This window comes from Camelina sativa, chromosome 9, assembly GCF_030686135.1.
Source record: "Camelina sativa cultivar CO46 ecotype springtype chromosome 9, ASM3068613v1".
Lineage (NCBI taxonomy): Eukaryota > Viridiplantae > Streptophyta > Magnoliopsida > Brassicales > Brassicaceae > Camelina > Camelina sativa.
In genome coordinates this window covers 22855089-22916036 of record NC_141888.1, presented here as the reverse complement: position 1 = coordinate 22916036, position 60948 = coordinate 22855089, and the positions used below count along the sequence as shown (strand labels likewise).

General features: G+C 37.7%; 8 protein-coding genes and 2 pseudogenes across 8 annotated transcripts; 9 read left to right on the top strand and 1 right to left on the bottom strand.

Moving 5' to 3' along the window:
- The first annotated feature begins 15551 nt into the window (after positions 1-15551).
- On the top strand, positions 15552-17510 carry LOC104711135 (UDP-glycosyltransferase 76E5-like). Its single transcript, XM_087466665.1, has 2 exons — positions 15552-16223; positions 16302-17510. Exons 1-2 carry the CDS (start codon positions 15746-15748, stop codon positions 16334-16336), a joined length of 513 nt encoding a protein of 170 aa, XP_087322791.1. The 5' UTR covers positions 15552-15745; the 3' UTR covers positions 16337-17510.
- Positions 16652-17194, top strand: LOC147938566 (UDP-glycosyltransferase 76E4 pseudogene; annotated as a pseudogene).
- A 2933-nt stretch (positions 17511-20443) lies between the features above and the next one.
- Positions 20444-23341, top strand: LOC104711134 (NB-ARC domain-containing disease resistance protein). The gene has a single exon (XM_010427814.3). The coding sequence runs from the start codon at positions 20573-20575 to the stop codon at positions 23120-23122; it is 2550 nt and encodes an 849-aa protein (XP_010426116.1). The 5' UTR covers positions 20444-20572; the 3' UTR covers positions 23123-23341.
- Positions 23342-23801: 460 nt separating this feature from the next.
- LOC104711129 (UDP-glycosyltransferase 76E5-like) lies at positions 23802-25493 on the top strand. Its single transcript, XM_010427811.3, has 2 exons — positions 23802-24417; positions 24499-25493. Exons 1-2 carry the CDS (start codon positions 23940-23942, stop codon positions 25371-25373), a joined length of 1353 nt encoding a protein of 450 aa, XP_010426113.1. The 5' UTR covers positions 23802-23939; the 3' UTR covers positions 25374-25493.
- Positions 25494-26742: 1249 nt separating this feature from the next.
- Positions 26743-28318, top strand: LOC104711132 (UDP-glycosyltransferase 76E4-like). Its single transcript, XM_010427812.3, has 2 exons — positions 26743-27262; positions 27334-28318. The coding sequence occupies exons 1-2, from the start codon at positions 26782-26784 to the stop codon at positions 28227-28229; spliced, it is 1377 nt and encodes a 458-aa protein (XP_010426114.1). The 5' UTR covers positions 26743-26781; the 3' UTR covers positions 28230-28318.
- Positions 28319-28768: 450 nt separating this feature from the next.
- LOC104711133 (UDP-glycosyltransferase 76E6-like) lies at positions 28769-30420 on the top strand. Its single transcript, XM_010427813.2, has 2 exons — positions 28769-29294; positions 29380-30420. The coding sequence occupies exons 1-2, from the start codon at positions 28814-28816 to the stop codon at positions 30252-30254; spliced, it is 1356 nt and encodes a 451-aa protein (XP_010426115.2). The 5' UTR covers positions 28769-28813; the 3' UTR covers positions 30255-30420.
- Positions 30421-31392: 972 nt separating this feature from the next.
- Positions 31393-33041, top strand: LOC104711128 (UDP-glycosyltransferase 76E4-like). Its single transcript, XM_010427810.3, has 2 exons — positions 31393-31953; positions 32032-33041. The coding sequence occupies exons 1-2, from the start codon at positions 31476-31478 to the stop codon at positions 32907-32909; spliced, it is 1356 nt and encodes a 451-aa protein (XP_010426112.1). The 5' UTR covers positions 31393-31475; the 3' UTR covers positions 32910-33041.
- Positions 33042-33221: 180 nt separating this feature from the next.
- Positions 33222-35063, top strand: LOC104711127 (UDP-glycosyltransferase 76E11-like). The gene is made up of 2 exons (XM_010427809.3): positions 33222-33949; positions 34040-35063. Exons 1-2 carry the CDS (start codon positions 33538-33540, stop codon positions 34906-34908), a joined length of 1281 nt encoding a protein of 426 aa, XP_010426111.2. The 5' UTR covers positions 33222-33537; the 3' UTR covers positions 34909-35063.
- Positions 35064-50738: 15675 nt separating this feature from the next.
- On the top strand, positions 50739-51303 carry LOC109126433 (uncharacterized). The gene is made up of 3 exons (XM_019229968.1): positions 50739-50912; positions 51018-51107; positions 51208-51303. The coding sequence occupies exons 1-3, from the start codon at positions 50739-50741 to the stop codon at positions 51301-51303; spliced, it is 360 nt and encodes a 119-aa protein (XP_019085513.1).
- A 3559-nt stretch (positions 51304-54862) lies between these two features.
- On the bottom strand, positions 54863-55348 carry LOC147938565 (UDP-glycosyltransferase 76E5 pseudogene; annotated as a pseudogene).
- Between the last annotated feature and the right edge of the window lie 5600 nt (positions 55349-60948).

The window sequence follows — 60948 nt, the reverse complement described above, 5'->3', positions numbered from 1 at the left end:
TGCTCGTGCCATGGCAGAGGAGACTGCGGCTTATGAACGGTGGGAGCAAGTTGCTATATTGGAGGAGAACTATCTTAAGCAGCGTTCCAAATTGCATTGGTTGCAGGTAGGGGATCAGAACAACAAAACATTTCATTGCGCTGTTCTTAAGTGACAAGGAAACAATTTGATTAGGGAGATCAAGCTCCGGGATGGTTCGCTTACTAAATAAGAAGACGCAATCAAAACAGAGGCTGAGCGGTTTTTCCGGGAGTTTCTGCAGTTGATACCAGATGACTATGAGGAGGTTTCTATGGAGGACCTACAACGATTGTTATCCTTCCGCTGTTCTGATATAGATAAACTTATGCTTACACACACTGTTAAAGCTGAGGAGGTCAAGAAAGTGTTGTTTGCCTAATGACAAGTCTCCTGGTCCGGATGGTTATACAGCTGAGTTCTATAAAATGGCTTGGGAGTTTGTGGGAAGCGAGTTTGTCCTGGCTGTGTAGTCGTTTTTTGTGAAAGGTTTTTTGCCCAAGGGTGTTAACTCCACAATCTTGGCTCTTCTTCCCACAAAATCAGATGCCAGTGAGATGAAGGACTATCGACCAATATCATGCTGCAATGTGTTGTACAAGGTCATTTAAACATACTAGCTAATCGGCTGAAGTTAGTCCTCCCCAAGTTTATTGCTGGTAGCCAGTCTGCTTTTGTCAAAAACCGGTTGCTCATATAGTATGTTTTGCTTGCCATAGAATTAGTGAAGGATTATCATAAAGACTTTGTTTCTTAACCCTGTGCTATTAAAGTTGACATCTCCAAGGCTTTTGATTCAGTTCAGTGGAATTTCTCGCGGCACGCTCTTGAGGCACTTCCCTCTGCAATTTATCCACTGGATAATGCTTTGCATCACTACCCCTTCATTCTCTGTACAAGTTAATGGTGAATTAGCCGGTTTTTTTTACCAGTAAGTGGGGTTTACGGCAAGGATGCTCTCTTTTGCCTTATTTATTTTTCATAGTTATGGATGTGCTATCTAAGAAGCTGGACAAAGCTGCCGGTTCACGCCAGTTTGGGTACCATCCTCGCTGTAAAAACTATTGGTCTAACCCATCTTAGCTTCGCCGACGATCTTTTGATCTTCTTAGATGGTAAGGTGCGTTCCATAGACGGTATTGTGCAAGTATTCGATGAGTTTGCAAAGTGGTGAGGGCTAAGAACAAACATGGAAAAGACGACAATTTATTTAGCATGACTCTCGGATGCTGTCCAACAAGAGATATCCGGTTGGTTCTCTTTTGCTGTGGGTGCTCCACCGGTCCGATACTTAGGACTCCCCCTTGTCACTAAACGACTTACCTCCACTGATTACCTTCCACTGATTGAGCAAATAAAAACAAAAATATGCTCATGGCATGCACGTTTTCTATCCTATGATGGGCGCCTCAATCTAATCACGCCGGTCCTATGGAGTGTATGCAATTTTTGGATGGCTGCGTACCGTCTCCCACGGGAATGTATAAGGTCGGTGGAGAAGCTTTGTTCAGCTTATTTGTGGTCTGGTGCGGATCTTAACACTAATAAAGCAAAAGTAGCTGGGGTGGATGTTTGCAAGCCAAAGTGTGAGGGAGGTTTAGGCCTGAAATCAGCTCCTTGCCATCTAGCTTGGCGGTGATACGCGATATGTAGATGGTCTGGCAATTTGGCTTGCCTCAAGATTTACTTCACAATGAATAATCTCTCCTCTGTTCTGTATCAGTTTCTAAAGAAACATTGCACCTGATGTAAAAACGCTATTTTCTTTTTGAAATCTAATTTAACATTTGTTTTCAAAAAAAAAAAAAATGGTCATCTTTGGAAGATTGTGAAATTTTCATATATTTAAGAGCTTTGATCAGTAAATATTAAGAGCTTGATGTTGCAAATTTTTCAAAGTAGATGTTTTTTTCTTTGGTGCAAATAAAAAAAATTATTGGAAAAAGAGGAAATGACTCCATGTCGTAATTCATACCCAATTTATCTATAGTTCCTCACAAGTCACAACGTCTCTTAGTTAAAGAACTGAGGAATACATGAAATTGTATCCAAACCCGCCCTTTGATGCAATAATTGCAATCATAAGTGTTTTGGGCGCAATAATGTCAGTCTTGCAGCCATTGGCATTACTGTTTCGAGCGTCTATCCCATGGACGGGAGAGGGAGACAAGCCTCCCTCAACTTATTAAATAAAGAAAAAATTATATGTGAACACACCGTAACTGCATCACTCCACTGGCATCATCTAAAGCAATTTGGTTCACAACATCTGGTCGGTCTTCAAACATATGGAATCCTAACGGAAGAGAAAAAACATAGTTAGCTATCCATTTATACACAGACCGTAGTAAATTCCCAACAACTCCGCAAGCGGTGCCGAACAAATACCAATGTTTAAAGCAAAATCTCCCTTCCAGTTACCATTCCCATCCTGCAGTACTCCACCAGCTGAAGCTTTCCCTGGGTTTTCATAAATGACGCTCCATCTGTATTTAATTTTAACCAGCCACCACCAGGTGGTACCCAACCAATCAACTGCTCTTCTCGGACCACACCATTTGCAAGAATCCGACAATGCACATAGGCGCTTGCCACTTCCTTGGATAAGTCCTTAAGAAATATGACTCGGTCCCTACATTTTTCATTGGAAGAAAAAACATTACCACACCGCCATTTTTGTAATGCCCGTGAACCAAAATCCCAGTTTGGGATGTGCATCGATCGATGCAGGTGATGCATCGGTCGATGCAAAGTCTGTTTTTGCGGGACAACTTAAGTGAAACGCTTGTTTGGCTGCGTATTGGGTTTTGGAAATCATAGGGGTTGTGTATAAAAGGGAAACTCGACGTGTTAGTGTGGGTTTTAGCCATTGTCGTTTTTGGAAGTTGAGAGAAAGAGAGATCTTTGTAAAATCATTCTGTGAGTCTTTTGTGCCTATTTCTGGAGGGATCTATCTGTGGGAAGGGAGATCTGAACGTGGAGTGACGTTTGGAGGCTTCTAGAAGTAAATTCATTGTGTTGTGATTGTGTTTATGTGTTGTTGGAACCTTGTATAGAAGTATTCTAGGTTGTTGGATAGAATGGTTAGGAATGATATCATGTTGATGTTTTATCGAACTTTATTATATTTATATGGATTCTGTTGTGCATGTTATTGGTATTATGACTGGTTAGTGAGGTTTATGTAGTTGGTTTAGTTAAGTAGTATGAGATGCTTAATAATATATTATTAAAAAAGATACGGGTCAGGTTGTTTCAATTTCCACCCCCACCATACGACCAAAGCAAAGGTTATCAGCCACAGACAACCATTCTCACCCCCTCCTTCCTCCAAGTTCCCATAAATCCAAAGGTTGTCGGCAAAGAAATGATGTATCCCCCAAGTTCCCATAAATCCAAATGTTATTACCAAACAACGCCACACTCCTGCCATCCCAAGACAGTCTCTAAGAACATGAATGATAGTCTCATCTCCACTCTTGCATACCTTACACAAGCCCGAGTCACTTAGATGTCTTCGGTGTCTCCCAACCTCTGTCATTATCACCAGATGTACAACTAATCAAAGGAAACATTAGACGCGTTCTGGCGCTAGTACCTTCCAAACACGTTCAAAGTGTTTCCCCATCCAAGGTTTTGGTAAATATCACAAGTAAAAAAATCACAAGAAAACTTGACTGTGAACTCACCATCTGACCTTTCTCTCCAAGACAGCCTATCTGGTGCTCCAGAGACAGTATCCAAGACTACTCCCCCAAGATTCAGCTGGATATTAGGAGAAACAAATGGACCAATCTGAGTAAACACCCAGCCCGTGCAAAGCCTCCATATATCCCGAGCACAAACCTCCACTTCACCATAAGGAAGCTCACTTGTTACCATGTCAATCAATGGCTGACTTAGAAGCCATTTATCTTTCCAAAACTGAGTAATCTTCCCATCTCTCATTACCCATCCCAACCCAGGCATAACCACTTCTCATAGTCCAGACCCAACACTAAGCCAAGTTGAAGACCTATTGCTCTTAACCTCTTCCACCGTATATTTGTGGCGCATAACTCTGGCCCAAAGACTTTTTTTTTTTTTAATCTTGGATTACTCTCCAACCTACTTTATCAAGAAATGTTTTATTCATACACTTTGCCGACCGTATGCATAGACCACCCTCCAACTTAGGCGTGCATACTCGATCCCAAGCAATAAGATGCAGCTTTCGTTTTTCTGTCGTGCTCCCATACAGAAAAGACCTCGAAATACGATCTAAACTATCCAACATTGAAGATGGTAAACTGATTGTGCTCATAGTGTGAATAAGGATTGAGGAGAGGACTGCTTTTGTTAAAGTAAGTCTTCCAGCAAAACTTAGAAAACGATCCTTCCAACCTGACAATCATGAATTTACCTTGTGAACAACATCCTCAAAAGTCTCTTTATTTATCCTTTTATACGGCATCCCTAGATACTTCTGAAGATCATGCATGTGTTACCTGAATACCACTCTCACCACTTATCTGCGTGGCCAAGTGTCGGTGAACATTCTTGGAGAAAAAAATCTTGGATTTCTCCAAGCTCACTTTCTGGCCTGAAGCAATACAAAACTTCTCTAACACCTTTTGAATTACGCTTACTTGTGCCACTGATGTTTCTGCAAAAAGTATGATATCATTCGCAAGACAGATATGAGATAATTTGGGTCCTCCTTGTGATAAAGTTATTGGTTTCCACTCTTTCGTGGCAAACGCTAAATCTATCTGGTGACACAACCTCTCCAAACACAAAAAAACATGTACACAGATAAAGGATCGCCCTGTCTCAGTCCCGTTAACGGCTTAAAAGATTTTCTTCTTTCCCCGTTCCATAAAATATTCATTGAAGGATCCATAATACACTACATTATCCAACCAATCCACTTCTCCGGTAGCAGTGAAGCTCTAAGCGTGGCTTTCAAAAATTCCCAGTGAATACGATCATACGCCTTCTCAAGATCCAACTTCAACAACATCAATCACTTTCTTCACTTCTTATGCCTCATGGAATGAACCGCCTCTTTAACCACAAGAATATTATCTGTACTCAATCTCCCTGGAATAAAACTTGATTGCGCTGGCCCTATCAGTAGCGACGTCACTTGTTTAAGCCTTATCACCATAGCCTTTGTAATTGTTTTAAATAAAATATTACATAAGCTTATTGGTCGAAACTGTGTTATGCTCTTTGATTTTCAACCTTAGCTATTAACACTACTAGCGCATCATTTTTCTCACTTGGTAATATACTCGACTCAAAGAAATCCAACACAAACTTTGACATAGAACCCCCAACCACATCCCAACAGTGCTGATAGAAACCTTGCTAAAAATTATCTGGTCCTAGAGCCTTAAATTGTCTCATACTCCTGATCGATCCCTTGACTTCTGCTTTAGTAAAAGGTTTATTTAAAGCATCCAATAGACTCACAAACCCCACATGCAGAAGTCCTGCAACTAGCAGGTCCACATCATTCATAGATTATAGACGTTTGTAATACTCTACAACTGACTTCTCTAGCTCTTCCAAAATTCGTCAACCAATGTCCCTTATCATCTTTAAGACATTCAATACAATACCTTCTTCTTTTGATAATAGTATAAGTATGAAAATATTGAGTATTCCCATCACCCAGTGCAATCCATTTCTCCAACACCTTCTGAAACCAAATCAACTCTTCTTGTTCAAGGACCACATCCAAAACCTTGATAAGAACCTCTTCATTCCTCAGCAAATCATCTGTTTGTCTCACCTCTAACTCATCATGGACAATCTTAATCTCTGAGACTAAATGCTCTTTACGTTGATGGACGTTGCCAAAAACCTCCCTATTCCATTTTTTAAGCCTCACCCAAAGTCTATTCAACGCTTCTGGCGTACTGATATCACTCCTCCACGACTACGATAATAGCTCCTTATAGTTCTCATGTTTTAACCATGCCGCTTCAAAACAAAACGACCTTCTACGCGGGGCACCTCTTCCCTCAGGACACAATTGAACATACAAAGGAGCATGATATGGCGAAAGGAAGGACAAATGCTTAACTATAACTTCTTGCCACTTCAACCGCGCATGAGCACAACACAAAACTCTGTCCAAACATTTAGCCATAAAAGTTCATTCCTCGCAACCTCTTCTCCAAGTAAATTGATTACCTTGAAAACTCATATCAATTAGTGGGAGTTCACTACACCACTCCCCAAAAGCTAGAGAATCCGGTGACAGTCTTCCATTACACCAGTCCTCTTATTCAACTTAAGATTGTGTTAAAATCTCCTCCTATAATCAAAGGACCATTCAAACCCTGAATCACCTTGCTAGCTCACTCCACTGCCCACTACGTCGACTCACTAAAGGGGCAGCATAAACAACAATCTAGTGCATCACCTCTATCCCATTCGTTACTGAAGCGTGGATAAATTGATCTCATCAATGCTCCTCGATGACCAGCAACCCCACAGTCGATCTCCAAAGCAGCCAAATGCCCTTACTCTGGCCCGTTGCGTCAACTTTAAACGAGTTATCAAAAGCGACAAAAATTTCGATCCGCATTCACTCCACCAACAAGCATCTCAAATACGGTTAAGACATCTGTACTGAGTTTTTTTAACATATACCGAATTGCTCTATGAAAATTGGGTTTATTAGCCCCCGAGAATTCCATAACAATGCATTCATCATGACTAACAAAATAAAGCTCTGAAACGTAGGGGAAACCCGTTATGCATCCGCCATGGCCATCATTTCCTCTGGTGGATTCTCTTCCAAAACAATCTCCTGATCCCACTATTCTCTACAGGTCGATTACCAATCAACAGTCGATTCTCCACCGACAAAGTCTGACCACTGACAAAAGCTCCTCATGGTCTCCCCTAGACTCCGTTCTCCAGATGAAAGCGTTTCACCAACTCCGAAAGACCCATATCCCCACGAGAAGGACCAAACACCAAACCAAGCGTGGGCCTATTTACTGAATTGTGCTTCAATTTAGGCCCATTAATCACATTGGACTTATTACCAGGAGCCCATTTAGGTTTCACTCCAGCGCATGGCCCACCATTACCTTTGTCCAAACTTTTCCTTTTTACTTCGACACCACTCTTACCAAAACCCTTCTAACTCTTACCAAAACCCTTCTAATTCATATTACTAGGGGTAGGCGTTCGGTTTTTCGGTTTGGTTTCGGTTCGGTTTTTTCGGTTTACGGTTTTTTCGGTTTTATAAAAATCAAACCATAAAGAAACCATATGTAATTCGGTTTGGTTACGGTTCGGTTTTTTCGGTTTATGGTTTTTCGGTTTTAACAAAAATGAAACCATATAAAAAGAGAATTTTAACAGATCTACCATAATCTATTCAGTTTCTTTTAAAAAATACCACATTGGATTGAACCTTTTCCAGACTACCATAAGACCAAAGTTAAATGACTAAAGTATCCTTAACTAAAGCAACCAAAGCTTTCTTTTCTTTTGTAATAAAAAAACCAAACGCTGACATACAATATTGTGATGTCATTACAATTGTTTTAATATTAAATTAAAGTAAAGATAAAAATGAGCGAGAAATCTAAATTGGCTTGCCCTTTCATCTTCTTCCACCTTTTTTAATACTTCTAACTACAGTTTATCGTTCATCTTTTTCATAATTATCAGATTTTAAAATATAATTTTTTATAGTTTTGCAAACCTCAGTTAATCTCTGTCTCCATTTTTGGCTACTTAGATATCATTGTCAAATCTCTGATCCTTATTTGTAGTTGCCATATTTTTCAAAGTGTATGTGGCCTAATTAATACACAAGATGACCTTAACCTCATAATTATAGCAAACCGTTCGTCCCTTCATTCTAGAAGTAAGGTTTCATCTTACATCTCTGAAATTTTGAGAACCAATTATGTTTGTCTATGAAGAAAAATGTTCCTAATTTTTTGTCTATTGTAAAACTTGTCCACCGAATAATTTTAAGTTGTCTACTATGTATATGTTGTCTATGGCAAGAGCATGAGCTGTCATTTAATACATGTCCACATAAGAACACATCTAAACTTGTCTATAACGTAAATAAATTGTTGTCTACGAAATGATTGATTGGCTATGTATTGCGAAGTCCACACATATTGAGCAAGTTTATTATTGTCTTCCCACGTAAAATAAAATGTTATTTACAAGGATATTTAGCTAAACTTGTCCAAGTATATAGAAATAGACAACATTGGCAATTTTCAGTGGACAATAATGATTATCCAAACCTATTGGACAAGTTTAATATTAACCTTCCTATATATTTAAACTGATTTTTATTATGAAATTTTTAATTAACTTGTCTACGAGATGTGAGAATGGACAACATTGTTTGTCCATTGAATATATTAAATATTGATAACTTAGTTACGTAATTGGTATATATATTGTAAATCAATGTTTATTAAAAATATATTAATACTTGACTTTAGAATAAAGAAAAAAAAGAATCCACATTTATTGTCTATTATGTTCTATCACATCATCCATCAAATGTGTATATATTTTTATATTAGATAAGGGTAAAATCGTCTATTGTTTACTCTGCAAAAGCTGAACTATGGTAGTTTTGGAAAGGTTTATAGAATGTGGTATTTGAGAAAAGTTTGTTATAAAATGTGGTAGATTCCACAAAATTCCCATATAAAAACCATATGTATTACGGTTTGGTTCAGTTTCGGTTTGGTTTCGGTTTTTAACGGTTATTCAATGCTTTGAAAAAATAGATAGTTGATACATAACTACAAAATAAACACAAAAGTAAAACTTAAACATAATTCAAAAAATAGAATCCAAATTTAGTTTTGTAATGTAAAGCAAGTTCTTAAATGAAATTTAAACTTTTAAAAAGTAAAAGGCTATTGAAAATAAAACTAGAAAAAAACCAAAAAAACAAAGCCAGAAGAAAAAACCAGAAAAAAAAGCCATAAAAAAAACTTGTAGTATCGTGTCAATGACTCAATTCTTCATCACTCATCACCCACGATTATTGGCATCTTCATGCTGCTTATGAATCTCTGAAAAAAAAACAGAAAATAAATTTGACATCTAGAAATATTTATGTAAGATCTAAATACTTTACTTGTAGTTTAAACCTATAAAAGAATCATGGACACATACCTTCGTGTAAAGAATCCATAAATTCAGTTTCTTCTAGCATTTTCTGAATGTCAACACAAGTATCAGAAGAATAAGATGATGTTTTTAGCCAATTTTGCAATAAAATTAGCGTTTCAACCATAAACGGAGTTAATGAACTCCTATATGGGTCTAAGATGCGATCTCCGGTGCTAAAAACAGATTCCGATGAAACATTTGAAACAGGAAACGCAAGCACATCCCTCGCCACTTCTGCTAATGTCGGGAACTTAAAGCTATTAGTCTTCTACCATGATAGTATATCAAAGGGTAGTCCAAGAGGGTTATCTTTCACTGTTTCAACATTTTCCATCAGATATATGCTCAATTCAATGGCTACCACTTCATCATTTTTCTTCTGTATATGACTATAGAGAGTAAACATCATCGAACGAGACTTACGACTACTCTCACAAGAAACCACTGGCTCGACCACACTTCTATCTTGTGACACACTTGAAGATTCATTCATTTTCTTAGTACGAAAGCTACTATAGGTCTCAAACAACTTTCCCAACAAAGCCGTGACTTCTTTTTTCAACCTTTCTGTAATTATACTTCCTTTTCCATACTTATCCTCAAAACAAATTGTCACAAATTCCATTTTGCAGCGTGGATCTAGAACACTCGCAATAATCAACATTTTGTTTATCTTCTCAAGACCATCCCAATACTTATCAAACTTCTCTTTCATTGGAGCTACCATGGTCCTCACGTCTCGATCTTCACTGTTTTCCATTGCTGTTAAGTTTGCCTCAATAGTGCAGATCTCATCATAACATGTATTAGACGTCACCTTTGAATATGCAGAAAAAACCAAAGTTGATTGGTTAAAACCCTCCAAGAAACCTACCAATCGAGTAACATCATCCCAATCTACAGATGTTGGCGGTCCTTGTGTTTTCACTCCATTATCTTCTTCTTGGAAATAAGCATCATAAGGTCGATCTTCAAATCCCAGCTTATCAAAGGTAGATCGATACTTGAGAGCGCTATCCAACATTAGATATGTAGAGTTCCACCTTGTTGTACAATCCAGAGGCAAACTACCTCTACTAACTTTCTTGTCTAAGCCCAAACGCATATGAAATGACTGAAATCGTTTATCAGAAGATCTCACATACTTCACTGCATTCCTGATTGCTACGACACTCTTATTTATTCTAGTCAACCCATCTCTCACAATCAAATTCAATATGTGAGCAGCACACCTTACATGCATAAAGTCTCCTCCGAGTATTAGTGATTCATCTCCTGAAAAGTTCACGTTCTCCTTTAAATGCTTAATACCAGAATCATTTGCAGAAGCGTTATCAACCGTGACTGTAAATATTTTCTGAATACCCCATTCATCCAAACAACTCACTAATTGATTCCCAATTGTCTCTCCTCTATGATTAGAGATAGGCTTAAAACTGATGACCTTTCTATGCAAAAACCAATTCACATCAATGAAATGAGCAGTAACCACCATATAGCTGACACTAGTAGTTGGGGCTGTCCATATATCTGTAGCTAGACAAACTCTCTGCTTATACTCACTGAAAAAGCTCATTAACATAGCTTTTTCTCGGTAGTACAGCTCGACAATATCTCTAGTTATTGATCTTCGAGAAGGAATATTAAACTGAGGTATAGCTGCATTGCAAAAGTTCCTAAACCCAACCTTTTCTACGAAACTAAAAGGTAACTCATCCAACACAATCATTTTCGCTACTGCACTCCTACAGGCAATTGGACAATATTTCACAACAGCTAAACCACCTGATTCGTTTTCAGCTAAGTGTTTTTGATTTTCAGCTTCAAGAAAATTCTTGTATGCCTTACAAATATTTCGGTGGCTACGTAGTGTACTAGTCCCATTAGAAGCTTTCCACTTAAACATAACACTACAAAAGTTACACTTACAACCATCGGGGGGACCTTTGTAAAGCAGCTCCAAACATCTGAACGGTGACTACTCTGTTTTTTTACGGCTGGGGAAGGATCATCAATATCGGTTGCTTTCCTTTTTTCAGTGAGATTAGGATTTTGACTTGAATCTGCCATCTACGATTTATTTTTATAATGGATGATCAGTTGAAAATTTTATTAATAACATATAAAAAAACAGAGAGAACAAAGAAAAACCTGTGGGACTCGAGTTGCAGACTTGCAGGGGAGGAGACGTACGTAATGGGAACAAAGACAATTAGGGGTGAGTAGACAATGACCACAAGTAATTATGAATATATATAGGTTAGGGAATAGAGATTTTAGGTTAGGGTTTTGTAATTCGATAGATTATTAGGTGTTTAATAACTATAAGCCCAATAAAGAAAAAAATATTGATATTGTTATACAATATAAATTTATAAGTTGGAGAAACTAAATAACTAATTATATCTAATTATTCTAAATCTTTATAAAAAAACCAAAAAAACCATTCGGTTTTACGGTTTTTAACCAGACCAAACTTAAACCAAATGTTTAATTAAAATGAAAACCAAACAGTTTTTTAGACTTAACCATAACCAAACCAAACCTTTTATTTCGGTTCGGTTCGGTTCGGTTTTTCGGATTTCGGTTTTTTTGCCCACCCCTACATATTACCAGAATTTTGCTTTATTCCCCTCTGAAGAATCAACTACTTCCATCATGTAGCAGTTGCCATATTCTTTTCCAAACCACCAAATTTCTTTGATATCATAATATTCTTTGAGATCTCCTGCAGATTTCCTCCCAAATTTACATCGGATCCACCAGCGGCAAAGGCAATCATATTCGTCGGTTTTTTATACTTTTCCTCGACCGTCCAACTACTATAAAACCATCCCCCGATTGTTGGACCTTCCTCGCCCCCTCTAAGGGAGTGACCTGTGTCACATCCTTAACCTTATCAGCCACCACTTTAGGGCATATATGCATCAAGTGTCCATACAAACCACATGACAAATAAATATTGGACAACCCCTCGTATGACCCAAAATACCTATCATTATTAATCATAAATGTTCCTTTTAATGGCTTTGCAAGATTAACATCCACGCAAACTCTCGAAAAATGAGCTCTTTCAAAATTCAAAGTATTCTAATCAACTCGAATTGGGTTCCCCAAACCTCTTACAATCCCCATTAGAATCGATCTATGATAGAAATTAATCGGAATATCTGAGATTCAAACCCACACTAGAGTTGTAACTATCATATCCCTTAGAGGGTCAAAATCCGGAAACCAAGCTTGCACCATCAGATGACTCCCAAACGATCTCCATGGTTCCCCTGTCAACACAGCAAAATACTCCGCCTTTAACTCAAACCTTACCAAGAAAAACTGTCTAGGGAGATCCATCACAGACATAGCACCTTTGGGCTTCCAAATCTCATTAAGATCCATAAACCATTCATAGCATCCAAAAGTTCCTGCTCGATAATGATCTCCAGCTCTTCTTCTTCCCCGTTCGGGAAAGTCAAGTGCACCCTCTGTGTAACAAAAGCATCATCCACAATCGTCTCTGGGAGCGGTCTCCCCTCTACACTACCACTAGTCAGCTGACGCACTAAAAGATTCGAGACATCTAGAGGGTCCCCTGGAAGCTGACCTTTCTAACTGATGTCCATCACAGTTGCGTCTAGCCCACCGACATTTGGTCTCTCCAAGTCGCCCATTCCTTAGGATGGGTGTTCCTTTTAGCGGTTGTACTAATCGGGCTTTGTTTATTCGCTAGGCCGAGCATTTCCTACTTGGTTAGACAATTTTTGGTTTAAATCCAAGCTAATTGGGTGGTACTAAACTACTATTCTACCGTGGTTATCACATAATTAGATATCATTTATGTCAAATCTCGCTAGTTACATACAAGTCTTTATTCATTGAACTATTGATTTGTCGAAATACTTACATCGTATACCAACCCTTTAGTTGCACCAAGCATCTTTTCACTCTATCTTCAAGTGGTTAGCCAAATTGTTAGTGATTTGCAAGGAGAAATATCCTTGCAAATTGTGAGGCATTTGTGAGGGACAAAAGTTCCTCGCAAAATTCATGAGGGATTTACGATGTTTGCAATTTGCTAGACGAGCTTTGCGAGGAATCGTAGTATCTCGCTAATCTCTTGCGATTGTTGATTTGCGAGGAATTTGCGATGATTTCTTCCATCGCAAATCATGTGTTTTCTTGTAGTGTTAGATATTGTTTTGAAGTTTAAATAAATCGTATACCAACTCATTGGACTTTGTTGGACTAATTGCACCAAATCCGGTGAACCACTTCTGAGGAAATTTTGTTATATTTGGATACTACTATAAAGTAAAGATTCATGACATCTTAATTATTATTTAAAACTCCAAAACAATACCTAATTTGGCTAACCACTCGAAGACAGAGTGAAAAGATGCTAAATATTACATTACGTAGCAATTTCTACAGAAATAGTAAAGCTGGTGAACTTCATGTAACATAAAGATGATCAAGCTTAATCTTGCAAAAATTGTTGTGGTTTATTGTCCAAATAATTAACAATTTTTGTACTTGGTTAGCCAATTTTTGGTTAGACAATTTTTATCAAATCAAGTTTAATCCCTCGTAAATTTTGCGAGGAACTTTTGTCCCTCGCAAATGCCTCGCAATTTGCAAGATATTTCTCCTCGAAAATCACTAACAATTTGGCTAACCACTTGAAGATAGAGTGAAAAGATACTTGGTGCAACTAAAGGGTTGGTATACGATGTAAGTATTTCGACGAATCAATAGTTCAGTGAATAAAAACTTGTATGTAACTAGCGAGATTTGACATAAATGATGTCTAATTATGCGATAACCACGGTAGAATAGTAGTTTAGTACCACCCAATTAGCTTGGATTTAAACCAAAAATTGTCTAACCAAGTAGGAAGTGTCTAACCAAAATTGTCTAACCAAAAATTGTCTAACCATGTACAAAAATTGTCTAACCAACAATTCAACCTTAATTAAAACTCAGTTTCTTTCAAAATGAAATGATATCTTTTAACAGTTTTGTAGTTAAACATTCCATCTACTAGCAAAAGAAGTCTTACTACAAACATGACCAAAACAAAAAGTTTAATAAACAGAAATAAAATATTTCTCGCACTTTATACTAAACTCTATGTAGTAGTAGTATACAATAGCCCTGAGACATACTATCCGAGATCCGGAATCCGATCCGCTATCTGCTCTAATCCGCTCCAAAAGCCCGGATATCCGGTAAACCGGATCCGGATTCGGATAGTGAAATTAGGGATCCGGGCGGATCCGGATACGGATCCTGATAGTTAGAAAATTTAAAACCGGATATCCGGATCCAAGATATATTAATCTTATATATATATAATACATATTGGACTTACTTTACTTACTCAAATAGTTGGGCCTGTTATAAAAAAAGTCCAAATACATAAAAAAGAAACGTGAAACAAACCTAGAGTCAATCTATTAGGGAATATTAGGGTTTCGTGAGACAACCTTCACTCGCCGCCGCTCTTTCATGTTTTTTTTTTGTTCTGTTTTTTTTCTTTTTCCTTTTACTGTAGCGATGGAAGACGATGAATAGTTGGTGAGACTCGATAAACGGCGGTTTCCACCATTGTTATTAGCGCGTCCCTCTGTTTTTTATTCCTTCTTTCAGTAGTCAGATCCGTTAAGCTCATCTTTAACGGATCCAGATATCCGCCGAATATCCAGATTTTTAACGGATCTCCGAAAACCGAATATCCGACAATTCGGATTCGGAGCCGGATGTCAAAACTATGCATCCGGTCGGAGCTGGAACGGATCCGGATACCTTCAATTTTGCCGGATATCCGGCTCTGTCTCAGGGCTAGTATTAAGAGCGTTGATTTAAAACTTTTTTTTCTTTTTCTTTTTTTTTTTTGTTTACTGTGCAAAGAAAAAGTTATTGGAAACAGGAAATTTCCAACTCACTTCCTATAACATTAGCTTTTGTTGGAATGTTGCTTTCATCACGTCATGAAAGTTAGAAGTAGTTAGCGTGTGGCACTTAGAGAAGGAAAACGACGAGCACTCAACTCTCATACACGCATATGCTACTTATTCATACACCTAACCTATATAACCAAATATATATATATACACAATGATATGTACACCAGCCAAAAAACACTTAATAAATATACAAATCTTATCTTCACAGTTACAGCCTTCGTCCACGTCATGATATGAAAATTATTGATGTTTGCATGTGTGAGGAACTTCGTTGCCAAGAAAAGAACATTCCGATCACCGAGAGAAAATAAAACCAAATAATGAATATTGTATTGGCCGGCTTTTTCGTTAGCGTGGCCCTTCAATACAATGGAAGTTTACTACTTTAAAATAAGCAAATGAGGAAAACATATTAGTTACTATTAAAAGACTAAGGTCGTCTTTGATAGATTGTCTAATTCCCAATGCTAGTGGGATTTTAATAATATTTGTCGGTCACAATGATTTCTAGTAGTCTCTTATAAATGAATATAATCGGAATGATCGAAAAATAAAATATTTGGAGATCATCTGCGCTAAGAGAGAGAGAGAGTGAGGAAATGGAGAGAAGTGTGAAGAAGGGAAGGATAGTGTTGGTTCCCCTTCCGTTACATGGACATATCACTCCAATGATGCAACTTGGTAGAGCCCTTAACTTGAAGGGCTTCTCAATTACAGTTGTTCAGATAGAGTCCAATCGAGTAAGCTCTTGGCAACACTTTTCTAGTTTTCAATTTGTCACCATACCAGAGAGCGTATCAGTTTTTCAAGATGAAGCACTCGAACCAGCCGAGTATATAATAAGGGTCAACAAAACAAACGAGGCAGGATTAAAGGACTGTATAAGTCAGTTGTTGATACAACAAGGCGATGATATTGCATGTATCATCTACGATGAGTTCATGTACGTCTGTGGAGCTGCAGTTAAGAAGTTGAAGCTTCCCAGTCTCATCTTCAGCACCCAAACTGCGATACATAAAGTTTGCTGCTATGTTTTAAGCAAAATCAATGCCAAGAAGTTCTTGATCGACATGAAAGGTATCTAAAATTACCTTATTGCATGCCATTCTGCATCCGGTCGTTGTGGTCAACATAATTTGTTTTTTGACTTTGTAGATCCTGAACTACAAAACAAGGTAGTGGAAGACTAGCATCCATTAACTTACAAAGACCTACCAACTTCAGGATTTGGGCCACTAGAAAGATATTTAGAGCTCACTAGAGAAGTAGTCAATAAAAGAACAGCTTCAGCTGTAATTATCAACACGGTTACCTGTCTAGAGAGCTCGTCTTTGACAAGGCTGCAACAAGAAATCAGAATTCCGGTGTATCCATTAGGCCCTCTATACATTACGGCTTTATCGGCGGGACCTAGTTTAAAGGAAGAGGACAGAAGCTGCATGGAATGGCTGAACAAGCAAAAAACGAGGTCAGTCATATACATTAGCTTGGGAAGCATAGTTCAAATGGAAACCAAAGAAGTGTTGGAGATGGCTTGGGGATTATCTAGCAGCAACCAGCCTTTCTTATGGGTAATCCGACCTGGCTCTATAGCAGGCTTCGAATGGATAGAGTCATTGCCAAAGGAAGTTATTAAGATGGTCTCAGAGAAAGGGTACATAGTGAAATGGGCACCACAGATAGAAGTACTTGGACATCCTGCTGTGGGAGGCTTCTGGAGCCACTGTGGATGGAACTCAATACTCGAGAGCATTGCAGAAGGAGTTCCAATGATTTGTAGGCCCTTTCAGGGCGAGCAGAAGTTGAACGCTATGTATATAGAAAGTGGTTGGAGTGTAGGGATTCATATTGAAAGTGAAGTGGAAAGAGGAGGGGTTGCGAGAGCTGTGAAGAGATTGATTGTGGATGAAGAAGGTGCAAGCATGAGGGAGAGAGCCCTCTGTTTGAAAGAGAAGCTCAAAGCCTCTACTAGAAGTGGAGGCTCCTCATACAATGCATTGAATGACCTTGTCAAGCACTTGAGTACAGATGATGAACTTCATGTATAACAAGAAATTTTATTAGTACAAACAACTCTCCAGATTCAGGAATATGAGAAGGAAGGGTCAAACTAATAAGGTAGGGTAAAAGCTAAAAAGGAAAGATTAACAGCGGAGTATTAGAAAGCTGAACATTATCCTTCTCTTCTCTGCTCTTTTCTTCCATAGTTTTTTTAACCCATCTCTTTATATCATAATGAACAAAAAAATGTATTTCTGTATATTTTGTCATGCTTTTCGATAATAAATTTATATGTAAGAATAAGTCAATAAGTTGTAACAAAAGTTATATTTAATTAAGTGAATATTTGGTAATAACTTAAAAGTCTTTGTAGCATATTGTTCTTAGAAACGAATGTTTCAATTTTTTTTTTTTCTGTTTAAAACTTTATAAATACAGTTACATAAATTGACTTTGTTCAAAAAAAAAATGGTTACTTTCTATATACTGAAAGTTAAAGGTTATAAATTTTTAGTGCATACTTATGTTTTTATAATTATTAGAAATCTTAATTAAATAAAAAAAAATTATGAAATTGTATAGAGTCAAAGTACTTCTATCCTTAAGCTCAATAAAATTTCATAGTACTTTTACTCTATACAATTTCATTTATTTTTATTTTTTATTTAATTAATATTTTTAATAATTATAAAAACATAAGTATGCATTAATTTCTTTAAAATATACTTCACTGCAAAAATAATCGTGTTGTTTAGGTGATATGTTAAGTGACTACTTTAAATGGAGAGAGAACTTCCTATTTTATATAGTACAAAAACTTAGAAGAGATTCTCAAAAATAGCACCACGATAAATTTATTTTCCAAATTTAACACAACATCTCTAAAATCCAAAAATAGCACTCAATTTCAAAATTAATCTTTTAAAATTAAATCCTAAATTCAAAATACTAAACCCTACCATTTCAAAACTATACCCTACATATAAAATTGAGCATCCAAACCTAAAAAAAAATTCTAAAAATTAATTTTAAATACTCTCTCTGTTTCCCAAAGAGTGTCATTTTGACATAATGCACACAAATTAAGAAAATTATCTAAATTTCTATTTTACCCTTTATAAATGCACTAAAAATTTTCTCTTTCTAATTAATTAGCTCAAATTATAGGGATAAAAAGAGAATTTAATCTTTAAAACTGCATTGAAAATATAAAATGACACTCTTTTTGTAACAAAGAAGATGTGTCAAAATAACACTCTTTGTGAAACAGAGGGAGTATTATAATATATTAAATAGTGCTATTTTTGGAAATTTATGGAATGTGTGCTATAATTGTCTATAAAACTTGTTTTAGTGCTATTTTAGGGTATTTGTCAAAACGTATCTTAATTTTTCAATTCATGTTTTCACATTACAAAGTAATATTTCTAGTTTTAGTTACCAGTAGTAGTTTTGTCTTCCTCTCTCTCTATATCTATACTAGATTAAGATTTTACGACCAATGTTTTACATACGATCACGTGAGTAAACAACTTTAAAAATAAATTATTTTAGAAAAAAATATGGTTAGATTTTTCTTTTATGAAAAGATAAAATGAAAGGCATCAAAAAAGAAAAAAGAAAAAAACGAACCGTAACTCTCTCTCTACCCCTTGGCGACAACAAAGGAGATCTTTAACAGTTTCATCCGTTTTTACGGACTGCCGGCGTTTGCCGGTGGTTCTTTCCTCATTTATATAGTTTTTTCTTCTTTTATTCTTAATAATTGTGATGAGAGACACACCTTCTAATCAAATTCTTTTCCGATCTATTTTCTCCTCTTGGATGGTAACAACGTTTATGATCATGTTTGCAATGGAGACAAACTCTTATCAATTTCATGTAACGCCGTTGCCAAATTCAAGATTGGAAGATTCACTCTACCGATGTCTCTTGTCCTATGTCATGTCGATCCGTTTGAAGCGTGATATATTCCTTCTGATACAGTTTATTTCCAGTGGTTTCTTTCACTGGCGTCATCTCCAGTTCTTAACCGATGAATTTTCTTCAAACATATGATTTGAAGAAATCATTTGGGTATTTGATCCGGGTATCAATAGAAAAATCTGTGTGATCGAAGAAATTGGCTTATGTGATGTTTTCCTCTGTTCAGAGACATGGTCAAGTGATGGTGATGATGGTTTCGCTGTCCCACGAACAGACTCTTCAGGTTCTACGAAAAATGAAATCGGGGTCACTATCCACAAACGATGGATATGGCGATATGAAAGAAATGATCCTGATCCATTTAAAGCAACACATCAGTGTATTTGTTTAATTAAAGTGATGCGAAAAACATTTGGGAGTTTCATCTATAAGATGTTAGCCTTTTACAAGTATACGAAGAGGAGACTTAACAGATTTTATCTGTTGCCAGTAAGGCTTCCGGTTGGAAAGCATGGTCACTTCCACTTTTTCATCGAACTTGTGTTTAATTTCCTATATTTGGTTCAATTGTTGTATTTCAATGGTTTTTATGTATCATGTAATACTTTTATGATTAATATAATTGATTAGGGCCCTGATTGGTAGGAGACTTTTAAGACTTTAAAACAAATAAAAGACTTAACAGCCAATAATTTGCCAATCAGACTTTTTTGACTTTTATTTTTTTTTTAAGTTTTGTAAGCCATTTTTCTTTTTCTCTTCCTTGTTTACTCAGATTTTTTAAAGCCTCAAATTCAGGCTTTAAAATTAAACAAATATAAAAACTTTATTTTTTTCCTCTCATTATATTTAAAATCTCTCCACAAGTTTATATATATATTTTACATGATTTTATTTTTATAAATTAATTTTCCTTATTTTATTCTCTTTCTTTTAAGATCCATTTCAATAATAATTATTTTTATTTTCATTATTATCATTAATATCATCATTTTAATAATAAAAGTAACCATTATCGATTTAAAAGTATTTGTTACCAATCAAATTTTAACAGTTAAAGTTTTTAAAGTTTCTACAGTTAAAGCATTTACAGCCAAATTCTCTACAGCTAAAATTTTAAGGTTAAAGTCTTTACAGTCATAAGTAACAGCCGTTACCAATCAGGGCCTAGATGTTAAAAAAAAAAAAAAAAGATAAAATGAAAATTTCACAAAGTGCTTGAAAAAATCTTTTGAAAGTTTCACAAAATATCGTATCTACTTGACATATGAGAATATTGGTAGCACGTCTACGTCGAGTTCCTTAAAAAAATTACCAACTGAGGACAGTGCTCATATAATATTATGAGGCCATAAAACTTGTTCAAAATATGAAAGACAAAACATCCACAAAAGTCAAGTGTCTAAGGCTTTTGATATTTAAAAGGTTACACAAGGAAAGAAAACATACATCTTCAATCTTGTCCATATTTTGAGATCCTTCAATTCGATCCTGTTGCGATGGTTGATGCGATCACGGAGTTTGTTGTGGGAAAGATAGACAACTATCTCATCGAAGAAGCATCAATGTTAATGGGAGTCAAAGACGATCTAGAGGAGCTGAAGACGGAGTTGACATGCATCCAAATTTATCTCAAGGATGTTGAAGCTCGTGACAGAGAAGATGAAAACTCAAAAGAGTGGGCACAACAGGTTTTAGACATCGCTTATGGCGTCGAGGATGTTTTGGACACCTATTTTCTGAAACTAGAAAAAAGACCACAAAGACTAGGCTTGATGAGATTGACCAACATAAGAGGCGAAAAGAACGATGCGTACAACATAGTTGATGACATCAGAACCCTGAAACGAAGAATGTTGGATCTTACTTGCAAGCGAGAGACGTATGCCATAAGAAATTTTAATGAGCATCGAGCAGTAGCGAGTACGCAAAGGGTGAAGGAGCTTCGACGTGCTCGAACAGATGATCAGGAAGAGTGTGTAGTTGGTTTTGCAGATGATGCTAAGGTTCTTTTGACAAAGCTTCTTGACGATGATGGAGATAACAAGACATATATGATCTTCATATTCGGCATGGGAGGTCTGGGAAAGACTACTCTTGCAAGAAAACTTTATAACTCCAGCGACGTGAAGGAAAAATTTGAATATCGCGTATGGACTAATGTTTCTCGAGAATGTAAAACAAGAGATATACTTATGAGAATCATAAGATCTTTGGGAGAAGAAGCATCTGAAGTAGAGCTTGAAAAGATGGCGGAGGAGGAGCTAGAATTTTACCTTCATGATATTCTACAAGAAAAAAGATATATGGTGGTGGTAGATGATATATGGGAGAGAGAAACATGGGAGAGCTTGAAGAGAGCGTTACCATACAATGATGAAGGAAGTAGAGTCATAATCACTACACGTATTAGAGCCATGGCTGAAGGCGCAGACCAGAGAGTCTACGCCCATTACCTAAGGTTCTTAACGTTTGAAGAAAGCTGGAACCTGTTTGAGCGAAAAGCATTTAGAGACATCAAAAAAGTCGATCAAGAACTGCAGAACATCGGAAAAGAAATGGTTCAAAAATGCGGTGGGTTACAGCTTAGTACAATCGTTCTTGCCGGGCTAATGTCTAGGAAGAGGCCAAACGAGTGGAATGATGTATGGGCCAGTTTGTGCATAAAGGATGACACCATTCATGTCTCCACTTTGTTTGACCTAAGCTTCAAGGAGATGGGGAACGAGTTGAAACTCTGTTTTCTTTACCTTAGCGTCTTCCCGGAGGACTATGAGATCGATGTAGAGAGATTCATACAGTTACTTGTAGCAGAAGGGTTTATACAAGTTGATGAAGAAATGATGATGGAAGATGTGGCTCGGTATTACATCGAAGAGTTGATAGACAGAAGCTTGGTTCAAGTCGTGGAAAGACAGCGAGAGAAACTGATGTTTTGTAGAGTCCATGATCTTATCAGAGAATTGGCTATCAAGAAAGCCAAAGAGCTTAACTTTGTAAATGTTTACAACGAGCAGCATTCTTCTACGACTACTTGGAGAAGGGAAGTGGTTCACCAACTTATGGACAACAACTACTTGTGCGACAGACGAGTGAACAAACATATGCGATCCTTCTTGTTCTTCGGTGAACCGAGGAGGGACATTACTTATGTTGAAACCATTACTTTGAAACTGAAGTTACTTCGAGTGCTTAATCTTGGAGGACTTCATTTTATTTGTCAAGGATATAGCCCCTGGAGTTTACCAGATGTGATTGGTGGTTTAGTCCACTTAAGGTACCTTGGGATCGCTGATACTGTTGTGAATAATTTACCAGATTTCATCTCCAGTTTACGGTTTCTACAGACACTAGATGCATCAGGCAACTGCTTCGAGCAAATGACTGATCTAAGTAAGCTCATATCACTGAGGCATGTCACTGGAAGATTCATCGGAGAATTGCTAATAGGCGACGCAGTGAACCTTCAGACCTTGAGGTCTATCTCCACCTACAGCTGGAGCAAACTAAAACATGAGTTACTCATAAATCTTCGGGACTTGGAGATCTACGAGTTCCACATATTGAGAGACCAAAGAAGAGTTCCTTTGGACTTAGTTTCCTTATCCAAACTGAAAAATCTTCGTATCTTGAAGATCGAAGTATTGAGCTTCAGCTTATTTTCCGAAGAAACAGTTCGGTTTGAACTCCTTGTAGAGTTGACACTGCATTGCAGCGTACAAAGACTTCCCATAGACATGGATATGATCTTTCCCAGTCTTGAGTCCCTGAAACTTATAGTAAATCTCCAAGAAGATCCAATGCCTGCTCTACAGAAACTGCAACGTCTAGAAGATCTGGTCTTGTATTCTTCTGGCTACCCGGGAGCGAAAATTTGCATAAAAGCACAAGGTTTTTTTCGGATGAGGAAACTTGTATTGATCATGAAAAGATTAGATGAGCTGGAGATCGAAGACGAAGCCATGCCAAGTTTGATGGAGCTAAATCTTGACAATAAAGGTGGAGCAACGAAGCTGATGATTCCGGATCGATTGCGAGCATTTATTTGAGGCTACTACACAATATCTAAAAAAATAATGGTGGAGTAACAAAGTTGACGGTTCCAGATTGATTGGAAGAGTTTGTTCTAGAGGGTATATCAACTTGTTTAATTAGCAAAAACAGAACTTGGAAAATTTCAACTTGTTTAAAGAAAGTTTCTTATGCTAATTGGATGTCACATTGTCACTTGCTTCATAATATGCAACAACCTTCATAGGAGCAAATAATCATAATACTATTGGGAAACAGAAAAAAAGATCCAAGCTTTCATTATTGCACAATGTTGTGATGAGATGGTTATTGAAGGCCTGTTGGATTACTTAGTAGTGAAGGCACATTTTGTTGCACACGTACGTCGTCCATGTATAGCAAGAGGTTAACCTTACATTGTGATGTTAACGTTTAAATCTAATACATGTTTTTTAACTTGTGTTTGTGATTATGGAGAAAAAAAAACAGAACATGCACATAATAAGTGGAAAGACAAAAGCTCTTTAAATGCCAGAGAACAGACCTTTCAAGTAGTGAAAACCACAAACTTCAACTCCATGTGTGCCACAGAACAAACGAACAAAAAAAACTTTTGCTTTTCTTACAATGTTACTTCTTTCAGAAGCGTGGCTCTCCCGACTCTAAAACAATGGAAGGTTACTAATGTAAAATGGTATATGAGAGATACTCTTCATTGTGGAAATGGTCTTCTTTGGAAGATTGTGAAATCTCCATTTCTAGTGGGATTTTAGTAATCATTGAGTCACTTATTTACAGATTTCTACATTGAGAGATAAGGGAATAAAAACAGAGAGAAAGAGAAGACGTCTAGAAATGGAGAAGGTAGCACATAAGAGAAGGATAGTGTTGGTTCCCCTTCCATTACAAGGACATGTAACCCCAATGATGCATCTTGGGAAAGCCCTTACCTTGAAAGGCTTCTCAATCATAGTTGCTCTAGGACAGCTCGATCAAGTAAGCTCTTGGCAGCACTTCCCTGGTTTCCGATTTATCACCATACCAGAAAGCTTACCATTGTCTGAAGTCGACGCACTCGGACCTGTCGAGTTCTTAATAAAACTCAACAAAACCAGCGAGGCAAGCTTCAAGAACTGTATAAGTCAGTTGTTGGTACAACAAGGTAATGATATTGCATGTATCATCTACGACGATCTCATGTACTTTTGTGAAGCTGCAGCTAAGGAGTTCAAGCTTCCAAGTATCATCTTTAGCACTACTAGTGCTACACATAAAGCTTGCTTATGTATTTTAAGCAAACTCAATCCCAAGAAGTTCTTGATCGACATGGAAGGTATCCATAACTAGCTTATTACCTGTTCTGCCTACCATCCTTTTGCCTAACATAGATTTATATATATTTTTTACTTTGCAGATCCTGAACTACAGAACAAGCTAGTTGAAAATTTACATCCATTGGGTTACAAAGACCTACCAATTGCAGGATTTGAGCCACTAGAAAGATTTGTGGAGCTTTGTAAGGAAGTAGTCAAAAGAAGAACAGCTTCTGCTGTTATCATCAACACGGTGACCTCTCTAGAGAGCTTGTCTTTGACACGACTGCAACAAGAATTTGGAATTCCTGTGTATACATTGGGCCCTCTTCACATTACAGCTGCTTCAACAACTTATAGTTTACTGGAAGAGGATAGGAGCTGCATTGAATGGCTGAACAAGCAGAAACCAAGGTCAGTCATATACATAAGCTTGGGAAGCATATTTGACATGGGAACCAAGGAAGTTTTGGAGATGGCTTGGGGTTTTTGTAATAGTAACCAACTTTTCTTATGGGTTATCCGAGATGGCTCTAAATCATTGCCAGAGGAAGTCGCTAAGATGGTCTCAGAAAGAGGATACATTGTGAAATGGGCACCGCAGATAGAAGTACTAGGACATCCTGCAGTGGGATGCTTTTGGAGCCACTGTGGATGGAACTCAATACTTGAGAGCACTGAGGAAGGAGTCCCAATGATTTGCAGGCCGTTTCAAGGTGAGCAGAAGTTAAATGCAATGTATGTAGAGAGTGTTTGGAGAATAGGGATTCAGGTAGGAGGGGAAGTGGAAAGAGGAGATGTAGAGAGAGCTGTGAAGAGGTTGATGATAGATGAAGAAGGTGCAGACATGAGGGAGAGAGCCCTTGATTTTAAAGAGAAGCTTAAAGTCTCTGTAAGAAGTGGAGGCTCCTCATACAATGCACTGAATGAGCTTGTCAACCACTTGAAACAGAGTGAAAGAGGTGCGAAACATTAAGTAACAATTCCTGAAGAAAAAGTAAAGCTAGTGTACCTCATGTAACATAAAAGATCAAGTTTAATCTTGCAAAAGTTTATTATGGTTTATTATTCAAATAAATAACAATTCAACTATAAACCACGATTCTCTCAAAAGGAAATCTCTTCTAATAGTTTTATGGTAAAATATTCCATTTCTAGGTTAAAGGATATTTACCATGGCTTGAGGCTTACGGAAGTTCCTCCCAGAGACTCTTTCTTTGACGTCCCTTGTGTTTCATTCCTTGTTAACACCAAAATACAGTTTCAAACAAAAGGATTAATAAACTGAAATGATACATTTCTCGAACTTTATACTCCTCAAACAGAGTGAAGATACTGAACTTCATAGACTAATTTTCTTTTAGACTACACAAGCACTTTTTTTAGTGATTAAAAAAGTCATTGGGAACAGAGGAAATTTCCATGTTAGTATTCATATTTGACATGCCCAATTTATCTATAGAATAAAAAAGATACCATGACCAAAACCTAAGTCCTAAAAGATGAATGCATATATGACAGAGAAGATCACTAAGATGGTCGTCTAATTATACTGCTATAACCCGGTTTCTTTGACCAATAGAGTATTGATTTGCTGATGTCTACAGACTCCGCCATGACTCGGACTTGATCAGAGATGACTCAAAGTAGTTTTATCAGGTGACGAAATACTGAACTAAAGAACAGCCAATACAAATGAGGTTTTAATAATAATTTAGATCACTTATTTAGAACTGTTCAGCAATGATTTATACCAATCATGGATGATGAAAATGCAGGTATGAGTGAGCGCGCCCTTGGTTTAAAAAACTGAAGCTGAAACTAGATGACTAAGCTTCGCACCAATTCCTAAAGACAAAGTAAACCTGGTGAACTTCATAGATCAGCCTTGAGAGTTTTATAGTCCAAGCTTGATCTTGCAAAGTAAATGGTTTCTTGTTATGAAGATGAAAAAAAACGAATTCAAATTCAATGATAGTAAAACTGAATGATCTCTTTTGATGATATGTTACATAATATATGTTCACTACTTCACTGCTCCATAACTGCCAGTGGCTCGCCAAAACGAACACAATTTTTGGTTAAAGAAAGAAAATGAGGAACACTTAATTGTTTACTAGCCGAAAAGACTTATATGGTGTGAGAGTTATTGATGTAGCATGTGTTCAGATCTTCTTTGACAAGTAAGTGATGTGTTAACCTTTATCTTCACAGCTAAGTAGTTGACTTGTTGGCACTTAAGTTAAAGTAAAGTATATAAAACTGTCTCTTCTGGAAGATCGTGAGAATTTTCTTACACAAGTGGGATTTTAATAATTATTTGGATCACTTATTGCATTGTGAAGAGAAGGAAAAAAAAAAAAGAGAGACAAGGAGGTCAGGAAATGGAAAACAGGGCAGAGAAGAGAAGGATTGTGTTAGTTCCAGTTACTGCACAAGGACATGTAACTCCTATGATGCAACTTGGGGAAGCCCTTCAGTTAAAGGGCTTCTCAATTACAGTTGCTCAAAGACAGTTCAAGCAAATAAGCTCTTCACTGCAGCATGTTCCTGGTTTTGACTTTGTCACCATATTAGAAAGCTTACCTCAGTCTGAATCTAAGAAAGTAGGACCAGCCGAGATTCTGATGAAGCTCAATAAAACAAGTGAGGCTAGCTTCAAGGAGTGTATAAGTCAGTTATTGCTGCAACAAGGCAATGATATCGCATGTATCATCTATGACAAGCTTATGTACTTCTGTGAAGCTGCAGCTAAAGAGTTCAACCTTCCTAGTGTCATCTTCAGCAGCAGCAGTGCTACCATTCAAGTTTGCTACTCTGTTTTAAGTAAACTCAATGCCGAGAAGTTCTTGACCGATATGAAAGGTGCCAAAGAGAGCTTGATGACCCATTTCGCAATCGATCAGTTTACTTATCTTTTATTTCTTACTTTGCAGATCCTGAAATGCAAGACAAGGTGTTGGAAGGTTTGCATCCTTTAAGATACAGAGACCTACCTACTTCAGGATTTGGTCCATTAGAGACACTTTTGGAGATGTGTAGGGAAGTAGTTAACACAAGAACAGCTTCAGCAATTATCATCAACACGGCGAATTGTCTAGAGAGCTCGTCTCTGTCACGGCTGCAACAAGAACTCGAAATATCAGTGTACCCATTAGACCCTCTTCACATTACAGCTTCATTGCCGGGACCTAGTTTACTGCAAGAGGACATGAGTTGCGTTGGATGGCTTAATAAGCAGAAACCAAGGTCAGTCATATACATAAGCTTGGGAAGCAAAGCTCACATGGAAACGAAAGAGTTGTTAGAGATGGCTTGGGGATTGGCAAATAGCAACCAACCTTTCTTATGGGTCTTCCGACCGGGTTCTATCCTTGGCTCCAACGGGATAGAGTCGTTGCCTGAGGAGATTAGTAAGATGGTCTCAGAAAGAGGATACATTGTGAAATGGGCACCGCAGATAGAAGTACTTGGACATCCTGCAGTGGGAGGCTTCTGGAGCCACTGTGGATGGAACTCAATACTTGAGAGCATTTCGGAAGGAGTCCCAATGATTTGCAGGCCATTTCAAGGCGAGCAGAAGTTAAATGCAATGTATGTAGAGAGTGTTTGGAGAATAGGGATTCAGGTAGGAGGGGAAGTGGAAAGAGGAGGTGTAGAGAGAGATGTGAAGAGGTTGATGATGGATGAAGAAGGTGCAGACATGAGGGAGAGAGCCCTTGATTTGAAAGAGAAGCTTAAAGCCTCTGTGAGAAGTGGAGGCTCTTCATACAACGCATCCACTTCATGTATTATAAGAATCATACGCATGAACACACACACAAAATGTTAACATTCCTTGGAATATATAATTCCTTCTTTATCAATACATTTAATATTTGAACAAATTTTGTTTATAAAAAAGTTACAATTAAGACAGTGTATCTCCACATGATATTTTCAATATTTTATATGTAGGGTAAGTGACTCTTACAAAATATCTATCACCTACATACACTAGTTGTAAAATTATCAAATTAGACCTTTCCATGCATCTCCTGATATATATTGTATCAATTATTATGGAGTCTATAAGACTTCGTGAGAATTTAAGCATCTGGTAAAATTTTATTATATTTGGAGACTACAAGTAAAGCTTCTTTAACATTTTCGTTACAAATTGTCTAAACTTCAAAAGACAAAGCCTACCGAACGTGACTACAACCACCAACTCTTACTTGAGCCAAAACAGAAACATACAAGAAAAACGCTTTTCTTGGAATAATTGACACTTTCTTCCGTCTATTAAATGACACATTATTGGAAGTTTATTATTGCATTAAGAAAGACTAGTTGTCACACGAGAAACACGAGAGTCTAGAGTGGGATATAAAGAGAGTCAGAGAGAGAGAGAAGGAGATAGATAGAGGTTAAGCAATGGAGAAAACGGAAGTGAAGAGAAGGATAGTGTTAGTTCCAGTTCCAGCACAAGGCCATATAACCCCAATGATGCAACTTGGGAAAGCTCTTAATATGAATGGCTTCTCAATTACAGTTGTTGAGGGACAGTTCAATAAAGTAAGTTCTCCTTCTCAACATTTCCCTGATTTTCAGTTTGTTACCATACCAGAGAGCTTACCAGAGTCTGAGCTCGAGAGACTCGGACCACTCGAGTTTCTTTTAAAGCTAAACAAAACAAGCGAGACAAGCTTCACGGACTGTATACGTCAGTTGTTGTTACAACAAGGTAATGATATAGCATGTATCATCTACGATGAGTTCATGTACTTCTGTGGAGCTGCAGCTAAGGAGTTCAAGATTCCAAGTTTCATCTTCAGTACTTCAAGTGCTACCAATCAAGTTTCCCGTTGCATTTTAAGCAAACTCAATGCCGAGAAGTTCTTGATCGACATGGAAGGTACCCAAAAGCAGCTTTAAGCCAGCTTAAAACCACTCGTTTCACTGAAACATGTATATTTTTATTTTATTTTTTTACCATGTAGATCCCATAGTGCAAGATAAGATGGTGGAAAATTTGCATCCATTAAGATATAAAGATCTACCAACTTCAGGAGTTGGGCCACTAGATATATTATTTGAGCTTTGTAGGGAAATAGTCAACAAAAGAACAGCTTCAGCTGTTATCATCAACACGGTGAGCTGCCTAGAGAGCTCATCTTTGGCACGACTGGAGAAAGAACTTTGGATTCCGGTGTACCCGTTAGGCCCTCTTCACCTTAAATCTTCAGCAATTTCTGGTTTACTGGAAGAGGACAGGAGCTGCATTGAGTGGTTGAACAAGCAGGAACCAAGGTCAGTCATTTACATAAGCTTGGGAAGCATAGTTCAAATGGAAACCAAAGAAGTGTTGGAGATGGCTTGGGGTTTATCTAGTAGCAACCAGCCATTCTTATGGGTCATCCGGCCTGGCTCTATCAAAGGGTCTAAATGGATAGAGTCATTTCCAGAAGAAGTCAGTAAGATGGTCTCTGACAGAGGGTACATTGTGAAATGGGCACCTCAGATAGAAGTACTTGGACATCCTGCAGTGGGAGGATTCTGGAGCCACTGTGGATGGAACTCAACGCTTGAGAGCATTGTGGAAGGAGTTCCGATGATCTGCATGCCTTTCGACGGGGAGCAAAACTTAAACGCACTGTGTTTAGAGAGTGTTTGGGGAATAGGGTTTCAGGTGCAAGGTAAGGTGGAAAGAGGAGGGGTCGAGAGAGCTGTGAAGAGGTTAATTGTCGAAGAAGAAGGTGCAGACATGAGGGAGAGAGCCCTTGTGTTAAAAGAGAAGGTCAAAGCCTCTGTAAGAAGTGGAGGCTCCTCATACAAAGCACTGAAAGATATTGTCAACTACTTGGAGACAGAGTAAAGAACAGAGTGAAGAAGCTGAATTTCATTATTATAAGAGAGCTTTGAGTTTAGTAGATCAAGCTTGTTCTTCAAAATTTCAAAATGTTAGAATTTGTAATCTATATGCCGTTTTTGGAGGCCATCATGCAAGGAAAAAAAAATAAACGATGAAATTTTGAGGCTTACCACTAATACCTATCAAAGACTCTTTGCCTTTTCTGTGTAGAGGCACAAGCACAAGCTTCCCAGTTCTTGAAGATGTCCCCTGAAAACACCAAAATACAAGTTTTTAAAAAATATTAATACACGGAACTGTAACCTTTCTTGCACTTAATGAGAGCAAGATCTAAACTAGTCGGAATCATGAGTATAAAGAAGATAGATTCACAAGTTTCATATGCTAAGTCTTATTTACCATCCTTCAGAACACAAACTCACCTGCAAAATAATAAATTGTGCTATGTATAAATAAGATCATACTGACCAGTGACCACAACTTAATTCTCAATGACAACATTCAAACCCAAAGTAAACAATAAGCAACTAACAATTACACTAACAGCCCCGCCAACCATGGAACTCATATTTGTTTATCAGCAAACCATTCAACAACTCTTATAGCTGACATTTTCACAAAACTCCAACAAATTTTATAACTCCTATTTTTCACAAAATCCAACATTCACACTAACACTATGCATCTAAAATAATCGAGATCTACCTATATAAGGACCACACAAAAACAAATGAACATTTTACTTTTGTTGAAATGTCAGTTCTTCATTCTAATGAAAGTTTATACATTGTTCTAACAGCTGTTAGTGTAAAGCTGTTGCATTTTGCTATGTACAAAGCTTATACGGACCTCAACCTAAGGGAGTTCCAAAAAACGACAAACATATAAACAAGAGGAAATTATCTTTATATTTGAAGACTATAAGCTCTTTAACATTTTAATTATGATCTAAATTCTCGTAATGCAACAACTTCACCGCACGTATAACGTATTATAATTCAACAGAAGGAAGACATTCACATTTTCTTTTTGGGGGCACATGTGGTCGTTAGCGTAAGAAAATGACGTAGTTGTCACATGTGGAACACTTGCCTAAATAATCTGGCATATTTTGGAAGCTTGTGGAAATTTCCCCATAATTGTGGTTCTATTGATAACTTATATTTAGAGTTGTTCTTCAATGAGAGAGAAAGAAAAACAAAGAAAGAGAGATAATGTTAAGCAATGGAGAAAAAAGGGAAGAAAAGGATAGTGTTAGTTCCGGTTTCAGCACAAGGTCATATAACCCCGATGATGCAACTTGGGAAAGCCCTTTACTTGAAAGGCTTCTCAATAACATTTGTTGCGGGACAATGCAACCGAGTAAACTCTCCTTCACAACATTTCCCTGATTTTCAATTTGTTACCAGATCAGAGAGCTTACCAGAGTCTGAATTCGAGAGACTCGGGGCATTCAATTTTACAATGGAGATCAACAAAACAAGTGAGGCAAGCTTCAAGGACTGTATAAAACAGCTGTTGCGGCAGCAAGGCAATGATATAGCATGTATCATCTATGACGAGTTCATGTACTTCTGTGGAGATGTAGCTACGGAATTAAAGCTTCCCAATGTCATTTTATGCACTCAAAGTGCTACAAACCACGCTGCACGCTGTTTTTTTAGCAAACTCAATGTCGAGAAGTTCTTGGTCGACATGGAAGGTCCCCATAACTAGCTTAAAAACCAATTTTGAAACCATTTATTTTCACTTAAAACGGTGTTTCTTTTTTACTTTGCAGGTCCTGACCTACAAGACAAGGTGGTGGAAAGCTTGTATCCTTTAAGACACAAAGATCTCTTGCCTTCAGGATTTGGGCCATTAGAGCCACTTTTAGAGTTCCGTCGGGAAGCAATCAACAAAAGAACAGCTTCAGCTGTCATCTTTAACACGTCGAGATGTCTAGAGAGCTCGTCTATGTCGTGGTTGCAACAAGAACTTGGAATTCCAGTGTACCCATTAGGCCCTCTTCACATTACAGCTTCAACGCCAGGACCTAGTTTAGCGGAAGATGACATGAGTTGCATTGAATGGTTGAACAAGAAGCAACCGAGGTCAGTCATATACGTAAGCGTGGGAACAATATCTCAAATGGAATCCAAAGAAGCGTTGGAGATCGCTTGGGGGTTGTGTAATAGCAACCAACCGTTTTTATGGGTCATCCGACCAGGTTCGATCCCTGGCTTCGATGGGGTAGATTCATTGCCGGAAGAAGTCAGTAAGATGGTCTCAGAAAGAGGACACATAGTGAAACGGGCACCGCAAATAGAAGTACTAGGTCATCCTGCAGTGGGAGGCTTCTGGAGCCATTGTGGATGGAACTCGACGCTCGAGAACATTGTGGAAGGAGTTCCAATGATTTGTAGACCTTTTACCAGCGAGCAGAAAATAAACGCAACGTATTTAGAAAGTGTTTGGCGTATAGGGATTCAACTTGAAGGTGAAGTTTTAAGAGGAGCGGTCGAGAGAGCTGTGAAGAGGATGATTGTGGATGACGAAGGTGCAGAGATGAGGGAGAGAGCGTTGGGTTTGAGAGAGAAGCTCAAAGCCTCTGTAAAAGGTGGAGGCTCTTCATACAGCGCATTGGAGGAACTTATCAAGCACTTAAAGACAGAGTGAAGAAGTTGAACTTCATGTATTACTAAAGATCATTGTATTGCTTGATCTTGCAAAATTTACAAAGTACTTGTTTTATTTTATGAGATAACAAGAAATTGGAATCAAATAGAAAATATTTCTTTTGGCAGTTAATTACTCAGAGAAATGATGCGGCAGAAAATGACAAATTTTTGATCTGGACCATCTTTTGATATGAAGCCAAAGTCGGCAAGAAAAAACCATCTTTGCTTTTCTTTGGTTACCAAGATAGAGAGATAATACAATGTCAGCAAAACATAATACTTTATCACCTCATCATACTAGCATATACCATCTACCATAAGCTTCACATGTGAGAATTAACGTCCACAAGTCTGAGAATCTGATATCTATGTCAGAAAGATAGTCCTTTTAATATATCTCATACTAGCATACTACCACAAGCTTCACATGTGAGATTATTTTGATAATTATATCAGAAAGATAGTCCTTTTAATATATCTCATAGAACGGTCACAGTAAAGAAAAAAAAATTGAAGGCTACGCAGAGTTTTTTTAAGTTGTTCTTGTAGGTTTTCGAAATGGAGGAAAAACGGCGAGGAGAAGGGTAGTTTTGGTTCCAACACCAGCTCAAGGACATATAACTCCAATGATGCAACTTGCAAAAACCCTTCACTTGAAGGGTTTCTCAATCACAGTTGTTCAAACCAAGTTCAATCATTTTATCCCTTCAGATGACGACTTCACTGATTTTCAGTTTGTCACTATTCCAGAAAGTTTACCGGAGTCTGCTTTTAAGGATCTCGTGCCAATAGAGTTTCTGCATAAGCTCAACAAAGAGTGTCAGGTAACATTCAAGGACTGTTTGGGTCAGTTGTTGCTGCAACAAAGTAACGAGATCTCATGCCTCATCTACGATGAGTTCATGTACTTTGCTGAAGCTGCAGCCAAAGAGTTTAAGCTTCCAAACGTTATTCTCAGCACAACCAGTGCCACGGCTTTTGTTTGCCGCTCTGTATTCGACAAACTCTATGCAAACAATGTCCTGGCTCCCTTCAAAGGTACTCTTGAATTCTCTGTTCCCATTTTTTGCTAGTGTCTATAATCTGTATAACAGCATGGTTCTTGACCTTTTTTTGCAAAACCTAAAGGAAAAGAAAACGAGCTAGTGCCAGATTTTCATCCCCTGAGATACAAAGACTTTCCGGTTTCACGTTGGTCATCAACAGAAAGTACAATGGAGTTGTACAGGAATACAGTTGACAAACGGACAGCATCCTCTGTGATAATCAACACAGCGAGCTGTCTAGAGCGCTCATCTCTTTCTTTTCTGCAACAACAGCTTAAAATTCCAGTGTATCCTATAGGCCCTCTTCACATGGTGGCCTCAGCTTCTACGAGTCTGCTTGAAGAGAACAAGAGCTGTATCGAATGGTTGAACAAACAAAACAAGAATTCTGTGATATTTGTAAGCATGGGAAGCGTAGCTTTGATGGAAATCAAAGAGGTGATGGAAACTGCTTTGGGGTTGGAAAGTAGCAACCAACAGTTCTTGTGGGTGATTCGGCCTGGGTCAGTACGTGGTTCGGAATGGATAGAGTACTTGCCTAAGGAGTTTAGTAATATAATTATGGGTCGAGGTTACGTTGTTAAATGGGCTCCGCAGAAGGAAGTACTTTCTCACCCTGCAGTAGGAGGGTTTTGGAGCCATTGTGGATGGAACTCGACGCTAGAGAGCATCGGGGAAGGATTTCCAATGATCTGCAAGCCGTTTTCCACTGATCAAAAGGTGAATGCGAGGTACTTGGAGTGTGTTTGGAAAATTGGGATTCAAGTGGAGGGTGAACTGGAGAAAGGATCAGTCGAGCGAGCTGTGAAGAGGTTAATGGTGGAAGAAGAAGGAGAGGAGATGAGGAAGAGAGCTGTCAGTTTGAAAGAGCAGCTTACAGCCTCGGTGAAAAGTGGAGGTTCTTCACATAACTCGCTAGAGGAGTTTGTAAACTTCATAAGGACTCTGTGAAGATTCTTGTCTCCACTAAAACACGCAAAGTTGTTTCTAGGAGAAAGTATCATATCCTAAAAAAACTATAAGTGATGCCAAAATGTATTTGGATAATAACTGACTGAAAAGACATGGAGGCCATGGCCATGAATAAACAAAACACATTTCATTTCTCTAGAGGTTTCACAATCACTCTAGTTTTAGCTAACATCGACGAATAGAATCAATATAAACCTCATTACTAGAATAAACGAATGACCAGATACTCTTGCCTAACTCTAGAAAACTATTAAGATACATGAACATAAAAGAAACAAAAGAAATGGATCAAGTCAGCTCACTTCTTTTTTAAGCTCTGCAGTCTGTTGCCAAACCCACCATCTTCCCCAAATTACTACTTGCCAGGACACTGTCTGCCAACTCATTGCAGAAGATTGTGATGAACCTCCTCCTCTGCCAGAAAAGTCACTTTCTCCTAATCACATAACGTGTAGATTCCATGCTTAACAAGTAAGAAAAGATGGAGACTGCATCTACTGGTTGGTATTTTGAACATCCCTCGAAAACTAACCTGCAGAAGAATAATAAAGTATAAAAGATTAATACTGACCCCAACCGAACTGAGTTCTAAAAGATGACAACATCTCAAACCAGCAAGAGGACTCTAAGAAGAGGTAGAGCAAAATTCAAAATTCAAACCTCCAAACATCTCCACAACCGAAAGTACAAGACCAAGAAAAGAAACAACAAGGATAACACTAAAGCCACCACCAAGCAAACTGGGGAGATACCAAACGAGTTTGACTTGATGAGAATGTAGCCAAAGGTAGCCTAGACACTTTCTAAACAAAGAGACCTAAGGCAGGACTATCATGGACGGAAGAATACAAAGGCCAGATGTTACCGGAGAGGAGGCAAAAAACATCTTGGCCGCAGTAGAAGCCAAATAAACCGCCTATCATATTGGATTAGATGTAAATATAAGTTAACCGGTTTAGTATTCGGTTTAGTATACTTGTATATAACACAAATTGTACAGCTATTTTTGGATTAATTGAATGAGAAAAATATCTTTAACAAACTTCTTCTTCCTCATTCTCTCTCGTTTGTAATATGGTATCAGAGCCATCAAAGCTCAGATCCACCTCTAATCCTTGATCGTTTCAGTTCGTTAAGCTAATTTTTCTTCGATTTTGAGCTCATCTCGTACTCCAATGGTGATCGCATCTCGTGCGAACCGAAGAATGGGTAAAATAAAATCACAATCGAGCTCCGCTGTTCGTCAATCGCAAAGGTTGAACTCCGATGTTGATGATTCTGCTCCGATCACTCTCCCAGTAGCTGATCCTCAGGTTTCCGGGCTTTCGCGAGCTGTCACATCGCCGATCTTCGCTGATCCCACTCATTCTCCGTTCCATCTACACAGCGCAGATCATCCAAGTTTGAGTATCATCTCTCTTCGTTTGGATGAAACGAACTATGATGACTGGAGTTTTGCGATGCGTATTTCTCTTGATGCTAAGAATAAGATAAAATTTATTGATGGAAGCTTGCCTAGGCCCTTGGTTACAGATCCTAACTTTGATTTGTGGTCTAGATGCAATAGTATGGTTAAGTCGTGGTTATTGAACTTCGTTTCTCCTCAGATCTATCGTAGTATTTTGCGTTTGAAAGATGCTACAGATATTTGGAAAGATCTCTATGGTCGTTACCATATGACTAACCTTCCACGCACTTTTAATCTAACTCAAGAGATCCAAGACCTTCGTCAAGGTTCTATGTTGTTGTCTGAGTATTATACTCGTCTCAAAACTCTCTGGGATCAGCTAGATGGTTCAGAGGAACCAGATGATCCTTGTGTTTGTGGGAAAGGTGCTCGTCAGCAACAGAAGGCAGAGAGAGCCAAAACGGTGAAATTCTTAGCTGGTATAAATGAATCTTATGCGATTGTTCGCAGACAAATCATTGCAAAGAAGGTGTTACCTCCTCTGGTAGAGGTATACCACATCCTGGACCAAGATGACAGCCAGAAAGGGTTCACCGCTCCCACTGCTCCCACAGCTTTTCAAGTTTCACAAGTTGCACCTCAGATGGTTTCTCCTTCGCCACTATCATCGGGTGTGATGTATGTTCAAAGTGGTCCAAACAAAGGACGTCCAATATGCTCTTTTTGCAATCGTGTGGGACACATTGTTGATCGATGTTACAGGAAACATGGTTTTCCTCCTGGCTTTACTCCAAAAGGGAAATTCAATGAGAAGGCTCAGAAACCTCCGATAGTAGCGGCTCAAGTTTCTTTGTCTCCAGTTCCGGATAAGACTCCAACTAATGTGGAGAGCTTGATTGGAAATCTTTCTCCTGATCAGCTACAGAATATCATTGCTCTGTTTAGCTCTCAGCTTCAATCTGCCTCTCCCGGAGCTGTTCCTGCTACTATTGCGAGTTCTTCTCATATTCCACAAACTCCACTTGATCACCCTGGTATCTCATTCTCTACTCATACATATTCTTTTATTGGAATTCTGGCTGCTTCGAAACATACACTGTCCATAGACACATGGGTGATTGATTCTGGTGCAACTCACCATGTGTCTCATGACAGAAATAGTTTTGTTTCTTTGGATACATCTGTGGAAAGTTATGTGAACATGCCAACAGGACAGTGTGTTAAGATCAGTGGAGTGGGAATGGTTCGTTTAAATAAAGACTTACTCCTCACGAATGTCTTGTTTATCCCAGAATTCAGATTAAGTCTCATCAGTATCAGTTCTTTGACTTCAGATCTTGGTTCTCGCGTGATTTTTGATACTACTTGTTGCGAAATACAGGATCCTACCAAGGGGGAGATTATTGGTAAAGGTCGTCGAATTGGCAAGCTCTATGTGCTCGATACAGAAACAATCCTAGTGAATACAGTGGTGGATATTAGTACGTGGCACAAGAGACTTGGACATCCTTCTTACTCGAGACTGGATGTGATTTCTGAAGCTTTGGGAACTACAGGACACAAGAATAAGAAGCCTGCTTATTGTCATGTCTGTCACTTGGCTAAGCAGAAGAAGTTATCTTTTATATCAGAGAACAACATTTGTAATTCAACTTTTGAGTTGTTACACATAGATGTTTGGGGACCATTTTCAGTGGAAACAGTTGAAGGTTATAAATACTTTTTGACCATTGTTGATGATCATTCTAGAGCAACATGGATTTATTTGCTTAAGGCCAAGAGTGATGTTCTGACTGTCTTCCCTGCTTTCATCAATCAAGTTGAGAATCAATATAATGTTAAAGTGAAGTCGGTTAGATCAGATAATGCTAAAGAGTTAGCTTTCACTCAGTTTTATCAGTCACGAGGCATAGTTTCTTATCACTCTTGTCCGGAGACACCTGAACAGAACTCAGTCGTCGAGCGTAAACATCAACACATTCTCAATGTTGCTCGATCACTCCTCTTCCAATCAAATATTCCTCTGCAATATTGGGGAGACTGTGTTCTGACAGCAGTGTTTTTGATCAATCGAACACCATCGCAATTACTCTCGAATAAAAAACCTTATGAGCTGCTCACGGGTAAGCAACCAGACTATTCTCGCATCAGATCATTTGGTTGCCTGTGTTATGCTTCAACGTCTCCAAAACAAAGACACAAGTTTGAACCCCGGTCGAGAGCATGTGTGTTTTTGGGATATCCTGCAGGTTTTAAAGGGTACAAAGTACTGGATTTGCAGAGTCATATGATTTATATATCCAGGCATGTTGAATTCCATGAAGGTGTTTTTCCCTTGACATATTCTCAGAAGGAGATTGTTCCTGTCAACACTCTCACACCAATGGATTCTTTGTCTCCTGGTAATACTATCTCAATTCCACAAAATTCTGATTCCATTTCTTCTCCTCCACTACAAATTTCTTCTCAAAGGATTCGTAAGCCTCCTGCTCATTTGAGCGATTATCATTGTTATTCTCTTGACAATTAGGTCTCTCATCCTATTTCCTCCTTTTTATCTTATTCAAACATTTCACCTTCTTACTTGGCTTATATTAATAATATTACCAAGATTCCCATTCCCTCTTCATATAAAGAGGCAAAGGCATCCAAGGAATGGTGTGAGGCTGTTGATAAGGAAATTGGAGCCATGGAGAGGACAAATACCTGGGATGTGACTTGTCTTCCACCTGGTAAGAAAGTTGTTGGCTGCAAATGGGTTTTTACCTTGAAGTTTTATGCAGATGGCACTCTAGAAAGATATAAAGCCAGGTTGGTGGCTAAAGGTTACACACAAAAGGAGGGTTTGGATTATAATGAAACTTTTTCACCAGTTGCGAAGATAGTTACGGTGAAACTGTTATTAAAGATTTCTGCTTCCAAACAGTGGTTTCTACATCAACTTGACATTTCAAATGCCTTCTTGAATGGAGATCTTGATGAAGATATATATATGCGACTTCCAGAAGGGTATGCTGAGATTAAGGGGGACACTTTGCCTAAGAATGCTGTTTGTAAGTTGAAGAAGTCCATTTATGGTCTCAAACAGGCTTCTCGACAATGGTTCTTGAAATTCTCTACTTCTCTTTTGTCTTTGGGCTTTGCAAAGTGTCACGGCGACCACACTCTGTTTGTTAAAACTTTTGGAGATGATTTTGTTGCTGTGTTGGTTTATGTTGACGACATAGTTATTGCTAGTACTACAGAATCAGGTGTGAGTCAGTTAACTGAAGCTTTGAAGCAGAGTTTTAAGCTAAGGGAGCTTGGTCCTTTGAAATACTTCTTGGGTCTTGAAATTGCTAGGAATTCTACTGGCATATCTATTTGTCAACGTAAATATGCCCTTGAACTTCTGACCTCTACTGGCATGTTAGCCTGCAAAGACGTCGCAACACCCATGGTACCAAACCTACATCTCTCCAGGACTTCTGGTACGATTTTGACTGATAAGGCGATGTATCGCAGTCTTGTAGGCCGTTTGATGTATCTCACTATCACTCGTCCGGACATCACTTTTGCTGTGAATAAGTTGTGTCAGTTCTCCTCTGCTCCACGCACATCTCATCTGACAGCAGCTTATCAAGTTCTTCAATACATTAAAGGGACTATTGGACAGGGACTTTTCTATTCTGCAGAACCAGACCTCACATTGAAAGCTTTTGCAGATTCAGATTATGCTAACTGTCCAGATAACCGTCGTTCAACCACTGGTTTTATGATGTTTCTTGGCTCGTCACTCATTTCCTGGCGTTCTAAGAAACAACACACTGTTTCTCGCTCCTCTGCAGAAGCTGAGTATCGAGCTCTTGCTTTGGCTACCTGCGAGATGATGTGGATCACTACTTTACTTCGTGAGTTGCGAGTTGGTCCTTTCTCTGTTCCGATTCTCTTCTCTGATAGCACTGCAGCGATCTACATAGCCACAAACCCAGTTTTTCACGAGAGGACTAAACATATTGAGGTGGATTGTCATACAGTTCGGGAAAAGCTGGATCGCAGACAAATCAAACTCCTACATGTTCGGACTGAGGATCAAGTAGCTGACATTTTGACTAAACCTCTCTTCCTTCCACAATTTAAACATCTCAAGTCCAAGATGAGTCTTAAAAACATTTTTGCCTCATCTTGAGGGGGACTATTGGATTAGATGTAAATATAAGTTAACCGGTTTAGTATTCGGTTTAGTATACTTGTATATAACACAAATTGTACAGCTATTTTTGGATTAACTGAATGAGAAAACTATCTTTAACAAACTTCTTCTTCCTCATTCTCTCTCGTTTGTAATATATCACCATCAACAACCAAGGCCAAAGAAAACCAGATATGAAAATACACCCAACAGTCATCGACGAGACAGGGCAAATCGCGGCTTCCATCACGAACCAAAAGGAGACGACACTCAGGGAAGATCTCACCAAAGCCGGAGAAGATACAAACTTGACGTCGTTCCGAAGCCTTCAAAACTAGATTCGCCGGAGAAAGGCTGAGAAAGGCTCTGCGAAAGTGGTTGTGATAGTCGCTGTGACACCGACTTGTTTATCATAAACTTACTTTCAGATCTTCTTCATTTCTTCTTCATCTCCTCTACTTTTTGTCGCAGCGATCTAAATTTTAAAAGTTTGAAATCGCCAGTAAAAGTAGTGACACAACCCAAGCTTTTGCTTGAAAGAGCGACAATCATTTGTTTTTTCATTTTACAGATCGGCAAACCCAAATCAAATTGCCATTGACAAAAAAAATTATATTTGTATTTTCTTATTTTTTTTTCTCCTCTCTACGACACAACCTAACTTAAAAAAAGAAAAAAAAGAAATCAAAACTCAGCCATTTTAGAAAGAGTTATTTAACAAAAATGCCATGAACAGTAACTTTTTTAGTCAAAATGTCACTTTTTTCTTTTCTTTTCCACAATGCCACAACCTTCACTTAAAAAGACATAAATGCCCTTCGATTAAAACTATGCTGTTGATAGACAAGATACGGATGATGGACAAAATAAGGATGATAGACAAGATGTAGATGATAAACAATATTCGGATGGTAGACAAGATGAGGATGATGGACAAGATGTGAATGATAGATAAGATGCTGATGATCAACAAGATGCGGATGATAGACAATATGCGAATGATAGACAAGATGTGAATGATGGACAAGATGAGAATGATGGTAGCGATAAACCCAATCCTCCATATCATCTATTGGTCCACCGTCATCCACATCATCCTCTTTTGGTCTATCATCTTCGACATCTTCTTTTGGTCCACCATCTTCTTATAGTCCACCATCTTCTTATTTTGACAACTTTACCCTTTTTATCTAATTATCTCTCATAGACAACTTATCTTTAATAATATGGATAACTAATTTGAACTCATGGACAACTTCGTTATTATAATTCTCGTAGACAAGTTATAAAAATGAAATTCATGGACAAGTCTATGACTTCCTCTAATAACTTGTCCATCAGATCTCGTCCACGACAATCACTCTCTCATAGACAACTTATCTTTAATAATATGAATAACTAATTTGAACTCGTGGACAACTTTGTTATTAAAATTCTCGTAGACAAGTTATAAAAATGAAATTTGTGGACAAGTCTATGACTTCCTCTAATAACTTGTCCATCAGATCTTGTCCACGACAATCACTCTCATTGATACAAGGGTATTTTCGTCTTTAAGTACATGTGAACAGTAAAAATGTGGTATTTTTAGAAAGATGAAGAAAATGTGGCATTCCCCAAAACTTTTATTAAAAATGTGGCATATTTGGCAAAAATCCCTTTTAGAAATAGTCGCTGTAAAGAGTCGCGCGACACTAAAATAAACAGGGCCTATGTGTGGATTCACACAGATTTTAACTGGACAATTAAAAATAAGAGAAAAATTAAAAAAAAAAAACTTTTTTATTAACCTCAAGCAAAAGCTCAAAAGCTCAATGAAATTGCAAAAGGTTTCTAACTAGCTTTGGATATAAGTTACGGTTTTACAAATATCGAGTCTAGGATTCTTAAGAGTTTTTTTTTTTTAATATCGTCGATCTCAAACAAATCTTTTTCTTTATTTTTGATACTAGGATTTTTGTATCTATCCTAGCAGGTTCAATTAATTTTATGCAATTGTAATACTTAAGGTGTCAATCAAGATAACATCAAACAATCACAAGTCAAACCAATTCAAAGAGAGGGTTTATTTCTAATGATATATCATGGTTTTTATGGTTTTTAACCATGATATAAGGAGTCTTTTAGAGTCTTTTGATTTGTTTTCTATGATGTTTTTGAGTCTTTACAGGTTTTCTAGGATTTTGGCATGAAATGAGCAAAGTGGAGCAATTTGGATCGTTTTGGAGCGGGTTCAAGATTATCCTAGAGCGCTTGTTTCTTATGTTGATGATTTTGCAGGACATAAGAGAAGCAAACCCATCCCTAAATCCCGCCCTGGTCTTGTTCCTCACGTCCTTGGCAGACCTCATGCATCTAAAACTTATACACCACCTTGGATGAAGGGGACATTCTCTTGGAAGCATTCAATGCCACGTTCTGATCCACCGGATGCCTGAGCTCCAGCAAAGTCAAGCTACTGACTGAAAACAAGCGCTTAGTGGGAGGCAACCCACTGGTAGGTTTTTCTTTTTCTTTTGATTTTCATTTATATTTATTTTATTTTTCTTTTGCCAATTTAGGCTTGATAACACTGGGGACAGTGTTGTTTAAGTCTGGGGGAGGTTAGTTACTAACTATGTTTTTGTTTTTGAGTTGCAGTTGTGTCAGTCAAAACCATAAAGTTTGAGTCAAAATTTTCAAAATTTTTCTTTTTGTCTTTGGGAATTATGATCTTGATTAATGATTTCTCTTATTTGGCTAACACTCTAATGATTATTTTACTATTCTTGATCTCAGAACTGAAGCTTAGAAAGACTATGAGCTTTATCAACAATCCTGAAAGCCCTTATTCAATGGTTATCTGATTGATCTAACGTTGTCTCAACTTTTATCAGGATTTTAACCGGACTTAATCTCTTACTTTGGGGTTGGAAATCAGTGGACTAGACTTCTTCTTCGGGCCATACAAGACAGTGCAATTTTTCAAAGTATGTCTCCCCTCTCTCTTCCCTTTAGTGCTTTACGAAAAAAAAGAGAAAGATCATAAAAAAAAAGAGAATAAAAGATGAGATGACTTTGATCAGTTTAGAGGGGTAGGTAAATTACCTGTGACCTCATTATTCTACTCTTGAGTCAAATGATCACACAAAGCTTGGAAGCGAGGGGTAGGTAAATTACCGACGACCCCGGTATTCGCTTAAACCTTTGATTTTAAAAAAAAATGGAAGTGAGAAAAGGGAGAGGAAAGGAGATGTATGAAGAATGTCTTGGCCTGAAGAGAGTCCATATGCCACTGATCAATACACCCAAGGTAAGAACTCGCCTATATTTGCTTAAATTTATATAATGAGATGACAATGGAGATTTCAAAGATTCCAAAGGATTGTGGGATTTGAGTAAGGAATGTTGATGCTTATCATGGTTAAGTATAAGAAATAAGTTCTTGAGTCAGGTAAATGAAAAGTGCGAATAAGAATCATCATGCAATTGAGTGAGTTCCCTGTTTTCAAACCTCTTTCACATGTCTAAGCTTATGTTTTGCTTGAGGGCAAACAAAGGCTAAGTCTGGGGGAGTTGATATATCATGGTTTTTGTAGTTTTTAACCATGATATAAGGAGTCTTTTAGAGTCTTTTGATTTATTTTCTAGGATGTTTTTGAGTCTTTACAGGTTTTCTAGGATTTTGGCATGAAAAAAGCAAAGTGGAGCAATTTGGATCGTTTTGGAGCATTAATCCCGAAGAAACAAACTTGGAGTAAGAACAGAGAGGGAGTGTCGATCGACACTGCCTTAGCATCGATCGACACCCAGGTTAACCGACGACATAGCCAATTTTTGGAAGTTTTACAAAGTTGCCCGAAGTTTTCCACAATTGCAACACAAGTCTCTGACGTGTTTTTGGACATATAAATAGTATTTTTAGGTTTTACAAACCCTTAAGTTATTTTCTAGCAAGTTTTATTTTTCTGCAACACTGTGAGATTTTGAGAGCTTTTGGGAGAGAGAGATCTGAACTGCTTTGTAGAGAAGAATTCTTGAACTCCTCGTTACTCTTTAAATTTCAATTGCTTATTATTCATAATTATGTCTTGTTCTTCATTGAATATGTCTGAGTAGTTTGCTTGCTAGGTTCAAAGTTTCTCATAGGGTTTTTATGAATTATTAGATCTGTTTATTTAGGATTCAATATCTTTCTAGATCTTCATCTTAGGTTGTTCTTCATATTAATTCTTGATTGATCACCTAGAATTAATACTTTAGGAAAATAAATTGATATGAGAATATAATTGATTTTCCTGATAAAATCTTTTGATGAGCAGAACTACTTCTTGCAAAGAGATTTGATTTAGTAATTTTGTGAACAATCTAAACTTGTTTTTAAAGCTGATTTTAAACCTTGAATTTTACAAAGAGATTTAGATTTTCTGGTTTTAAATCTAGATAATATTTGCAGTGAGAACTGATTTATTTTACAGAAGTGTTTAGAGTTCTAGATCTGATCTTAATTGCTTGAATCCTAATTTATTGATTGATTTAATATTTCATAATTTCCTGAGAAATTCCCTAGACCTAGCTTTTTGATTTTCTGAATTTACAACAGCTTTTATTTAAATATTTTGCATTGTTATTTTAATTCAAATCAATTTGTTTAGCATAATTATAAAACTCTATAATTTATTGTGTAGTCTTGAGTCCTTGTGGAATTCGACCCCTAAGTACTGCATTGATCTCTTAATTTGAGAGAGTAGCTCTAGGGTTTAATTTGAGCAAATCATCTAACAATCCTAGAATGATCAAAATACAAAACAGAAATAAACTAGAGAACTAGAAACGAACATGCATAACAAGAAGTAAACATGAATAAGTAAAAGCAGAAACAAGTCTAAGCATGAACTAAACCGCAAGAACATAAAAAAATCTCAGGAATGCAATAACAATCAGAAAGGTAGAGGTCCTCAGGATGGGAGTAATTGCTATAGGCGGAGTCTCCTAGCCTACAAAGTGTTTAACAGGCCGCAAGTAAACCATCCCTAGACAATGAACATCACAACTTAGCTGTTCCAATCTTTTGGCATAAGCTACTCAGACTCAAACACATCCAAACATAGCTCTTGCTAGAGAAACATGGTCAAACAAGCATGACAAACAAGTTCATTTATGTCAACAAACATCCTAGACAACTAATCTCTTAGACTGGAAATGTAAGTCTCTGGCACTAGCTGGTTCAGACATTTCATCAAACACTTGGTAGGTGCTGAAATGTCGAAGACCTAGTTCTAATTGATCAGAGAGAAACTAGCATTTCTAACTATAGTCCAGAAGGGAAACATACAAATCTAAGCTTAAACACCCTATATACTAAGATTCTCCACCTAATCTATCCCATCATCAAGAACACTAACACTACTCAAACCCAGAAAACATTATCACCCAGAACAAAAACCTAGAAAACATTAAATCAAGCATGATTAGATAGATAGAGATGAGATAAACAACTTTGTAGAAGAAATCAAATACAAAAACTAAATAGATTAAGAGAAATCTTGATTACAAACTCAGAAAATATTTTGGTGGCTACTCATAAACCCTAGGTTAAAGACAATATCCTTTGGCTAAAGACTTAAGAGAGTATTTATTGGAAAAGTGGAAAAGCCTAAAACACAAAACGACAAGATAGAGAGGCGGTTCGGGAAACTTCTAAGACATGGGAGTCGGGTTGCTCGAGTCGGATGTCTAGCGTGGTCGATCGAGTCTGATGTCATCTCCTCCAGGCGTGGCGGTCGAGTAGGAGTCATGGCGCTCGAGTCCGATGTCGTCTCCCGGAGGTGCGCAAGAGTGGATGTCATTTCTTCTGGGGGTGCTCGAGTCTGATGTATCCTTCTGAGGTGTTTCTCTAGTCTCGTGGCTTGAATCCTTGAGGTGGTGCTCGAGTTGCATGACGTCTCTCCCGGGGTGCGCTCAAGTCTGACGTCATCTACGTGGATGCACGGTAAAGTTGGATTACATCTCTCCTGGGAGTGCGCTCGAGTCCGACGTCGAGTTGCACGGTCGAGTCCGACGTTGCATTCTTTGTTGTGCGCGTGAGTCCAACGTATTGATTCCTTTCTTGTGCGCTTGAGTTGGATGTACGTCTCAGGCTTCATTCGGTTCCAATAGTCTGGACATCTCCTAAATACCTGAAATACTCCAATATGCAAGATGCATGCAAAGATGATGCAAGAACTACCTAAACATGCAAACTATATTAAAAGAGACTAGAAAATGATGCAAAACAATGAGTTATCCTAGCTAAATGCATGATAAATACATGAGAGACAAAATATAGACATATCAACTCCCCCAAACTTATTCTTTGCTTGCCTCAAGCAAACAATCAAGAACAATGTATGGAAGAGAGGTTTAAAGATGGGGTCTCAGAACCTAAAACATGATGAATAGAGTAGTTAGAATCAAGGTCCTTGTTTTTAATTCTATGATGCATGGTGAACGAACTTTATTTAAAAACTTTAGACAAGTTCATCACAACCTGAAACGAATCCAATCTTTAATCTACATATGCAATCCTATCAATCATTCCCTTTAACATTCATTAACAGAGAACCGTGAATCAAGCTATGCAATGTCATCAAACTCATTTGGCTAGGGTAAAAGGTTAGAGACAAAGATGGTCTCCTTCTCAAGTGGTTTTAACAATATAGAACATGTTCTCTCATGAAAAGGAGTTGAGCTTAAGAGAAGGCTAAAGGTTGAAACCAACTGATACATACAAGAGCATCACCCGTCTACCCGAAGGTCGCCAAGATAACTCAGCCTTAAAATTCTAACCCAGAAGTTGGTCCTATCGATACCCTTCATCGATATCTCTTCTCAAACCCATTCTCTTATTCTTTACACTTAGCCTTAGGAGGAGGTTACTTCTTATCAATTTAGTGGATTAGGAAATCTTCTTTATCATTATGGTTCTCTTTCTTTTCTTTTCAGAACTCTAGACATCTTATGCATTTTGCTTTCTTTTCTTTGTCTAACCTTTTCATTCCATCCTATTGAATTCAGCAAGCCAACAAGATTACAATCATCATTAACCCCTATGCTAAATGCAACAGTCCTATATGAATAACACTAGACTCAATCCTAATATGCAAGTGTGAACTACATGAACACTCTGTTCAGGGGCGGACCAAGTAAAAAATATTAGTGGGGGCAGAGTGTTGTTAGGTGGAGTCGAATGCCAAGTAAACTCAAACCACTTTGCCATTTATTTTATTTTGTCTAATGTAAAACTTTTACTTATTTCTATACTTACTGGGGGCAAATGCCACCACCAACCATAACATGGGTCCACCACTGACTCTGTTTTTGTGGAAATATTTTAAAATTTTTATGACTTTTCTATACAAATAGATGAATGCAGACTCATACATGCTATGATGCAAAAATTTGAAATAATAATCACAAAAAAATAACATCAGATACATTATCTCAAACCCTCCCCCAAACTTAAATTACATAGTCCATGTGTATGAAAAATTTGAAGAAAGATTTGAGAATAACAACATAAATAAACAATGCAAGGATGAGATGGTATATACAAAGGAAAGGTAGGAGTACCTCAATAGTAGAAGAAGGAATCAGTGCTCGCCCAAGGGGGAGCATGATACTGGCTTTGTCCCTCACCTTGCTCTGGGTTCGCAGGTGTGGCTTCAACTGGTTTGATGAACTGCGGCTCAAACGCTTGTATATTCTGATAAACATTATGTTCTTCACCACACTGCATGTCGTCAACCCTAGACTCGCCCTGCTGCTCAACGTCCTGCATGTCCTGATAATCACCTTGAGGCTCATTCTATTGTGCAACCTCTTGCATATCCTGGTAATCCCCTTGAGCTTCATTCTGCTGCTCAACCTCGTGTTCATATAAGTGCCTTGGAGGAGCTTTAGACTAATGCTCAACTCGATGGCTTGAGGAGGCTCTATCCCTAGAACTCCTTGAACCTCTTCTCTTTCTCTCCCTAGACTCATGAGACGAATATCTTGAAGGATTGGGTGAAGGCTGACGCTCTCTTGGCACATAGGAGGATTGATGTGCTGGAAAAGAAGCCGGACAAAGTGTTCGCTGGCAAGTTGGCTCAAAGCTCATGGAGGCGTGACCTTGCATTGGTCTGACATCCTCGGGAATGGACATAGGAATGGTGGTGGTGGATGTCGAACAACTGTATTTACTCATGAAGTTTGTAAAAATCTTCTTGAAAGCGTTGAACGCTTTGTCCCTTGCCTTGCCCCATTTCTGAAGCTTGTTGAATCGCTCATGAGCTGCCTTGCTCCCCTTTGGCATTCTCGGCATTGAATATTCTTCAAAGTGAAACTGCTCTGGGCGGTACTCATTTGTGTCTTCCTCCATCGAGTCATTCCTTTCTTCCGCAGCATTTACATGTTGCTCATCAACCTCTGATTGGTAAAGAGCGTCTAAGGGAGGAATGAACTTGATGTGCTCACCGTTCAAGATTGTCGTCAACTTAACACAAGGGAGGAGGAATATCGAGGAACCAGCCTTAGGATGCGTAAACTTGTATATGAGCATTCCATTTCTCAAACCCCAATCCAGAGTGTTGTGCTGCCGCAGGTTGTTCACGTCTATCCAGCATGGTTGGTATGACTCGGATCGGAGGGTAGTGGAACACTAGCTGCCTCATGAATCCAAGTAACCACGCCTCCCATGCATATCACTCCTGGAGTTCGATTGCTGTTGAATCACGACACGAAGTCTTGTAGGTCATCATGTAGTTCAGGAGGTAGAACGAGATGGAAGTGTTGGTCGTGTCAACTTGCAGTTCATTTCCATCCATTGCATTGAACAAAGCTTCCTTAACCTCTACGTTAATCTTGTCAATCTCACCATTCGTTATATAACCCTTGACCTCCTTTGCCTAAAATGCATTAGCAACGACCTTCTAGAAGTATCTCAACATTGGGCTTCACAAGTGCATCGCCTTTGTTTTCCATGAGATGAACCGTGGCGTGCTTCCAATCGTTTCCCGGAGTGCCGTCACTTCAGTCCTATCAATCTGTGGTGCAGTCCCAATTCTGCTAGGAAATCCAAGTACGTCCTCGATCTGCCTGATGGTGAGCGTGTAAGATTTGCCGTGAATGTGGAATGTGATGTAATCCAAGCCTCCATCAGACATTGTTCCCGGTTCATCCGCATACACGTGGATACTCAAGCAGTTGGAGGATTTGTTGGACAAGGGATTCATTCGTCCGAGAACTTCACCGTGGGAGCACCGGTGTTGTTTGTTAAGAAGAAGGACGACAGTTTCCGCTAGTGCATAGATTATCGGGGTCTGAACTGGGTCACTGCGAAAAATAGTTTCTGCGGATTGATGAGTTGTTGGATCAGTTGTGAGGTGCTACTTGATTCTCACAAGATTGACTTGGCGTCGAGTTTCCATCATATTCTGATAGAAAAGTTGGACGTCAGGAAGACAGCTTTCAGGACGAGGAATGAGCACTATGAGTTTTTGGTGATGCCCTTTCGTTTAACTAATGTGCCAGCTGCGTTTATGAGATTGATGAACTGTGTGTTCAAGGAGTTCCTGGATGAGTTTTTCATCATCTTCATCGACGAGATCCTGGTGTATTCCAAGAGTCATGAGGAGTATGAGATTCATTTGAGGACAGTTCTGAGGAAGCTAAATGAGCATATGCTTTTTGCTAAGCTGAGCAAGTTCAGTTTTTAGCAGAGGGAGATGGGTTTTCAAAGTAACGTTGTTTCTGCAAAGCGAGTCTCTGTTGATAAAGAGAAGATTAAGGCTATCAGAGATTGGCCTAGCCCGTAGAATGCCACCGGAGTTTTCTTAAATTGGCAGGATATTACAGGAAGTTTGTTAGGGGTTTTGCGATTAAGATGCAGCCGATGACTAAGCTGATCGGAAGAACGTTCCTTTAGTGTGGCCACCAAAGTGTGAGGCGGCTTTCGCAAGCCTAAAGCAGATGTTGATGAGTACACCAGTATTGGCTTTGCCGGAGCAGGATAAGCCGTACGTGGTGTATACAAACGCTTCCAGAGTTGGTTTGGGGTGAGTGCTGATGCGGGTAGAAAAGGTTATTGCCTATGCTTCGCGATAGTTGCAGAAGCATGAGGGCAAATATCCTACTCATGACTTGGAGATGACAGGTGTGGTTTTCACTCTAAAGATTTAGAGGTCTTATGTTTAGGGCGGGAAGGTACACGTGTACACAGATCATAAGACCATGAAGTATATCTTTACTCAGGCCGAGCTGAATTTGAGGCAGAGGCGATGTATTGAGTTAGTGGGGGATTATGATCTTTATATAACTTACCACCCCAGTAAAGCTAACTGTGTAGCAGATGCTCTGAGCAGGAAGCGAGCGGCTTCTGCTCAGGAGCATGTTATGGAGTCTTTGGTGAGTGGGATTAGTACTTTAAGGTTGTGTGCCATCTGACAAGAGCCATTGGGTTTGGAGGCAGATGATAGAGCAGGTCTTCTGAGTAAAATTTGGTTGGCTCAGGAGAGTGATGTGGGGCTGGTGAATGCCTCTAAGGGTGCAGGTTCAGAGTATAAGGTCTATGCTAATGGGACTATCCTTGTGCATGGTCAGGTTTGTGTGCCCAAGGATGAGGGTCTAAGGTTCGAGTAAGTTCTCTGTTCATCCAGAAGTGACTAAGATGTACCGTGACCTCAAACGGTATTATCACTAGGTCAGGTTGACGAGGGATGTCGCTAGCTGGGTCGTGAGGTACGATACCTGCAAGTTAGTGAAGGCAGAGCACCAGGTGGTGGGTGGCCTGTTGTAGAGTTTACCCATACCAGGGTGGAAGTTGGATATGATCACGATGGATTTCGTGGTTGGTTTGCCTATTTTGTGGAATATGGATGCTATCTGGGTGATTGTGGATCGTCTGAACAAATCTGCACATTTTCTAGCCAGTAAGAAGACTGATAAAGCATCAGTTTTGGCTAAGAAATATGTGAGGGAGATAGTGAGGTTGCATGGTGTGCCAGTGAGCATAATGTCAGATAGAGATTCCAAGTTCACGTCAGCGTTCTAGAAGGTATTTCAGACAGAGTTAGGCACTAAGATGCATATGAGTACAACTTACCATCCTCAGACAGATAGGCAGTCGGAGAGGACGATGTGTGTGCTTGATTGGGGTGGCCACTGGGCGGACCACCTGAACCTGGTATAGTTTGCTTACAACAACAACTATCTGGCGAGTATTGGTGTGGCTCCTTATGAAGCGTTCTATGGGAGGCCATGTCGCACACCCTTATGTTGGACTCAGGTGGGGGAGAGGAGCATATTGGATGCGAGTTTTCTTCAGGTGTCCACGGAGAAGATCCGGGTGCTCAAGCTGAACATGAAGGAGGTTTAGGATCGGTATAGGAATTATGCTAATCAGAGGAGAAAGGATATTGAGTTTTAGGTTGGAGATAGAGTGTACCTCAAGATGGCTATGTTGCGGGGTCCGAACTAGTAATTGACAGAGACTAAGTTGAGTCCAAGGTACATGGGTCCGTTCAGAGTGGTTGAGCGGGTAGGAACGGTTGCATATAGGTTGGAGTTGCTTGAGGTTATGCATGCGTTCCATAAATTTTTGCATGTGTTGATGCTGAGGAAGTGTATTCACAAGGATGTTCAGTTGTTGGCTAAGATTCCTGTAGATCTTCACCCCAACATGACTCTTGAGGCAAGACCGGTGAGGGTTCTTGAGAGGTAGGTCAAGGAACTTCGGCGAAAAAACATTCCTTTGATGAGAGTCCAGTGGGACTGTGATGGAGTGTTATAGGAGACTTGGGAGCCAGAGGTGAGGATGAAGGCAAGGTTAAAGAAGTGGTTCGAGAAGCAGGTTGAGGCTTGAGCTTGTCTATCCTTCTTCAGCTCCACCTTCTCTGCTGGAGCCATCCTGTAGTGTGCCTTAGAAAAAGGTGTCATCCTTGGTTGTAACTCAATCATGAAGGGATCAGACCGAGATGGTGGTAACCCCTACAACGACTGAAAAGCATCATCAAATTCTCAAACCACAGGGATCTCATGAACAACAACCTGCCCTACAAACTCCGACATAGAAATAGTAGCCAGGTACGCCTCCTGACTCTTCTTGATCATCTTCTCTGTCTGCACAGCTGAGATAACCAGACTTTCCGTGTAACGCCCCCAAACCGTCCTATGACCGGGAATGCCCAGAATGGCCCTGGGATGCCACTTGGAAACAGTCACCAACAATCCGGCCAAGGTTCTAAAACAGATCTAGACCCTTAGCCAGTTCCCCTGTGCTATTTCCTCCATTTTAGACACCACTTAGGCTTGCCAACCCTCGTGATGCCCAAGTGTTGAACCGACTCGGACTAAGTCATTATCAGACATTACTCGTACTCATGAATAAATAAAACCGATTTCATCTATACTAGTATAATTGCAGCAGTTTTATGAAATAAATCCTGGAGTTGGATTTATTTACAGGTATGCCATCACATTTATTGTTAAAGCCATTAATTTGTTATCCAAAATATCCACTAATGTATTTAACTCATGATTCTATTTATGATTATAAAAAACAATATAGTTAAAGGCAATATTTGTTTAAAATTTAAATTTTATTCTCCTTTCGTCTTTGTTTGCTTTTATTTTTAATTTTTTTGAATCATCATATAATACATGAAATTATTAAAAATCTATTTTTTTCTGCATATACTGTGACTCAAATTTTTAAAAATGAACATATATTACTCTATTAATATAAATGGTGTGTTCACCAGACCACTTCAACTTAAATGTTTAGATAATAATTCAGAATCTTATTATATATAAAATCAAAATAAATCTAAATCCGAATGAGCTGGAAGCTTCACTTAATAAGAATCAAAATTTAAAATTTATATATGATTAGTTTGGTTTGTAAAGTTGATTTTGTTTTAATTCTACCCTAAATAGTAGAATTTAAAAGTGATATATCTAAACTTAATAGAATTTCTAAAATTATTAATATTTAAACATATTAAAAATTTAAAATAACAGAGACGGGCTATGTTGCATGACGGTTTGTATGATGGAACGGTTTGAATCGATATTACTATAAATTCAAGTATCATTAATCTGACACTTTTTGGTTTGCGGATGTTACACATTGTATCCTGCCAAACCAACCAATATAAAAAATTTAAATTAGTACTACTACTACTAGTTTTACTAGTTGTACTACATGAATCAGTATTACTAGTTTTACTAAATATACCATTATTATCAGGTTTACCACCTTCTCTCTCTCTTCTCCTATCAAAATCGAATCGAATGGTTAACGAGTTCTAATATAATCTCCATAATTCACTGAAATCCAAAGCCAAATCCCTTTCTTATCTAATAGATAGCTCAATCGACCCATAAACTTTCGTAAAACACCCAATGTGCTAAGCTTTCTTCAATCAAAATCCAATTAAATTTCTAAATTTTCAAATGAAAAACAAATTTAACCAAAAGGTACTCTAATGTGAAGAACGCACCTGCATTTTGAAGAACAACTTGATTCAACTCGAGTTGGTGAAGAAACGATAGCAGTAAGAGCTCCAAGGCCGGAAGAATCGCCGGGGGCTGGGTTGAGAGGTCGGGTCGAAAGGGAGTGAGAGCTCGATTTTTTTTTTAAAGGGTTTGTTTTGTTTTGTTTTTTTTTTTTTTTTGTTTGTTAACCATTGGGCCACCATAGGCCGGCCTATTAGCCAAGTTCCTATATTCGTAGGGAACGGGACTCGATCCCTGATGTGATGGTGCTTTGTGCATTAAGAATTTACCATCGACTACTACACTAAGTTCACTTCACAAGATTTTGTTTTTAAAAAAAGAAATTAATCAAAATAAATAAAATGAAGAAGAGTAAAATCGTCTCACCATATTATATTAAAAAGGAGAGGGTATGAAGAATAAAGAGGAAGATATGAGATTTGTAAAAAATATTTAGGGACTTCTGAGATGATCCCTTTTGGTTGGACTGTCAAATTACAAGTGACATCCTAGTCATCATCTTGTGTTTGTTAACATTAACGCCGTTTCTCAATTTGATTATTTTGATCGGATTTATATTGTTATGTAGAAAACTTAAAAATTTGTTAATATATATAGTTTTAGGCATACCTACAAGTTAGGTATAGAAAATAAATCAACTAAAGTTTGTGGGGATAATTGGCCGTTTTTTCCATCAAAGTACATAAACTCAACGTTATGAAAAATGTTTTCTTTTGTCCCCAACTGGAAAATTGTCTTTCCTTGTGATGCAAAAAAAAAAAAAAAACACGTAACTAATTTTGTAAGATCAAGCTTGATCAATACAATTAGTCTCTAATAATAAATGACGTTCAACATTTTCACATTGTTCTCAAGTATATGACAAGATCATCTAAAGCATTGTATGAGGTACCCCCACTTTTCACAGAGGCTTTGAGCTTCTCTTTTAGAACAAGGGCTCCCTTCTGCATGCCGGCTCCTTCATCGTCCACCATCAACCTCTTCACAGCTCTCTCAACCTCTCCTCTATCCACTTTACTACCTTCCACCTGAAACCCTATCCTCCAAACACTTTCTATATACATAGCGTTGAACTTCTCCTCTCCATGAAAGGGCCTACAAATCATTGGAACTTCTTCTGCTACGCTCTCGAGTATTGAGTTCCATCCACAATGGCTCTAGAAGCCTCCCACCGCAGGATGTCCAAGTACTTCTATATGCGGTGCCAATTTCACAATGTATCCTCTTTCTGAGACCATCGTACTAACTTCCTCTCGCAATGACTCAGAGCCATCTCGAATGACCCATAAGAAAGATTGGTTACTATCACACAACCTCCAAGCCATCTTCGAAAGTTCCTTAGTTCCCATGTCAAATATGCTTCCCAAGCTTGTGTATATGACTGACCTCGGTTTCTGCTTGTTCAGCACAGCTTGTCCACTTCAAGTAAGCTAGAAGGTGTGGAAGGTTGATCTTTTGTTGTAGTGTTTGACCATGTATTCATCCGCATATATACAAGCAAGTCAAGTCATGTCAAAGATTTTGAGAATTAATACATACCAAATGTTAGGAGTCACAATCTATTAGTATTAGTTGAGTATCAACTTAACATAAATTTCTGTGAAAACATTATAATTTTTTACTGATATATTAATGTCATTGGATTTTAACTTTTAAAAATATACTATTTCGATTATTATATGAAAATAATGTGATACCATTATATCATTATATCAATGCTTTACTCTGTCTCAGCTCCGTGTTTGCTAGTTTTGGTAACTCGTCCAGCTTCTTTGAATGTCTATGAGATTTATACAAAGAAGTATCTTTTTCTTTTTGCTAACTGAGTAAATATCATATAAAATGAACAAAGTTTGGATTTACATGTTGGTTACCTTGGCAAAAAAAAAAAAAAAAGAATGTATCTTTCTGAAATAAATATCAGATTCTTAGACTTGTGGACGTTAATTCATCCGTATCATATCTAGTTGGCTCTCCAACATGTGACACACTTGTGGTCGATAATGGTGTATGCGAGTATGGTGAGGCGAAAATACATTAATTATCTTGTGAGTGAGCAATCAAAGACGAGAAAGATCCATATTTTCTTCTTGGTCCTCCTCTTGTATCATTTTAACTAAACTAGATTGAGTTTTCGTGCTGGCATTCGGCATTCGGGAATAAGATTTTAAAAAAATTATTTGGTATTTAATTAATTAGTTATACTATAACTTTTTTTTTGTTGGTGTTAGTGTGCAATACATGCAACTTATGATTAGAACTGAGTGACTGGATTAATTAGTTATATGCTCAAATTGCAATATCCTAATGGTACTAACAGCTTTGCAGTTGTAATACTCTAGGGATCGAATTGACAGAGACTCAAGATCACACAATAGACTTATTAATCTTTTAAGTTAAACCAAAATTGTAATTAAAAAGCAATAAACAACACACTACAAGAAAATAATTTTATTAAGACGAAAGATTTAGTCACAATAAAAAGTATTTAGTCATAATATAAACATTGTTACGAATTTGTGACGATTTTTGAATGGTTGCAATACAATGGTCACAAATTTTTATTTGTAACAAAAACGTCACAAGAGTTGCAACGAATATATTAGTAACAATTTTGTCATCAATAATTACGACACAAAAAGTAACAAAATTGTCTCAATTACAGACTAACAAAACGTCTTTAAATCGTCACAATTCATGTTTCAAATAACGTTTTAATTATGTATCTTATTATTACGAAACTATAGTCTCAAATAGTCATAAATGATAATTAAAAATTTGTCGCAAAATTTTAACAAATACTCAAAAATCATGATATTTTGTGACTATCATAATGTCCAATCTTATCATTAGAAGTAAGTTTCAAATGCTAAGTTATTACTAAAAAATTCATTGCATAGGATAAAAATTATAACTAAAAATTAATCTCAAAACAATATTATTTTTTAAAATTTATAATCATACAAATTTTTTATAATCATAAAAATTAGATATACATTATAAGCTATTTTTATTCTTACAAAGAAAATAAATAACAAATTCGACCAGCTGCACATATTGGATCAGAACTTTCATATTATAACTCCTATGGAAACGATCTTAGGCTCTCTGGAAAGGTAAGACTCATATCTTTCCAACGGTGGGTAGATCAGCTTCTGGTTCAATTTGTAGCAGTGGGAAACGATTTCATAAGATGACTGATGTTAATTCGCGGATCTGCGCAGAATAGGTTTGAGAAATCATGTATAACTTTTAATCTACAAAAAGGGTTACAAAATCTTTTGGGGAATCCTTACATATATGGGTTGGGAAATTGCTCACCAAAATTCGTCCATAAAAGAGTTCGTTTACCCTTTCTTTTCCACCATCTCCTAGGACATGTAAGATCTGTCCTTAATCTCAATTGTGGCTCCTTGTTCTCTTTCTCTCAAATGGTTTACTCTCTCTCTCTCTCTCTCTCTCTAGATTTTGGAGGCACGAAAATATAAAGAATAAAACCCTAATCATCTCTTAAATAAGTATTGTTAAATTAGGGTTAGAGATTTAGTTTAATGGGCTTTGCATAAATTACATAACAATTTACACTATTTTATGACTAATGTTTACTCATTTTAATATCACAAATTGTGACTTGCATATCTGTTATAAGTTCATAACTAATTTGCAACAACATATTGGTCACAATGTAGTCATAAGAGTGACGATTAATATTATCGTAGCATATTCGTCACTATGTGTGACAAACTTTCGTTTCTGTTTTTTTCCGTCATAATATAGTGACGAAAATACTATGAATTTGTGACAAATAAATTTAGTCATAATATCGTATTTAAAGTGTCACAAATTTGTGACGAAACTTTTTTGTCTCAAAAATACGTCTCAATAAAATTATTTTCTTGTAGTGACATAATTAAAAAGTGTTGTAAATTCAGGGATTAAATCAATCAATTAAATAGAATTCAATCAGTTAAAATCAGATCTTGAACTCTAAACCTTATTGTAAAATAAATAAGTTCTCATTTACAAATATTAACTAAGTTTTAAAACCCGAAAATCCAAATCTCTTTGTAAAATTTAAGTTAAAAACCAACTTTAAAAACAAGTTTAGTTTGTTCACAAAACTACTAAATCAAATCTCTTTGCAAAAAGTAGTTTTGCTTATCAAAGGCTTTTGTCAAGAAAAACAACTATATTCTTTTTCATCGGTTATTAATTATAGCTGATCAATCAAGGATTAATATGAAGAACAACCAAAGATGAAGATCACAGAAGAATATGAATCCTAAAGAATCAACAGATCTAATAAAGCATAAAACCCCTGTGAAAATCCCTAAACCTAACAAACAAACTACTCAGACATAATTAATGAAAAACAAAACATATTCTAAATATATTGCATAAGAAAGAGAATAAAGAATTGATGTGTCTGTATTTTATAGGATTTTAACCATAGTTTTTAGGTTTGTTTTGAGTCTTTTATTGAGTCAAAGTGTGTTTTTAGAGTCATTTTAGTCTTTTGTAAGTCTGTACAGGTTCTAGGCTACTTTGGAAGGAAACTGAGCTGTTTGGGGATGAAAACAAGCATCTGAAGTCAATTTGGTGAAGACTGATCGGACTAGCAAGCAGAGAAAGGCATCCAGGATCGGCTGATCCGCATTCGGGATCGACCAGTCCCGTACCCAAAGAAACTTTTCCTTTTTCGTTTTAACCCAACTTTTAGGGTTTTATTTTAATATTTAAGTTAGAGGCTCGGCCTCCAGAGACATAAGCTTTATTTTCTGAGACTATTTTTGTATTGAGAGCTGGGGGAGAAGATCTCTAATCCTTCTTGACACTTTGGAGAAGATTTCTAAACCCTATTTTCTATTCTTTTGCAATTCAATTATGTTATCTTCATCATTGATTTGCTGTTTCTGTTTCTCTATGGCTGAGTAATTTCACAGTTGGGTTTAGGGTTTCATAAAGGGTTTTTATGATTTATTGATGCTAGATTTGTTAGATTAGGGATTGATCTTATTGTTCTTCATCTATTGTTGTTCTTAATGATTAAGCTAGACTGATCACCTAGATTAAGATCTTAGGTTTAATTCATCGTGGCACCAAAAGTGTTGTTGAGTTGCTGGAAAAGAACATAGGTGAGCAAGGTGGACCTTAGCCAACGAAAGTTGAAGTTGAGGCATCTTGTGAACTAATCAAACCTGAACTTGTTATTGCTTGCTAGGTTTGCTAGATCCAAACGATGGTATAGGGTTTAGTGAATTCATTGCATAGATAGTTAATGCTGCGAAAGTAGGTTAGCTTTACAACCGTGATTTGAGTTCAAGAATTGTGTTTAATTCATCCCTATCTAATCATCTAAATTCGTGATCATAATCCCTACGATTCCCTGCACCCAATATTTCCTTTTTGATTTAAAACAACTTATTTACTTTCCGTTTTTGATTTGTTACTTGTTTCACAAACTTCATAATTTCATAGTGCATTGTTTGTTCTCTGTGGATTCGATCCTGAAGTGTTACAACGATACCACTAGATCGTGGTGGAGTATACATTAGGTTTTAATTGACCTGTTGATCAATTTGGCGCCGTTGCCGGGGACCAAACGATTGCCTTTGAAATTCTAGAATTGAGTATAGTCTAAGATTTCTTTTTGTTTTTACTAATTATTATTTTCTCTTTTTTGTAGATTAAAAAAAATGAAAAATATTTTTGGGACCATGGATTACGATGACTGGCCACAGGAAGAGGAGACCACATTTTATGAAAACATTCTAGATGAGCCTTATGTGGAGCCACCGTTTGATGAGAGTGTTCTAACACCAGATCAAAAAGTTAAGTTGGATGAGCTTTACATGGAGAATCCAACAGCAAAAATGAGGAACTTAGCAGCAATGATTCGGTTGAATCTCATCTCACATCGAGCAGTACTTGAAGGGAGAGAGCCCACTTTCACAGAGATTAGGGAAGCTCATGCTTGCGAAAAGGTAATATATTGGGTTCCACCAAGCCAAATAGAAGGTACATTTGTTTCCACCCTTGAAATTCATGATTTTGAGGATATTCACATGCCATGCATTGAAGATGTGACTTCTAGTTTGGATACGCCATTGCTTATTGATGAATGCTATGATTTGATATGTGAGTCTCAACGTCTAGACATTGTAAGAGCAGAAAAACTTGCTAGGGATTATCATGAAATATGTTTTGATATTGAATATCATTGTTCTTTGAATGTTCATGATCTCGAGTTTGAGTTTTCAATGCCTGATGTATCTAGTTCTCTTCTTGAAGAATCTTACCTAGGGTGTGTTCTTGATATTGATACAATTTTGCATGAAACAAAAGACCCTGAGGTTGATTATATGAATGAGGATATTGTGTTTTATGAAATTAATGGTGATGAAGTTGATTATTTTGTGAAAACCTCGTTTGAACTTCAAAATTGACTTTATTTTTCCATTAAATGCAATTGATCCTCATGAGCATCCAACCATCAAGGAATATTTCAAAGTATATGCTACATTTGTAGTAAACTTCCTTGATGTGAATTATATCGTTTTGCCATGGATAATTATGTGTTACTTGACACATGTTGTTTATTGCACTAACAAGAGAAGGACTAAAGGTCCATTGGCTCAGCCTTTTGATACTCATGATTAACATTTTTGTGTTGAGCGGTCAAGCTATAGACCTTAAACAAGCGCTTATGGGAGGCAACCCATGGGATTTGTGCTGGCTTACCCTTTTATTTTTATTTGTCTTAGGATTTTGGTTTTGTTTTTAGGATTTATTACGGTGAAATCACGTCCAGTGTTAAGTGTTTTACCCTAGAAAATTAGGGAGAAATCACTCATTTGGAAGTGAGAAAAGAGAGAGGAAAGGAAGCATATGAAGGAGGTCTTGGGCGATAAAAGGTTGAAGGAGT

What these genes read in the sequence shown, in the direction of transcription:
- LOC104711132 (XM_010427812.3), top strand. Translation starts at nt 26,782, where the DNA reads ATGGAAAACAGGGCAGAGAAGAGAAGGATTGTGTTAGTTCCAGTTACT. An exon ending in GTTCTTGACCGATATGAAAG is followed by an intron (nt 27,263 to 27,333) that starts GTGCCAAAGAGA and finishes CTTACTTTGCAG; the next exon opens with ATCCTGAAATGCAAGACAAG.
- LOC104711135 (XM_087466665.1), top strand. Translation starts at nt 15,746, where the DNA reads ATGGAGAGAAGTGTGAAGAAGGGAAGGATAGTGTTGGTTCCCCTTCCG. An exon ending in GTTCTTGATCGACATGAAAG is followed by an intron (nt 16,224 to 16,301) that starts GTATCTAAAATT and finishes TTGACTTTGTAG; the next exon opens with ATCCTGAACTACAAAACAAG.
- LOC109126433 (XM_019229968.1), top strand. Translation starts at nt 50,739, where the DNA reads ATGAAGTATATCTTTACTCAGGCCGAGCTGAATTTGAGGCAGAGGCGA. An exon ending in AGCATGTTATGGAGTCTTTG is followed by an intron (nt 50,913 to 51,017) that starts GTGAGTGGGATT and finishes TGGTTGGCTCAG; the next exon opens with GAGAGTGATGTGGGGCTGGT. An exon ending in CTATCCTTGTGCATGGTCAG is followed by an intron (nt 51,108 to 51,207) that starts GTTTGTGTGCCC and finishes TATTATCACTAG; the next exon opens with GTCAGGTTGACGAGGGATGT.
- LOC104711129 (XM_010427811.3), top strand. Translation starts at nt 23,940, where the DNA reads ATGGAGAAGGTAGCACATAAGAGAAGGATAGTGTTGGTTCCCCTTCCA. An exon ending in GTTCTTGATCGACATGGAAG is followed by an intron (nt 24,418 to 24,498) that starts GTATCCATAACT and finishes TTTACTTTGCAG; the next exon opens with ATCCTGAACTACAGAACAAG.
- LOC104711127 (XM_010427809.3), top strand. Translation starts at nt 33,538, where the DNA reads ATGATGCAACTTGCAAAAACCCTTCACTTGAAGGGTTTCTCAATCACA. An exon ending in TGTCCTGGCTCCCTTCAAAG is followed by an intron (nt 33,950 to 34,039) that starts GTACTCTTGAAT and finishes CAAAACCTAAAG; the next exon opens with GAAAAGAAAACGAGCTAGTG.
- LOC104711133 (XM_010427813.2), top strand. Translation starts at nt 28,814, where the DNA reads ATGGAGAAAACGGAAGTGAAGAGAAGGATAGTGTTAGTTCCAGTTCCA. An exon ending in GTTCTTGATCGACATGGAAG is followed by an intron (nt 29,295 to 29,379) that starts GTACCCAAAAGC and finishes TTTACCATGTAG; the next exon opens with ATCCCATAGTGCAAGATAAG.
- LOC104711134 (XM_010427814.3), top strand. Translation starts at nt 20,573, where the DNA reads ATGGTTGATGCGATCACGGAGTTTGTTGTGGGAAAGATAGACAACTAT.
- LOC104711128 (XM_010427810.3), top strand. Translation starts at nt 31,476, where the DNA reads ATGGAGAAAAAAGGGAAGAAAAGGATAGTGTTAGTTCCGGTTTCAGCA. An exon ending in GTTCTTGGTCGACATGGAAG is followed by an intron (nt 31,954 to 32,031) that starts GTCCCCATAACT and finishes TTTACTTTGCAG; the next exon opens with GTCCTGACCTACAAGACAAG.